The sequence below is a fragment of the Aotus nancymaae genome, unplaced genomic scaffold (assembly GCF_030222135.1).
Source record: "Aotus nancymaae isolate 86718 unplaced genomic scaffold, 86718_ANA_hifiasm-v0.15.2.pri h1tg000008l, whole genome shotgun sequence".
In the NCBI taxonomy this organism is placed as follows: Eukaryota; Metazoa; Chordata; class Mammalia; order Primates; family Aotidae; genus Aotus; species Aotus nancymaae.
The window spans coordinates 23,131,148-23,192,095 of record NW_026988419.1 but is presented as its reverse complement, the minus strand read 5'-3'; the positions used below and the strand labels follow the sequence as shown (position 1 = coordinate 23,192,095).

At 35.6% G+C, this 60,948-nt stretch overlaps 1 protein-coding gene across 2 annotated transcripts; it reads right to left on the bottom strand.

Moving 5' to 3' along the window:
* Positions 1–3,210: 3,210 nt before the first annotated feature.
* MYL1 (myosin light chain 1) lies at positions 3,211–27,613 on the bottom strand. Of its 2 annotated transcripts, none has more exons than XM_012446316.3 (6): positions 27,204–27,613; positions 14,616–14,643; positions 10,470–10,613; positions 6,453–6,626; positions 5,945–6,022; positions 3,211–3,253 (listed from the first exon to the last, which is right to left on the bottom strand). In XM_012446316.3, the coding sequence occupies exons 1-6, from the start codon at positions 27,321–27,323 to the stop codon at positions 3,225–3,227; spliced, it is 573 nt and encodes a 190-aa protein (XP_012301739.1). In that variant the 5' UTR covers positions 27,324–27,613; the 3' UTR covers positions 3,211–3,224. The 2 variants fall into 2 exon arrangements, with proteins under 2 accessions (XP_012301739.1, XP_012301740.1); XM_012446317.2 differs by lacking the exons at positions 14,616–14,643; positions 27,204–27,613 and adding exons at positions 14,895–14,919; positions 15,675–15,758.
* Between the last annotated feature and the right edge of the window lie 33,335 nt (positions 27,614–60,948).

The following is a 60,948-nucleotide window of genomic DNA, read 5'->3' as shown; positions in this document are numbered from 1 at the left end:
TGATCAAATAAAAAGCAAAATCTATCTTGGTGTGAGATTTCTGAAAAGATTCTCAGCAGGTCCTTGGAACCAACCTCATCACCCTTCCCTTTTGCACTGACTACTCTTAGCCTGGGGCTTACTCATGGAACTGTAGAATTAAGATCACTTCCGAGTTTATTTCTTCATTTTGTTCTTCATCGGCTTCAGTTATCTTGATAATTCAAGTGAGAATAATTCTTTGGACTCCAAATAATTGTTGTTTAATCTCTTCTTTTCTTTTGGAATATAGAGGTGGCATATGGAATACATCTATAGATTTGTGACTTCCTCTAGATTTAGAACTTAAATGAAGATTTTTTTTCTCTGTTCTATTAAATTTCAAGTTATATTTGCCACCACAGAAAAAGAAATGTAGATAGAATTCAAGAAAGACTTGTTATGAGTTCTTTCCTATATCATGTTTCTTGAGAATTTTTGCTGTGAAATTTAAAAATTAAATTTTATTTCACCAATTTAATAATAATTGTTTATTTTGTTCATAGAGAATAAATTAAGTTCCTGGGCACTAAATTTCAAGTGCAATTTTCAGCAAAAATTGATGTATAGTATTACATTTTGTCAGAAAGCTAACTTGAAGATAGTTAAAAAAATAAACTTGAAAATATTTGCTTATGCTGTGTAGGCTTCTCAAAAGTTATTTTTAAAGACTGAGGAATTAGGCACCTGTCATTTTCACCAGCTGCTGTAGGTGTTAAAAATTACTGTCACTCTTCCGCCTGCTACTATTTTGCACCTGCTGTTACTTGAGTTGTGGGCATTTCACACATGGTAATTTCATAAGGTTAGTTCCCATGACAGTATACTAGATATTATCCCATTCAGGGTTAAAGCAGTTTTATAAGGTCTTGAGGGAGAATCACTAAATATAAAACTTGAGATTAAATATTTAATACCTTGTAGACATCACATTTTTCTAATTAATTTTTTAAAGGAGTATAGAAGAAATGACATCTAGCCACATATCCCAAAACAAAAATGAGCCTTTTATGATTGAATTATTTGTACCAGTCAACTTCTCTACATAGTGTCATTTGTAATTAAACATTTTTAATTGCCTGGTATAACACCTGCAGATAAATATATATTGAGAACTGTGAGCAGTGGTTCAATAAGGTAGTCAAGAGCCACATGTTACTATTTAAATTCAAATTTAAATTAATTAAAAGGAAACAATTGAAAGTCCAATTCTTCAGTCACATGGACCACGTTTCAGTTGTTCAATCGCTGCATGTGGCTGGTGGTTACCATATAAGACAGAGCAGATAGAGATTTTCATTTTCACAGAAAGTTCTACTGGATGATACTGTATGATATTTCCAATTCCGAGTCTTAGGTAAACTTGGCCTTAAAGATCATGAGACTATAGTGCATTTTCCTTAAACGAGTGATTGCAATGTTGCAACATCATCTTGGCCACAAAAGCAGAGGCTGAAAGTTCTGCCACTGAAATCTGAGTGACCTTTGCCAGACAGAAGGAACGCATTGATCTGAAGCTCCCAATATCAGGAGAAAGTTGTTTCAGCTTCCAAAGGTCTATAGTCAGCCAGTTACTTTTCAAAGATTTTATAATCTTGTATATTACAATTATCTTTTTAGAGAGGTACAGAGAACTATTTATCACTCATCCATTCTAAAGAGTCAAGTTTTTACCTTCAGATTGTGTTCTAAAGAAAAAGTGATAGATGATAGCATTCTGAAATAAAGTTTACACTGTGAACTTTTCTGTTAATTTGTCTTACCACTTTTGACATCTATTAAAAGATTGAACTGATATTTTGGGACATGGATACACAAAAGGGAGGGAATCATAGTTGTAGAGAGAATATTAATAAACAGGATCTTGAGTTCTTAAGCAACAATCCCGTCCTAGATAATTTTTTTTTTAAAGTTACAGTGGAAAGGTCACTTCAGATCTTATCCTTGAAGACATTAAGTGAGAAGGATCAAGGGGTTGCTAGACTTTTCTAATAGGCCAGATTGTCACTAGAAGTGAAATAGATCAAGCCATGAACAAAATGATTTACACAAATCTGAAGAAACCTGTTTTTACTTTAAATTACCTGCATAGTTTTATAAAAATGTTTCTTATCCAATTTGAATTTCCAAGGAGTTCTATTTTACTTTTTCAATAACATATGATTATCTTTATTAATTTGTTATTGCTATGTAGCCTCCAGTGATTTCTTCTATTAAAAGTTTATAATTTGTCAATATTCTCTACATTTAACAAAATAATTGAGGTTTTAAAAATTCTTTTCATTAAGAAAATAAAAATGCAATGTGATTGGAACATTCCAGACTGGTCAAAATTTTTCATTGATTTGTCATTTTAAGAATGTTTGTTGATCCATGGTAGATAATAAAGAGTGATGCTTGGATTTGAGATTGTCAATATTTTATTCTTCTCATCTAGAGCAGCAAATACTTTGTGTGGTATGAATACAATTCAGAGAAAAACTGAAGATATATAAAAATTCAGTGAGTTGCTCAGTGTTGAACAGTCCAGACCGCTTTGTTTTTCTGAATGATGGCAAACAGATCTGGACAGTTAGTCGTGGGTGTAATTAAAATAAGCTTCCTGCCAGTCTTCCTAAACAATGTTTGTTCTGAAAGGAAAAGGGAAAATGAGTTAGATATTGATTGCATCTTTTGAGAAAGAAAACTCAGGAGGAAACAGTGTGAGGTATAAGAGAATAAAGAGCACAAAATGAACCAGAACTTACAAGATAAGCCATTTCCTACTTGTAAGAACCTGGTTGCAAGTGCTTGCATTTGGACTGTTGTAACCTGGTTTTCTAGAGCAGAAACTGTTAAAAACTACTTTAGTTATCCAAAAAAGTTTGCCTGTGCTTTTATTACTGTTCTGTTCCAATTAAATTAATTAACTAGTCTCTAGTTTGTTGAATCTCCACTGCATAATTGTAGTACAGTCACAGACATAGATAGGGGTTATGAATGGAAACAAAAACCTCATGAGTTTTTGCTTATACACTTGTACAAAAATCTATTTCTAAATAACCCGTCTCAAGAAGTTAATGTTTTTTGATTAATATAAATCTCTTAATTAAGAACAAGTATTAATCTACAGCATATAAAGTGAAGCTGCCAAGTTTTAAAAAACACAATATCAAGAAAACCTTAAATATTAAAGAGGGAACAGGTATATACCTTGCGAGCTCCATTCAGATAGACATGATGTGCTTAACAAAAGCTGTAGGGGTAAAATAGATAATTTAAAGTTAGAAAACAATCAGATTTAATACAAGAGAGGTTTAGTGAGTTAGCTCAATCCTATTTTTAGCTGTAACAATGGTTTATTTTCTTTTGTATTTAAGCTGTGTATAGCCCATAATTCTTAAGAGTGGATTTAGGACCTTTGCCCTGATTTTATAAATTAATTTTTTGAATAAGTGGTACATTCATACATTTACATTTTATTTTTGACATGGGGTCTTGTTGTGTTGTCTAGGCTGGACTCATACTCCTGGGTTCAAGCAATCCTCCTGCTTTAGCCTCCCAACTAGCTGGGACTACAGGCACATGTCACTGTGCCCAGCTATGGTTAAAATATTTTCTTTAACGTATAAAAGGGTATATAACAACAAAATTGTTTCCCATCACTGTCTGCCAGGCAACTGGTTCCCCTTTTTATAGCTAAATTGATAGAGCTGTTTGTGCATATACAAGAACACATAAATATATTTCTAAAAATCTTTTTACACAAATAAGTGGCATCCTACATACACTTTTGTATTCCTTTTTTCCAATTAGTAATTTATCTTACAGATATTATCATAACTGTACACAAGAGTGTCCCTATTCTTTTTTAGGGCTACAGAGATTTCACATATATACACTGATGGACATTAAATTGTTTTCACATTGATATGTTGATGGAATTATACATTGATGGACATTAAATTGTTAAAAAATTTGACTATTATGAACAGCACAGTAATGAATAACCATCTATATATGGTCATCTCACTTGAGTGAAAGCATATCTAGAGACAAAGTCTCTCCAGAAGTAGATTTGCTGCAATTGGTAGTGCTACACCATAACCTAGGGGTTTTAACGATATGCATTCCCATCAGTAATACATGAAATTGCCTGTTTCCATACCCTCTTCTCAGCCCAAAGTGTGCCCAAACATTTAATCTTTGACAATCAGCTTATTGAAAAATGATATCTCAGTGTAGTTTTATTTTATTATCGTCATTATTTGAGACAGAGTCTTGCTCTGTCGCACAGGCTGGAGTGCAGTGGTACAATCTCAGTTCACTGCAATCTCCACCTCCTGGGTTCAAGTGATTGTCATGCCTTAGTCTTCTGAGTATCTGGGACTACAGGTGCATGCCATCATGCCCAGGTAATTTTTGTATTTTTAGTAGAGACGGGGTTTCACCATGATGGTCAGGCTGGTCTGGAACTCCTGATTTCAAGTTATCCACCTGCCTGGGCCTCCCAAAGTGCTGGGATTAAAGGCGTGAACCACTGTGCCCGGCTGTCAGTGTAGTTTTAATTTGCGTTTTTAAAAATTATTAATGTAGTTTGTCATCTTATTTATTTTTATTTCCTTTCCTATGAATTACCTGTTCATGTAATTTTTCTGTTGGATATGATCTTTTATTAATTTGTAGTAGTTCTTTTTTATTAGGAAAATTAGTTCTTTCTGGTATTAATTGCAAATAATTTTTTTTTTTTTTTGGTTTGCTGTCTTTTGACTTTGCTTCTGATGGCTTTTTCCATATAGATATTTTAAATTATGTGATTAACTTTATCAACATTTTTAATGCCTTCTGGTTTTTGTGTCACTGTTAGAAAGAAAAAAACGTAACCACTCCATAGTTATAAGATTAATTCTTCCATGATTTTTGTGCTGTTTGTTTTTAGCTTTTATGTTTATCATGTAAATTATTTAGCTTTCTCATGTGAATTATTTAGCTTTTACATTTCTCATGTAAATTACTTGAAATTTGTCCTGGCATAAGATTCAGATTTGACTTTATTTTCTAGATGACTGTCCATTTGTTCAAACAATATTTATTATTTTCTGTGGGATGTATTTATGGTAATAGCCAAATGTGAAGAATTGTCCCCGGGGAAAAAAGTGAAGTTTAATGAAGATTGTCAGTGAAGATATGCTTGGCTAAGCACTTGCTTTCTGTCCTCTTCTCCCTCCTTTCCTTCCTTCTCCTTTCTTCCCTTCACCCTTTTTGTCTTCTCTTTTCTGCTTTTCTCTCTTTTTTTTTGTTGATATGTAGCTGGATTCATTCTCTTTGGGGATAGAAAAATTTTTAAATTTTCTTGGAAATTTTTAGATTTGTAAATTATATTATGCATCTTTGTTTTGTGCAGTGCATTTCTTTCACACCCTTTGGGTGTAGCTGCTACAAATTGGTAGTAGGAATTAAACAATTGGCAACTGTGGGATGACTTTGATTTAAGCAAGAACACTAGACGAGGAGAAGAACTAAATTTTGGTACCAGTCTGGCCATTAATAATTTGAACTTCACCAAGTAACTAAACCTCTTTGGCCTGAAGTTTCATTTTTCATGATTGCTTCATATTAGTAAATGACTTTGAGATTTCTTCAAGTTTAATATTCTATTAAATTTGATTCTGACACAAGCCCTGTCTATCTCATAGGGATGTTCTGAAGATCTAACAAGAAAATATATGTGAAAACACATTTTAAGCTTTAAAACAATGCACGGTATTGCTAAAACATACTGGAATAAATCTTATTTATATGTTCAGATCCTCACATATCTTTTTAGAGTTATGCAATTGATTGTCATATGTAAGTCAATAAGGGAGGAAGAGGAAAAGAAGTTCAAAAGGAGTCTATCATCAATCTGATAAGAGTTGCTGTAACCACCAGTGCACATGGATTCTACCTTCATAGTTAATGCAGCCATTGGAGTCTTCTTGACCTGCCATCAGAGCTTCCACTTCTTCCTCTTTCATCTTTTCACCTATGAAACAAAGTTCTCCTTTCAGAAAAAAGGCCACGTGATATTTTCAAAATTCCACCATAGGTCATTGGTTAAGGGCTTCTGGAGACTAAACTCTTGGAATATAGGAATTGTTACTTTCCCATTGGTTGACTTAATATATTGTCAACCAATTGTTTTTGAATGAGTTAATTAAATACACATAATCCCTGGTCATACAAACTGTATCCTATGAGAACTACCATGCTTTCCTTTACTTATTCATTATCAATATTTTAAGTTAGCATTTTCACCAAATAAACTCACTGCCACTGAGGCCAATTGAAATGGTCATTAACTTTTGACTTTTTTTCTTCATTTTCCCTTTGTAGTCTTTCCTCCTATTTTGGTTATGTCATGTTCTTTTCTATATATTCTGTCTCACTAAGTCCACTGAAATAAATTCCCTTACCCAGGGTGGCTAGAACATGGCGGAGTTCGGCACCCATGACTGTGCCATTGCCTTCCTTGTCAAAGACACGCAGACCCTCAACAAAGTCTTCGTAGGTGCCCTGGTCCTTGTTGTTGGAAATGGCTTGCATCATAGGCAGAAACTGTTCAAACTCAATTTTCTTGGCATTCATCTCTGTAAGAAATTGCAATTTTGAGGATTATTAGCTATCATAATACTAACTCTGAGTCACAATTTAAACTTGAAAAGTTATTCTAGATTATCTGAAAAATCTTCACACAGCTTAAATCTTAGCTGGTAAATTGCTAAAATATCAAGAACATGGTAATGGTTAATGGCATGGGCTCTGGAGTTCCAGTGCCTGAACTTTTATTCCCAGTCTATCATTTGCAACTCTGACCTTGCACAAGTTAACCTTTCTGTGCCTCAAGGTTTATCTGTAAAATAGAGACAACTATAGTGTTTTGTGAGAACTAAATGAGCTAATGAATGCAAAGTTTATTGTAATATCTAGGATAAACTATGTGCTTAATAAGTGTTAGCTTTTTTTTAGTAGTGTCCATTTAATATTTCCAATAAATACTTGCAAAACAATAGAAAAATGCACTGAGATACAACAAACTCATAAGTGCGTTAATCCAGTAAAATTTAACTTTAGTACATATTCCACCTTTGTCCCCAGCTTTTGGAGGGCCTTCCCTTTAAATTTTAAGTAATTTAAGAAGTTTACAAGGAGAGAGGTGTGTCAAATATTCTGTGGTCTCCTGACTTCTTTGTACCTTAGAGGCCTGGAGATGATAGGACTTTATTATCTTCTGATAAGGTAAATCTTATTCATGGAAAATCTGGACAGTCTATTTTATACTATTCAGATGTATGTCAATGGTAAAGTTATGTATTCCCCAAAATACTACTCTTCTACATTTCTGTTACATGTAATTTATATTTTTACATTGAAATTATATTGCGTAATATAAAAAATTAAATTTGAATGCTGAATAAATGAGTATTTTACCTAAAATTTCATGAAAGATAGATGTTTGGTAAGTTGGAAAGTCACATTTAAAAATAAACTTTCAGCCAGGCACAGTGGCTCACACCTATAATCTCACCACTTTGGGAAGCCAAGCCTGGTGGACTGCTTGAGCTTAGTAGTTTGAGACCTGCATGGGCAACAATGGCAAGACCCCATCTCTACCAAAAAAAAAAAAAACAGACTTGGAGATACATGCCTGTAGTCCCCAGCTACTTGGGAGGCTGAAGCAGGAGGATTGCATGAGCCTGGGAAGTGGAGGTTTCTGTGAGCCAAGATAATGCCACTGTACTCTAGCCTGGATGACAGAGTGAGACCCTATCATAAATAAATAAATAAATAGATAAATAAATAGAAAAAAATATATATATATTAAAATTAGGTTTGGCTGGGTGTGAAGGCTTATGCCTGAAAACTCAGCACTTTGGGAGGCTGAAGCAGGAGGATTACTTGAGCCCAGGAGGTTGAGGCTGTAATGAGCTATGATCATGCCACTGCATTCCCAGTTGGGTGACAGAGTAAGACCCTGCCTCAAAAAAATAAAATAAAAATAAGTTTTGCCTTATTGCTTGCTTACTTTATCTCATGCTCTTGGCTTTCTGAATGATATAATTGGAAATTTCCTTCCAAAGAAAATGAAGTAAGCAGGCTGATTTTGAGTTTAAGTTTTCTTGAAATCAAGTTTTCTTTTTCTAACAAAGGAAGGTCTCCCAAGAGTTTCAGTTGTCAAGGGGAAAAAGATATTATTTGTTCTCTTACACTCCTCTCTCTGTTTCCTAATGACAAAGATAAACAGCCTGAATATCTATTTGAAAAACTTCAGTTTTGTGTCTCTTTCAAAAATTATTTTTGATTGACATATACTAATTGTACATATTTATGGAGTAAAGTGTGATATTTGGACACGTGTACAATGTGTTATGATCAAATCAGGATAATTAGCATACTGATCACCTCAAACACTTATCATTTCTTTGCATTGGGAACATTCAAGATCAACTCCTTCAGCTATTTGAAATAAATTGTTGCTAATATAATCATCCTATAGTGCTTTAGAACCCTAGAACTATTCCTCCAATCTAGTTATAATTTTGTATTCATTAACTGACCTCTGGCTATCTCTTATCCCCTCCACCCTTCATTAAGGTGGGTTTGGTAAGTTGGGAAGTGGAATTTAAAAATAAGGTTTCAGCTCAGCGCAGTGGCTCACGTTTATAATCCCAGCACTTTGGGAGGCTGAGTTGGGCAGTTGCTTGAACACAGGAGTTTCAGACCAGCCTGGGCAACATGGCGAGACCCCAAAACAAAAATTAGCTGGGCATGGTGGTGCACGTCTGTAGTCTTAGCTACTTGGGGAAGGGACTAGAACACTAGAATTTATTTAGAACACTAGAATGTATTCCTCCAATCTAGCTATACTTTTGTATTTATTAACCAACCTTTGGCTATCCCTTATTCCTCTAGAAAGCACTACTTTCTACTTCTCTAAATTAAAATTTTTTAGATTCTACATATGAGTGAGAACATGTGGGTTGATCTTTCTGTCCCTGGCTCATTTTACTTAACATGATATCTTCCCAGCTCATCCATATTGCAGCAAATAAGAGAATTTCATTCTTTTTTATGGTTAAATAGTATTCTACTGTATATATATATACCATATTTTCTTTATCCATTCATCTGTTGATGGACATTTAAATTGATTCCATATCTTGGCCATCATGAATAGTGTTGCACTAAACATGGGAATACAGATTTTTTGACATATTGATTTCCTTTCCTTTAGAAACATACCCAGTAGTGGGATTGCTGGATCACATAATAGTTCTATTTTTGGTTTTTTGATAAAACATACTATGTTCCCTAATGGCTGTACTAACTTACATTCTCAGCAGCAGTATATAGCTACCATTTCTCTGCATCTTCCACAGCATTCATTTTTTTGTCTTTTTAATAATGACCATTCCAAGGGGGTAAGATGGTGTTTCATTGTTATTTTTACTTTGCATTTCCCTGGTAATTAGTGACATTAAGCATTTGAAAATATACCTGTTGACCATTTGTATATCTTCTTTTGAAGGATGTCTATTCGGTTCATTTGCCCGTTTTTTGACTGGATTATTTGTGGGGGTTTTTTTTGGCTGTTGAGTTCTTTATATATTTTTGATATTATTCCCATGCCAAACAATTTGCAAATGTGTCTTGCCTTTTTTTGTTTGAGTACCATTTTCCATTAGACTATTATACTTTTCAATAAAAGCATTGAGATTAAAAATAATTTCCTTATTTTACAATAATGACTGAATTTCTGGATTGAGTAAATGACTTCTGCAATTTTGCCACTTAATTTCTCACTGATTTTTTTTCCCTAGAATTATCCCTGCACTCAGTCCTTTGACTCCCTGCTTCTGTCCACTCATAGCAGCAGTGTGTCAAAGGACAGCATAGGGCAGTCAGCATGTATTTTTCAGTTGCTTGACAAAGTTGCAATTTGATTTCTACAGCTTTTATCAAAAAAGATCTTCTCTAAAACTGTGCCATTGGAATTTACTCAGAATAGTTTATAAAGTGTTTTAAGTCATATTTAACATCTTTGCCAAAATGTGTTTTGCCTTTGAAGATTTGAAATCTGAAAAAATGTTCAGATTTGGATATTACTTAATTTCCTTAGCCTTTAATTAAATTATGAACATTCAAGATGATATTAGCATTAGGTATTATTTCTAATATCTAATGCTTAACATTAGATATTAGCATGACATTTTATCATGCTTGCAAATTCTCAAAGGACGTTTAACTTATTTGATAAGGAAAAAAGCTGAGACTTTATATGGCCAAGAGGCACTCTTACCACAACCAGGAGTAAACTGAGCCCTATTATGTGAAACATTTTTTAATCAATCTCTCTCTCTTTCACACACACACACCCCCCTCTACACACTTCCTCTATACTTCCACACTTCTTGGAAAAACTGATAGGTTACCTTCATTGCTGGGGTTTCCCAGAACTTTCCTGACCTCTGCATTGGTGGGATTTGTGCCCAGAGCTCGAAGGACATCACCGACCTGGCTTAAGGTGATCTTGCATTCACCTGTTCTGTCAAACAGGAGAAATGCCTCCTTGAATTCTGCAAAAAGCAAGAAGCATTAGAGTGCTTTTTTTATTCCTCTAACCTGTTAGTTAACCCTAACTCCATCAAAAATTCAGTTCAAACCTTTCTGTTCTACAACTTTTGCCAACAGCACAGGCTGTTATCCTGGATTCTCTTTTTGTATCTCCAACTATCATTGGCAAAATCTTTTAGCGTTTCTTTTCGGGATTATTTTAAAGCAGCATTTCCAACTTTAAGTTGCCTGTTATTGTTAACCAGATATGGAAATTGGAGCTCCTAGTCATATTTATTCATATTTCCTTTACCTGCCTGGGAAACAGGACTGGATTAAAAAAAATTCTGAGGCCTTGAGAAATTTTAATAATCTCTTATGTAATTAACAAGATTAACAAAATTTTAAAAAGAACAAATTTTCAACCAGGGTCATGGTATGTGAGGTTAACCCAAACTTTTCAAACTATATAGAAAAACCTCCCCTTAAGGTAAAAATTTCCTAGTTATCCCTTTAATAAGTTTTCTCCAGGAATAAGTCTATTTTTCAGGAAAAATTTAGAAAGGTAAGACAAGTCTATACATTCTATAGTTTATTAACTAATGTGTGACTCTAGTAGGCTCCTACTATAATCAATTCAGAAGGAGAAATACTTGTTTGGGTATGTTGCTGTGATAATCTCTTTACACTTTACTCTTTTTTTAAATAATACATATGACATATGTTGCTATATCAGCTTTCGAATTTCGGTATGCCTTATAATTACCACTTTATGGAGAAAGTTGTGGGTTCACATGCAGTTGTAGGAAATGATACAGAAAGATCTCTTGTATGCTCTGCCCAGTTTCTTTAAGTGGTGACATTTTGCAAAATTACGTTATCACAACCAAGATATTCACATTGGTAGACTCCATCAATTTTAGTCACATTTTCCCAGTTTGCTTGATTCATTTTGTGTGTATGTGTGTATATTAAGTATACACAGCCATTCTCATTCTTTTATGAATACATATTTTAAAGTGTTAATCTAATTATAATCATTGTATTGACTACTTTCTCTGAATTTTGTCATTCTTTTTTAATAGAACTGGTTTGACTTTCAAAATTATAGTGACAAAGAATTTAGAAATGTATATCAAAAGACAGAAAGAATTTCTGAGCCAGTAAAACCATTTTAATTAGAACTTATAAACTAGATGACATTTTCTAGGAAACTCAAAAGTACTGATGGTGACTTGAAGTTAATATCAACAATACTCAAAAAATTATTTGTAAATGAATTACTAGAAGTGAAAACATTTTTTTTAGGCTATCAGTTGTTTCAGATCAAAAGATGCTGTCTAGATAGATTACTCAGCAAAATATTCCATCTTACCATTCTTCCATCCCCTAATCTAACATTGCAGAGACATAATATTCACATTTCACTACAGATCATGATATCATTATTTGTTAAAACTTCCCCCTTAAATTCTTTGCAATTTGACTATAACAAATCAATTCCCTAAGCTAAAAAATTTACTGCAGGCACTGAGAAGTCATTAGTCAAATATTATTTTTCATCTTTCTAAGGGACATGTGAAACTGAACTATTCTTATTACTGGCTCCAGGATTTCATGGAGAGACTGCTCAGCAGGCTCACTATTACCCTGGTCAGATGCCGAAGTAGAAATAGGATTTTATGGGCTGTAATAGAATCACTCTGACATTAGCACTTTTGGTGATTTAAAGGTGGAGGCCACAAAGGCACTATTTTTCCTACTCCAGATTTTTAATCTAAAGTTTAGTTATTCTCTTGAAGAATTAATACCAAGGCAGGCTATGCTACTTTCCAGGGGCTTTTTGCCTGTTTCTTTTTAATAAAATTTTATTTGGATACAGCCATTCCCATTCTTTTATGAATTGTCTATGATTGTCTTCACACCTCAGTGACACAGTGGAGTTGTTTTTACAGAGACTATACTGACAGCAAAGCCTAACGTTTTTGCTATTCGGCCTTTTAAGTAAAAGTTTGCTGACTTCTGGCCTATAACAGTATTGTTCTAGAACTTTTTGGTAATGATGGAATTGTCATTCTGGGCTGCCCAGAAAGGTGGGTATTAACAGTTGCTCTTGAATACTAAAATATGACTAGTGCAAGTGAGGAAAATGGATTTAAAAATTTTTAAGTCTTTAAATTTTATTTTAGATTTTAAATAAAATCTTATTTGTCCAGTAGACACTCTAGCCACATGTGGCTATTTAAATTTTATAATTAAAGTTCCACATAATTTAAATAAACTTCATAATTAAGTCTAAATAGACACATGTGGCTAATGTGTCTACTGGACAGCACAAGACTTAGACTTTTAGAATGCTGTAATTTTCCAGTTTTTGCCCCCTTCAATCACTTGATATATTCCAATAGAGCAGCCGTGAACAAAATTATTTAATCACTAAACAAGGAAACAAACTAAAAAATACTTTCATTTAAAAAACTATAGGTCTTCCACATAATTGAAAATGCTTACATTTGGTTTCCTGCCGCAAAGAAAACAATACACTATACCCATGTTTACTGAACTTCTGTATCTAAAATCTATTTCACAGATGGAATAAAAGGTTTAATGCTCAACATTAAGTCCTGTTGTCCCTGCAAGGGTTTTTAAGTCTTCTGTTTTTTGATCCTGCAATATTTTGGTCACAGTGACTCTGTAAATTAGCTGTTTGAGAGGACTGGAAGGCAGTAGGTGACAACGTAGCAGCATCACTAGTTAAAATGCATTAAAAATCAAACAGTTTATGGTAGAATCACCAACTGTTTTCAATGAGAAAAAAATAGTCCTTCACGGTATAATTTAAAATAATCCTGAGTTATGAGTCACCAAATCATCTAATCTGTCTACATAAGGCCATTAACCATGATGCAGATGCATGTGAGTCTGTACTACACGAATATCCCTTGTTTCTCAATTTATGTTCAGATATCAACTATTTCAGACACTGAAACAGACTTGAAGAATGTGAAATCCTTTAGGTAGAGAACTGAGTATGTGACTAGGTTCTTATTAATCACCTATAATTATAATTATTTATATCTTGCATATCATAATATATGTAATATAGACATATATATACACAATAATATATACAATATTTTGAAGCTTTTTCTCCTCCTTCCATCTATAGGTTTATTTATGTCTCAGTTCATTTAGATATGTGACATTTTCACTCCATAAAACACTCCTCCCTGCGCTTCCTAATGAAAACATCAAGCTCCTGTGGGGAATGGGATCTGTTGGATCCAAAGACCCAAAGGTGAAAAGGTTGACATGTTAGGGAAAATATTCAGATTCTCTTGAATCTTAAGAGTTTGGAGTCCCCTAAAAATTTTAATCAGCTTAAACTAGTGTCAGATTTTGATCCTATCACTAATTTTTTGAGTCATTGAGAAAGTCTTGTCACCTCTCTGGGAGTCTGTCTTGCATATCTAAGGGAAGGGTTAAACCAGGAGACATTTAATATTCCTTCTACAGTTCCATGATAAATTAATCCTCCTTTGTTTCTGAATTCATTTTTATTCTACAACTCACTATGTTATCTATTGAAATGATATAGGTTTGGTAATTTAGCAGTTTTACGATCAATTTTATTTTTCAAATTGACAATTCAGACTTGTCAAATCTCTTTAGGGATTATATTAGCAATTTAGCTATCTAAAATATACATCTTTTGTGATATATATATCATATATACATATATGTGATATTATCTATTGTATCAAATTGGTTTTAGTTAGATATCAGTGAATGTAAGGGCCTATTTTGTGGTGTTTATCTTTTGTTTGTTAAACCTTTAACTACTGAGTATCAGCAAGGGTTTCAGGTTGAGCTAATTTATATTTAGAGTGAGCGCAATTTATATTTAGAGTAGCAACACCAGTGGGGATAATTAAGAAGAGCTAATCTCATCCCAAGGGAGTTGGTTTTCACACATGCCATCTTTATGAATGTGCACGTTTAACAAACATAGCTTTTAAACTTACCATCCTGCTGTTCCTTAGAGAACTCGATCTGTTAGAAAGGAATTGACCACAAAGAATGTTTTAACCAAACAAAAATGTTCGATTTGTAGTTGTATCCAGCTCATTCCCTGAGAAATCTTCAAAGTAAGCTCCAAAAGTCAGCCTACTTTTCCGAGTTCAGGCATAGCTTGGACACTAACAGGTTGAGCCACAATGTAACATGCCTTGAAGTTAAGTAATATTGCAGAAACTAGGCAGTGCTGTGCATACATCTGTAGCAGAGAAACTCAGTTCACTTACCAGCAATCTGGTCAGCACTGAAGGACTGCAGTGGCGAGGAAGAGAAAGAAAGATAAAAACTAGTACTCTTTCAAATGCATTGACAGAAGAATGAGTCCTGCTTGCTCTGAGATTTTTAGGAAGCTATGTGGGTGTCTTGGCATAAGAAGGTTGCCTTAGGGTACTTTTGAATCTAGGAACATAAAAAGCTATTGCAAAAGATGATTAGGGAATATCTTTCTATATCTTAATGAATGATTTAACAAATTCTATATTAAATACTTCCTAGAAAAATATAATAATCTACAATATGTCTAATAAAATACACGATGTTAAGAGTACAGATATACACATTAAAAAGACTATCTTAAATCTGTCTTCTATTTAACAAGTACTTTAAAAAAAAAGTATGCAAAACACAATGTATCCAAAGCAGTTTACTTAATTTTAGCTATCAGCATCACTGGATTGTATTTGAAGGAATAATATTTTGCTGTAGCTACAGGTTTTTTTTTTCTCCTAAATTTAGATATAATGAAACTTATGTGATACAGCAAGAGTTGGTGAAGCATAAAGCAAGCTCTTGGAAGTAAGATGTATTTTTCCAGTTGGTAAACAGCTTTAATTATTATTTTTTTATTTCCAATGCATCTCAACAAAATCCAAAAGTAGATTCTAAAGACTCATATTGAATATATTCTCTCTTCAGTTCCATTCCTTGCCTATCTTTCTTCTCAATAAGATCATATCCTCTATCTATTTTCTCCTATAAATGACAAATGGTTGTCTTATAGGACCCACCATGATGGAGTGACTGGGCTGCAACACAGCAGGGAAGCCGAAGAGTGAGTTGAGGGCTGCTCCAGTCCCTGAGTGGGGTCCTCCCTGGCTGAGGCTCCCTTTTATTTCTGGGCAAGCTTTGACCTCACAACTAGCATCAGGTTTCAGAGAAAAGTTGCCACACCCCTTGGAGAGTTCTTTAGCTTTCTTAGGGCAAAGGGAGAGATGGAGAGAGCTATTTTTAGGTGACCAGAACCTGGGAGTGGACAGCCATAGTGAGACCAAAGCCTGTCAGTACTTTTATGGTCTTTATTTCCAAGATATTCTCTTGGAGCATCTTCCTTTAAGAAGCTTCCTATTTGTTTAGTGGCAGAAGAGCTTAGAATTCCTTTAAGGTCTTGGGCCAGACCCTTCTCTTGATGATTGTGAACTTTTTAAACTTCTAGTCAGCAAGTTTTGGTATTAATGCAACTTTTTGGATGGGACTGGTTTGGGGTTTCAAATGGCAACTGCTATAGAAGGAACATCTTCTGAAATGCTGTCCTTTATGGCAAAGTTCAGAGGACTTGAAAAGGCCATGCACGTTCTGCATGTTTCTTAGGGTGCACCCAAGTGACAATCTGGTCAGGTCTTGCAATCTCCAATTAAAGATCGCTCTTTTGCAAGCATGATATAAGCCGGGAATAGTTTGGATCTCCGTTTTTCAAAATTCTCCTTTAGTCTCCTGACACTAGGTCTAGTTATTTTCCTCCTTCCTTGTTATCTTTATTATGGCTGAATAGTCATATTTTTTGATTTTCAGAAGTTTTTCTAGGCAGGAAAGCTGATAGGCCATTTTTACATTCTTTTTCTCTCATCCTGTATATAAAAAAAAAAAAAAAAAAAAAAAAAACAAAAAACTATGCGTAAGTTCTTACTGGAACATGCTGTTTCTGTTTCTGCCTTGGCAAACACTCTATGGCTCAGTCCCTAGACCAAGAAACCAAAAGAATGCAAGGCAGAGCTTGTAGAATGCCAAATTGTACTTTATTTTATTTAATTTTGACTTTTGAGACAGAATCTTGCTCTGTCAATCTGACTGGAGTGTAATGGTACAGTCACAGCTCACTGTGGCCTCGAACTCCTCGGCTCAAGTGATCTTCCCATCCCAGACTCCTGAGTAGCTATGACTACAGGCATGTGTAGACCGACTAATTTTTATTTTCATTCTTTTGTAGAGACAGGGTCTCAATTGTGTTGCTCAGGCTAGTTTTGGCTCCTGGCCTAAAACCATCATCCTGCCCAAAGTGTTGGGATTGCAGGCATGAGTTATCTTGCCCAGCCAAAAGTGTATTTTAGAATTTTAAAGGTATCTAGGGGATTGGCCAGCAATGAGTTTTCATGGTAGCTTACCTGAAAATAGTGAGCAACTCCCTTCTAGAAATGGTACTGGGAAAAGTGATACAGGAAAAGATCCTTCTAGGATGTCCACTAAAATTCAGACAAAATATTTATCCATTTTCTACATGTTTAAAGCAGCTTACAGGCATAATGTATGTTGGAGATGAATTGTAACTTGAATACTGCTTCAGCAACTGTTTTTAAAGGGATGGTTCACAAAAAGCAGGAAATCTTTCCTACTAGAAAGACATATACTTTGTAGCTTCTCTTCAAACCATTTCAGAATAAATCAGCATTTAATATCATATCACTTTTGGCTCTAAGTTTATGAGTAGTGAAAAAATCTCATAGGATCTTAAGTCCCGAAATGAAGACTGAAAATAAAATTCTAAAATTATAAGTACCCAGGTAAACACTTTCATAAATAGCTTGACGTTTTGAAGGGTTATTGGGAAATGAAATTTAATAGAAAAATAAAAAATGCTTTGGATCATTAGGGGGAAATGGAAGGGAGAGACGAAAGTAGAAATGTGTAATCTTTGAATATTACAAGATTTGGAATCTTATACTTTTTGACATAAATGAAAGCATCAGAGCCTACCATGTTATGTTTGTGTTCTTTTTTAGTTTTGTAATTTATGTAATTATGTTATTAAATTTGAATTGTCTTATGATTTTTGAGAACTAGCATATATCATTAGTTGAGCTGATAATTATAAATAATACAAAATTAACCATGAAAATTGCCCTACAAAACATAATTATTTTCATATTTACTATTTTTTTTTCAGGTAAATAAAGTGTCCTTGCCTAGATATTAAAGATGGTTAATTTGTATAAAATCTATTGAGTAAACCGAAAAGTCAGTTTAAAAGTTATATTTATGCCAGGTACGGTGGCTCACGCATGTAATCCCAGCACTTTAGTCAGGAGTTTGAGACCAGCCTGGCCAACATGGTAAAACCTTGTCTCTACTAAAAATACAAGAATTAGCCAGGCATGGTGATGTGTGCCTGTAGTCCCAGCTTCTCAGGAGGCTGAGGCAGGAGAATCGCTTGAACTCAGGAGGCGGAGGTTGCAGGGAGCCAAGATGGCACCATGGCACCCCAGCCTGGGCTACAGAGTGAGACGTCATCTCAAAAAAAAAAAAAAAAGTTGTGTTTATGTTAAGAATAACCTATCCCTTTCCTAATGACTTGGATACTATAAAGTTTGTTATTATTAAAGTAGAAGCAGTTAAGTGATATGCAGTTGTTAACTATTTCACCCTTGTCTTTCTCCATGCCTTTATTACATAGAGAATGCATTGAGTTTTTTTGGTACTTACTGAGAATAAACATAAATATTTGAGCACTTTATTTGACAACAATAGGTAAGGCTACAGTATAGTCTAGTCTAGAGAAAAAACTGTAGTTTAAAAACTAGAAGACCTAGATTCTGTGCTCACAGAATAAATGCTATGTTTTGTCTGGAACACTTTTTTTTTTTTTTTTGAGACAGAGTTTTGCTCTTATTGCCCAGGATGGATTGCAATGGTGCAATATCAGCTCACTGCAACCTCCGCCTCCTGGGTTCAAGCCATTCTTCTGTCTGGCACACTTTTATAAATGACAAAACTTATCTCTCTTCCTTGGGGATATGATGATGGGATAATCAGCCCTTTGAACAAAGGCAACTTAATTGTGTAATATGAATACACAGTGTCGACTGGTTTTGGCTTCAGTTTTCTATGTCATCATTTAGCTGATTTTAAAAATCAGATTTACCTTTCCTCTTTCTGAAATCCTCTCCTCTCATTGCTTCTTTTTAGAAATAAAATATGTGACAAGCCCTGATAAAATGTGTTACCCTTGAAAGAAACGTTTCCTCTCTCTGTTTCCCCCAGTTATTCAACATCATCCACTGAAAGTTGTTTAACCTTCCTGATTGTAAGCTTCTGGGAAGCATAGTCCATTATTCCCAAAGTCATTTGTTCCTGATGTGGACCCAGAAGTGAGCCTACCCCAACCTGTCCCCAAATGAGCACTGCCCTTGCCTTATTCTTAGGGTTTATCCCTCCATTACTCTCTATACAATATCTTGCCTATATTTGAAGCTCAATAGATTTTCATTAAGTTAAAATCATTAGAACGTGTATATTCTAAGCTCCTCCTTCAAACTTCTCCTCTAGAATGTTGGGTACCCCGAGGGAAAAGACTTCACCTGCTCAAAGTTGGCATACTCATTTTGAATTATTGATATATGTACCTTTATATTTCTAGCACCTTCCTTCAGATTTGTTTTTGTTTTTGTTTTGAGATGGCGTTTTGCTTGTTGCCCAGGCTGGAGTGCAATGGCGTGATCTCAGCTCACTGCAACCTCCACCTCCCCGGTTCAATTGATTCTCCTACCACAGACTCCTGAGTAGCTGAGACTACAGATGCGGGCCACTACGCCTGGCTAATTTTTTGTATTTTTAGTAGAGACGAGGTTTCACTGTGTTAGCCAGGATGGTCTCGATCTGACCTTCTGATCAGCCCACCTCCACCTCCCAGAATGCTGGGATTACAAGTGTGAGCCACCGTGCCAGGCCCTTCCTTTAGATTTTATATAAATATTTTGGCCTGGACTTCTAATTTTCCAATCCCCAATTTGTCTTTTTAAGGCTCTTTTATATTTTAGCCTACATATTTATTTTAGACTGTTAGTAAATTAGTTACATTCCACATTTTTATGATTTGTGTTATCATTTGATGTTGGATTTAGATTGTAATAGTACTCTACAACATACTGCTACTAAAAATAATTTTAATTATAATGGTTACAAATTCCTTTTAACTTTGAGAAGCATCTTTCTAATAGTAATAATGAGATTCACTTAACTAATGAAAGATAAGACAAAGTATGTATTAGGTTGGTGGAAAAATAATTGCAGTTTTGCCATTACTTTTGCACCAATCTAATAGAAAGAATTGGATTACAGAAAAAATATTAAAATGCTGTTAATCAAACAGGCTCTGGAATTGATGTAGGTTAAGCCTTAGTAAAAGAAGAAGAGCTATAGTTAAAGATAATTGGGGAGATATGTAATGTTGAATACTGGGGGAAAATACCCTGAGAAGGAACATGGACTACATTCTTCAAAGAACTTGATGGTCCTTGCATGGTAAATGGAGACTAATGACTATAAAGGCTAACTAAAGGGGCTAATATAATCAGAGCCAGTTTTCAATCAAATAAAACACTGCTGCATGCTCTCTGATTTAATGCCTGGCAGAGAGACCAACAACCTGGATGTATAGAAATCCTTAAACTTTACCTAATTTTCACTCCACTCTCACACAGTTTCCAGGAACCACCATAAAAGTCCAGGAAAATCACTATTTTGAAACTCTTGGGAGTTTTGTGCTTCAGAATAACTCACTTAAGTTGAGGGAAATATTTTTTCTTTGCATTTTTGACCTCAACATAGGATATACTTAGGCTAGTATATACATAGGCTGGTTACTATAATATGGTATAAGCAGGGGAAATTAAGAGTATTAAGAATATGGTACCAGCTCAGTTTCTCTAACATAAGAGAGATTAGATGGTTAGATTGCATAAATTGATCTGAACTGAGACAAAATGCTTAATTTTGGCGCTATGAAGTCCTAGGCCAGTCAACTGAATTCAGTCACATAAGAGCAACAATTATTAAAATAAAACAATTCAGACCTGCAGGAACTAAGCGAGTTCTAAGTGACTTTTAATAAAAATCTAGAAACACAACTTGTCATACTTTTTCAATTTTCTCATTAGCTTTCTCATAATTAGTAATTGATACAGAAATTTAAGTTTTCTTGAGAGCTGGCTATACTTCGTCTCCTTTGTGCATTTGTTTGCATATTATTTCTTAAAAATTTACCTTGTGTTTTTGTTCATTCTTTTAGTTGAAAAAATTCTTTGTGTGTGTGCTTTAAGATATAAGTATCTGCTTCTTCCTGTTTGTCTGGAATAAAAGTTCCTTTTGTGACAGCAGGGATGTGAATATTGGCATTGCCATTCTGGAGACTTCAAGAACTTGTAGAAAGAGAACTGGATTGGGAATTTCGTTTTGGCTTTCTTATCACAAATCCTGTGATAAGATTCTTTTGATTAAATAACTTTTCTCATCTAGGCCTATAGTTTCCTCAGTATAATATTTTACTGCACAATTTCTAGAATTCCTTATGTTTCTGCAATGTGAGTTTTCTAACCTTTTGTCAGTAGAATCTACTTCAACTCACTTACTTTAATGGAAAAGGAAGGGTGCCTAAAAATTCAATAGGTAATATTAGTCTGAAGTAATTTAGATAAACAGGAATTAAACAAAATATAACTTTATAATACCATGTTCAAGTAAGTTAGATTTTTTTTAGTAAACAGAAGACAGTATGCCATTGAGCATTTACTGGGTACTTTACTACAGTGCAAGGAAGAGTATAAAGTTGATAAGATGTGGTTATATCTTTAGGGAAATTTTCTTCTCTGGCTTCACTTCACTGTTACTAATTTGTGAACAGAATAGCCAGGATTTATCACCCATATACTATACCTTTTAACTAGTATAATTGAAGCCATTTCTACTTTTATATTGTAATTTTTGCCCTTCAAATTCTGATTTGAGGTAAAAAAACAAACTGTAGAAGCTGATATAGAAAAAACCACAGAAGATCTTATTTTTATATGAAAAGTATTTCAGTCTGAAGAGCAGAAGAAGAAAGTGTAGTATCAGCAAACTAAATATAATCCTTTCCACCATGAGTCAGATGGTGCTTAATACTAGGTAATTATGGAATGAGTTCTAAAAACAGCTTTCCAGGGGGTTCATTTGCAGCACTAAAATGTCGAGAGCTAAATTTGGCACGGTCACTTTATGGTCTCCTTGTCTTGCAAATATTTAGTTTTACTTAAAAGCGTTATACACTATTAATTGGTGAACATATCTCTTCCTTTCCAAGCTGCATTTTCCTTTCAAAGACATTATCCTTCAAAATATAATTCGAGAGAAAGTTACGAAATGCCCTTTAATATTTTCCCACTTCTCTCCACCTGTTCTCTTCTGCTACAGCAGAGATATCTGAAAGAGGAAATGTGATCCTGATACCTAGTGATAGTGTCAAATAATTTCTGATTTGCTCCTGAGGTTATATTCACATTGCAAATGGATTAAAATTACAATCGGCTAACATTACAAGTTATATTAAAATTAATTTGAACTATTGAAAGGCCAGAGTAAAATAAAACAAACTTTTAAGATTATGTAAAGAAAAGTTAGAAACAACCTATACATATTTTTACCTACATTTTTCTAAGTAGAAATTTACTACATGTGTTCTTTTCCTCTGAATATAGGGTTAAGATTTTATCATATTATACATGTGGCATTGTATTTCTGTATACCATTCCAAAGAATATATGTTGAGATTTCCAGTTTAAATCATGCTGTTTATTTGTAAACAAAATAGAGACCTCATACCCTGCTTAGAGTATTATCCTGATGGCAAAAATTGAAGGTCATGTTTGATGTGTATGTGTTTAATTAAACAAAACCAAAATTACAAAAACTCAATCAGTTTCATTATATCTAACGGCATTTAAAAATATCCATTAACAACATCTTACAGGAAGCTAGAACAAAGTGACTAGGAATCTTTGTAGGTTTCTGAAATTTCACCCTCCTTCTGTAAAATAGAACACCCAACTTGCCAGGTGCTAAGATAGGGAAAAGCTATAAAGAACAGCATATTAGTGAACAGTCAAGGTCAAAACTCTTAGTGAACTTGTTCTGATGCGTCCATCACCCCTCTTCTGGTTACACAGGACTGTACAGGGCAATATAAAAACTACTCTACCTCATTCCCATTAAGAGTAAAAAGGGCTCCTTTACACGTTCTTAGAAATAGCAACTTAGTTTTTATAAATGAGGGTGGTAGTTTCGGATATGGTTAACACAGTTGACTCTGGATTTTGCTTGCTAAGTTAAACCCTAGGTCCATCACTTAACTAGTTATTTGATCATATGCATAGCACTTACCCTCTTTTAAGCTCAGTTTCTTTACTTGCAGATTGTGGATACAACAACTTCAGTGTTATATTGTGAGGATTAAATAAGATAATATGGCAAAGAGTAAATTCACAATGAATATTGGTTATTATTACAAAAAGCTTTATACACTTCAGAGCCTTTTGTAGAGCATGACTTCATTTGATTTTTCTATTCTAAATAAAGCTGAATTTATATTAGCTTTGTTAGAAATGAGAAAAAAGAACTTACAGATGAACAAAAGTAATCCTATACCTGGGCCAAAACAAATTGGGTGCCACAATGCATACACATCTATCTGCCTCTACTGAGTATCCATCAGTAAATACATGTGTTTGGGAACATTAGATTTCTACATTTTACATTAAATTGAAAATTTAAATCTTCCCAAGCATGTGGTCAATTGTTGATGCAAGATTTGTTATTTAATAGAGTTTCTGTCAATGCATTCTGTACCTTTATCACGTTTTATAATATCGCCCATAATATCTAGTCAGGACTGACCTGATTAAGTGGTGAATACAATGAGAATTAAAATTCAAACAGCACAGTGAGAGACATGATTCACAATCCCACCACCTCACAGCAATTCTAGCATATAACGCATGCATCATGCAGAAAATTCACTTACACGTTGAAGATCTAGAATCGAGGCACATGGTTATGTTATTACTTTCATTATTGTACTTGGTTGCAGTTTTGAGCAATGTGTGTTAATTTTTGTGTTTGAACCTACAACTGTACTTATGATGGGTTTTAATTTCTATACCTGTGATTCCGTTAGGCTGTGTTCTTTCGGTCTAGGCATTGTTACTGGAAGTATTAGCTCTCTGAAGGCAAAGAGTGCTTAGAATTGCCAAGGACAATAACTTTAGTGTTCAAATATCAGTGATACTTTGTTGTTGAAAAGGGCACTCATAGAAAATCCATTAGGATTGGACATCATGTAAGCATTCCTTCAGAGAGTATCATAAAGTTTGTGTCAGAACAATTGAAAAATGTTGTAAACTAATAACCAACAAACCAGGAAATCAGATTGGAAAGCACATTTAAGAAGTTGATAAAACTAATTAATTATATTCAAGTTAATTAAAGATTTATGGGGAGTCAAATATATGACTATTAAATGTAGTATATTATAATATGAAACATAGATATTAGCTGGGAATACTATGGAGAAATTAAGTTTTACCGTGGCTATGACTGTAGTATTACACAAAGACAGTTATGTTTAAACTATAGCATTACTCAAAATCTAAAGGACAGCTAAGTTTCTAATCTTATATGATTTATGAAGGAAAGTTTATAATCCAATTAAGTTTTGTTCTTTATTGAATTTTCAGAAAGTTAATGAATGCATATAACAGCTCTATTAATTTCTTTAGAGTTCATTTTCTCTGCTTGAAAAAATTATATAGCTTTTATGAGGTAATGTATCTTGAAACATTATTAAATGATTAAAAGCATCATAATATGAAATGTTTTAATGTATGTTTTAATTAGGCCTTTTACCTCCTGGGATAAAATAAAAGTTTATAAAATTCTCAAGTTGTATCACTTTTTTTGGCTATGCTAGAATACATCTAAATATGCACTGATTTATTTCATATTAATGAATGCAAAGCATTGAAGACATTTACATTTCTTTACAAAAGTATCTTAGTTTCAATTCGTATCTTTTTCTTCTGTTACAAATGGGCCTTCTGAAAGGAAGATAAAGGTTATTTTTTTTCCTGTTTCTTCGATTCAGTTAACTTCCTTTTGATTTGTGTCCCTTATTAGAGTCCATCTCATCTCTTGTTCTGCAGTGAAATAATGAAGATGGAGCATACCTCATTCTCACAGAGACTCTCCAGGGGTATTTCCTTCTTTTGCTTAGTTGTACAAGCTCAAACTAGCATTAATTTAACATGTTGACAGAAGAATAAACAAATTCTCAAGATTCTGCAAAGTGTCACTTCTCTGCTAACTTATGAACAAGTAATTGGCTTAATTTCTGGATTAGAAAAGAGATGTTTCGTCTTTTCTTGGAGATCTCTCACCTGCCAAACTAAATTTTTATTTATGTATTCATTCTTATACAGTTCCTCAGGGAAGAAAATTAATGCCTGTTTTCATTAGTTGGATATTTCTTTTTCTTCTTAGGTAAAGAAGGTACATTTATTTTTTCAGAAGTTTGTAATACCAGATACAAACAGATAACATTGTCTTATAAATCACAATAAATATAAAAAGGAATAGCTTTGACACTGAGTCATATCTCTAATGTTACTATGGAGTGAAGAGTTAAAGATTTTATATTATTTTATTTTGAGACGGAGTTTCGCTCTTGTCGCCCAGGCTGGAGTGCAATGGCGCTATCTTGGCTCACTGCAACCTCCGCCTCCAGGGTTCAAGCGATTCTCCTGCCTTAGCCTCCCAAGTAGCTGGGAATACAGGTGCCTGCCACTAAGCTGGGCTAATTTTTGTATTTTTAGTAGAGATGGGGTTTTACCACGTTGACCATGTTGGTCTTGAACTCCTGACCTCAGGTGATCTCCCTGCCTTAGCCTCCCAAAGGGGATTATAGGCATGAGCCACTGCACTGGCAAGAGTTAAGTTGAGGGATAATTAGAATTACTATCATGGCTAAGATCTCACTTATTGTGTAATGTAGTCAGTGTGCATCTATAAAGATACATTAACTAGGATTGCTGGAGATGAAAAATTTGGTTTCCTCTTAAAGAACTGTATGCATGCAGTCCTCAAAGTAGAAAAGCATTTATCAGAAGACCCGACATGCATTTTTTTTTTCCTCCTAAATAGATATCTGTTAAGAACAGTTCTTAACAAATACTAGATTTTATGACCAACTTTTTTCAAATGCTTCAGATACCTACAAACTAAAGATTAAATATTTGTGATAATTTCTATTTTAAACAAAATTTCATGTTTAACTGGAATGTTGTACAAATTATGAATATATTTAATTTCGTTATGTAATGTCTAAGGGTGATCTAACTAAATATTTTGGGGACTCAAAAAAATTCTATAGTTATATTAAATAGTAAATGAAATGTTTGTTTATGGGTGAGCATTATAGTTGCAAGTAAACGATGGTAAACTGGCAGAATTGAGATTTATTACATATACAGCTTTTGGCTTAAGTGAAAAGATCACCTTATAGGCACTTTTGCTCATTGGTTTTCCATATAAGGCAGGTTTCCTTAGATAAAAATTTGCAAATTGTAAGATGAGCCACTCAGAGCTCAGTGAATGAAGAGAAGGTGCACATTTAATGTGTAACATCACTGGAAATTAATAGACATATCTATTTTTCCAAAAGCAGATAATCTTTTGACAATTGAGAACTTTGATTACAGCAAGGTGTTGACTCAATAATCACATTTTTCTTAGTTCAAGATTAGTATGCAAATACTCAAAGACAAGCTAAAGCCATATAAACAACAAGTTTTACATTTTTTGTTAGTTTCATTTAGAAGAAACTCACAAATTCTGAATTAAATACTGTGTATAAATAAGATGACAGTTATAATCACTGAAACACTTGAGTGCCTAATTTTCTGCACTGAGATCTCATTTAGTGTTGTATCAAATTTTATTAGGCAAAGCTGAAGGGAGAATTAACTTGAACTGCAGAAGTCTTCTTTTTCAGAAGAAATAAAGCAACTGTCAAATACGTACAGGACAACTGGGCCATCAACTGTTTTTAAACTTCTGGAAAAAAGCAGGGGCAAAAGCTTTCCTTTTGATGTAATTGTAAGGTAAAGGATCTGGTTTCCACAGAGATTTTATTTAAAACCCAAACACTGGCTTAAATATTTTAAAATGCAATACCATTAAACATATACACTTTTTTCCTAAATAGTCAAAGTGCAGTTTAGGGGAAAATGGAAATTTGAGAATAAAAAATAGAGCAAGCACAGGCTTCACATATGAAACTATAATTTCTGAAATTATATGCTGGCGTTCATTTTTTAAAGCAGGATTCTCTTGTTCAAAATCTACCAGTTCACTAAATAATGCCATTCCTCTCAATGAAAAATACACCCCTTTGCCAGTTCCTAGAGTTTCTTACTATTGAAAGATGTTTCAGTGACCAAACAATTCATCCGTTTAGTTACCTTGATGGCAGAGAGGTCAATTTTTTCTTCTTTGGGTTTGGCTGGAGCAGGTGCAGGTGCCGGTGCTGGGGCAGGGGCAGCTGCAGCTGCAGGTTTCTTCACGTCTTTCTTTGGTGCCATTTTGTTTAAAAGGGTGGGTTAAAAAAAGAAGGAGTTCCTCCAAAAGAACCTGTCAAAATGATTCTTGGAAGAGGAGTGGTGGTTCGGTTGATCCACAGCCCAGTGTCTTGAAGGTGGACCCAGAGTGTTAAACAGTATAAGGGCATGCATATATATTTCACTTAGTACCTAATAGAATCTTGACACATGCGGCTGGATTGGACAGTTCTCTAGTCAAGGGGGATGGCATTCCAGCTCAGACTATAAATGGAATCTAAAGGGTAAGGGCTTCATCAATTTTTTTAAACTCTCCTTCCTTTTTTTCCTCTCACCTCCATATATAAAGGAGAAAGAAATATGACAAAGCCAGCTTCAGATCCTTTGGTGACAGTCAGGTAGATGGACTGTACTTTTTCTTGGTAGAATTACAGTTCTGCTGAAGTTGTAAATCTTTTTTTTCCCCCTTGCCTAAGAGACTTTACTGAAGGATTCCATTTCAACTTGGAATTTTGGCAGGGAGTATCACCAACTTTCACCCAGCTCCTCTGCTCATGCTCCTCCCTCCTTGCCATAATTTGCAAGAAAATGTTGGTCAGCAAAGAAGTGGTGGTGGTTAAAAATAAAAACCAGACGTATAAGGAAAGCCCATCATGTCTTAAAGTGGCTTCCCTTCTAGGGAGCACAGACTCTGGCACTCTGTTTCTCTCCTTTAATTGTAATGAATTCTATGCTAAAAAACTGCAACATGACTTCCTATAATTTTATTTTCTTTGTATAATTTAATGAAGCTGATCAAATGGATGGAAATGACAGCACGTTTACCTTCTTGCAAAACAACTTTTCTAATAGTAGCTTTCAATAAAAGTAGATACTTATTTACTTTATTTTCTAAATGAGTACAAAGTCTAATTATTTATCACAGAAATATTTTGTCCATACTAGGGAGACAAAATACATTTTTAGAGACATAAAGAGAGAAAAGAACTTTAATTATCAACACTGTGCAAGTTGTGATAACTTAAAAGTTTTCCCTTTTCTGTCCTTGGTTTCCTCAGTTTGCAAGGCTAGACTCATATTAAGAAATATGTGATAACCAATGGGCACTTTATAGCTTTGTATGTGGTTAATTCTGCCCAGAGAAGGGGTTACAGTATCAGTTACTGCTCAGTACCACTCTCATTTCTGTTGTTTTAACTTGTGAGATATTTAATAAGTAGTTATTAACTACTTTAAAAAAAATAGTTTGGGATTTTAAAAGAGCACATTTATACATTATATATAAAGGATATATATACATTTAATGTATGTGTGTGTGTATATAAATATACATATATATATGCACATCCATACATGTATACAAATATATGTGTAAATATACATATTATATATTCTAATTGTTAAATATAGTTGTGATTAAAGATACAGATTCATTAGACACCCTCTTGGGTCTGATATAAAAGCTTTCACCAACTTGGAGAAGGTCACTATTAATGTCCATATATTACAATTAAGCAAGATTAAGACTCTCAGATCAGAAATAATTCACCTAAGTTACAATCAACCCACAGTTAATCAGTCTCTTATTTCACATGATGGCATGATCTGAATTACTTTATGTAATTCAGAAAAATTACAGAAAAAACATTTTGGTTAGCTCCCTCCCTTGTTGCCCCAATCCAAGGACTCAATCATTGCCTAAATTTAGCTGCTGATATCATTTTTTACATACAAGACAGTCAGGAGAATCTGAACATAGTTTACCTAGAATATTGTCTCATTTAAATAATTAGACTAGATTTTTAAAAATAATGCTATGCTTATAACAGAAATACTTTCATAAATAGCAGAAATTTGTCCACCAGTTTTCCTTTGGATCATTAAAAGATAGATTGGCATTTTCTGCAATTGCTGAGAGATAGATATCTTGCTTTAACTTGTAGTTTGTATCAATACTTTGTTTCATATGCACAAATGCCTTAAAATTTATGACAAGGTTAACAGATAAAGGAGCTTTATGTGTTCTGGGCAAAAATATTTTGGTCTTCCTTGAATTCACAAAAGAAATTAAAACAATATAAAATACATGAATTCATATGTTTAACCCACACACTCAACATATGTTTTACATTAGTACTGTCACCAAAAATCAATAATCTTGGTCTGAAAAAACTCAAATACCCCAGATTTGAAATAGGAACACTGTATTTCGTAATAAGAAGGGAAATTGTCTGATTCTATTATATACCTAAATCCTTTTGTGTTATTAACTATATATATTATTGATTTATGAATGTACAGAGGAAAATATGTTGGTATAAAATCTTTTTCTTGGAAAGTAAAAATCACAAAGACAAGGTACCATTCTTATCACATCAAGGGTACCTGCTCTTAGCATAGCATGACATTACTTTTGATGTTAACCTTGACCATGTGGTTGAGGTAGTCTTTGACTACCAAAAACCCATACCCCAGTCTAATCATGAGGAAAAGCACCCATTAAAACCAAACTGTGGGAATATTCGACAAAATTTTTGACAAGAACATCTTAAAATTGTCATGTTATCAAAATAAGAACTATTTGAGAAACTTTTACTGCCTTGAAAAGCCTAAGAAAACATCATGAGTAAATGTACTGTAGTGTCCTATATGGAATCCTGAAAAGAGGGGACATTAGGTAGAAACTAAGGAAATCTGAATAAAACATGGACTTTTGCTAATAATAATGTTTCAATATTGGCTCATTAGCTATGACAATATACCATATACTGTAAGATGTTAACAACAGAGGAAACTTGGTGTGGAATACTTAGGAACTCTCTTTTCAACTTTTTTCTTAAATCTAAAAGTATTCTAAAATAAAAAGTTTATTTTAGAAAAACCAACCAAGAACTAAAATTTTGAAAAAGTGTAAAATCTGCAACCTCATAGAAAGAGGTGTAAGATCTCATTCCTACTTAGTCAGCATTCTTTGTGTTTTGGGTCAAGTGTATTATAGAAGAAAAGTCTGAAAATATTTACAATTTATAGCAATGAGGTCTTTTAAAAATGACTGATCCTATTAGGCACAATGCATATGTATCACTTAGGCACTATTAGTTACACAGAAATTACACGTGGAGAACAAATTTAGAGGTGTTTTGAAGTTGATCCTGAGTAATTTAATTTGATAATCAGAACAAAATGAAATTTCTCTTGACATACCCCCTCCTTTTTATAGTTCTGTGTGACAGGACTTACTTGTAAGGAGAAAAAAGGACAACAGGTGAGGATTCATGTTCTTGGTGACAGCTGACATGCTCTGTGTCTGGATCTTCCAAGTATTCCTCATACTTAACTGTACCATTTGCTGTGTAAGTTTTTTTAGATACCAAAGTTCAGGGAATGGCAAAAGGAAAAAAATTCATTACTAAAAGTGGTCTACTATAGTCTATCTCTAATCTGTTATGTTTCTTTTGCCACATAGTCAGGCTTTAATATTTATTAATCTGTTTCTTGTATGATGGTATAGGTTTTTAGGTTCTTTTGGCTAATGTATAAAATAATTATTTTCTATTTGGAAATGTTGGGCCTGGGAAATGAGAGAAACCAGTATTTCTCCTTCATTTCACTGACCAGGCAACCACAGACATTTACTCATTCCACACATATTTCTCACCTATTATATGCTAGGCATTAGATTGAACAAGATGAATTTGGTTCTTGTTTTCTTAGAAAACAGATATTTGAAAGAGGATATAAACTGGGAATATGCAAACATGGGAGCTGGAAAAATTGACTTGTAGGCATCAGCAAAGGCCTCCTTAAGGAAAGGATAATTGGGTTGGGAACCACAGGAAGAGAAGAGTTTATAGATGAAGGGAGAAGGGAAGAGAATTCAAAGCAAAAGCAGCAGCAGTGTACAAGGTACCTTATAGTATTAAGGAGATATTAAACCAAGTTAGAAAAAAAATGTGAAAGACTATAAAATTACAAAGTAGATCAAAAATGGCTGCATAAATTGTCCTTCTTGACACCTCACAAAAAGATTGATCTCTCTCTTTATATATGAAATTTAAAAATTCATCTTTTGTGTCTGCAAACTATAGTAGAAATACCATCTATCCAGAGGACTGGAATAGCAAGTAGGTGACAGCTATTGAGAGAATAAAGTACATAATGACATTTTTCTGCTTTTATACTACTTTTATGAAGAAGGAGGAGTTAGGAAATGTTGTCACTTTGTAATGAAAACACTGAAGAGGAACATTGATCAGAAAGTCAATGTGCATTTCTTGCTTCCTATCAATCACTTTGCCAAAGTTGAAATTTTTGTGTGCTCTGTACAAGAATAATTCCTTAAAAACATAGACACTTTATATTTTCTCAAATATTGGAACAATTAAAAGTGTTTAATAACGTCTTGTTGAATTAGAATTGAATTTATTGTCATAAGGCCTTTATACATTCCTGAAGAAAAGGGATTGTTGGGTAATTAAATACTTGGCACAATAATTGTGAACATTTGAAGTTTGTAGTATGAAATGTAATTTTCATTTTTATGAATATTTTTTGATATAATGAGGTACTATATTAAGTTTAAAAGCTTATATTAATCCCCTTTGGCATAGAGAGGAAGAAGAATTAATTTAGGTGTGTGGATTAACGTGTGTGTGCATGCTTGTGTTAAAAGTTATTTCCAAGTGGTAGGATTATGAGTTAATTTTATTTGCTAATCTATATTTTTATTTTTCTTCTCTGACTACACTTTGCTTATACAATAAATAAATAATAAAATAAAAAGTTAAAATCCCAACAGTAAAGATTAGATATAAGCACAACCATATGTAAAAGCCAACTTGTTAAACTCTCAATTAAGACTCAGGATTTATTCCCCTTACATTTACATAAATCACTTCATGTGTGTATGATAACTACTTGAAAACTTTCCAGTAGTAAGCACTTGAGGTAAGTGGCTTTCACATTATTTAATGGCACCACAGTTCCTCCTCTAGATTTTGGCCCTAAGTTGACACATCCACTATGCCCAATACTTTCCTTACCAAAGTTCTTCTGTCAACTAAGGTTTATTTCCTCCCCTGAGCTGGCTACAAATCACAATCCACATTTTGTGGATGAGATCTGTATAGAAACCACATTTTCTTACTGACTTTTTCCCTTTTAACAAATTGAGTAAAAAGTAGAGTTCATGGTTCTGAATCTCCCAAGCCCTAATAAGTAGCATTTATTAAACCACACATTTTTCCAATTTCAACTTGCCTCATCAAGAATCAGACTGCATTTGTGATTGATTCAGGGAATAATTATGGAATTCATAAAGCCCAACCTCAAAGCTAAAGCAAATAGTAGGTGGTTGAATTATTCTTCTATTAGAATATTGATTTAGTGAGATCTGGTTTACTTCTATCTAGCTGCATGAGTACTGACAATTATGTTTGCTTCAGAGAAGCTTTGGATAGGGTAAGGTCCAGCATCTCATTTTTAATGCAAAGTTCTATGATTTTTGCTTTTTGAAAAGTATATTATTAGTGGCCATCTGTTGAGGGTTAACATACTCCATCTCCTTTAATCCCCACAACAATTCTGAAGTAGGTATTATCATTTCCACTTTATGGATAAAAAGACTCAGAGGTAAAGCTACATGCTAGTTACCCACAGTAAAAGTGTTAAAAACAAGCCAGCCATGGTGTGTACACCTGTAGTCCCAGCCACTTGAAGGGAGGCTGAGGCAAGAGGATTGCTTGAGCCCAGGAGTTGGAGGCTGCACTGAGCCATGATTATGCCACTGCATTCTAGCCTGGGCAACAGAGTGAGACCCTGTCTCAAAAAAACAAACAAAAACACCCATAAAACAATTAACAAAAAAAGTGTCAAAAACAGAAGGAGAACACAATTTTAATGAAATCCAAACCCTATTGCTTCCTAATGACTATGGGAAGGATAATGACATGTGAAAAACAACAAGGATCGCACCTCAGCTATTCAGTTGTAGTAGAATTAAATTTTTCCTTGTTAAAAAAAGATCCAATTGAAGGTTATGTCTCCGAAGTGGAGGGCCTCAAAGAAGCAAAAGAATTACTGAATGTTAGCAATGCCAATGGCAGGGAGATCTTGAGTGTACTGGAAATCACAAATTGGAAGACTGCACAATAACTAAGTGATCATTAGCCTAGCGCTTATCTGAGAAATTTTTATATACACATGTCATTTTTCATTAATGGAATCATCACATTTGGAATTGAAAAGATGAACTCCTGACAATGGCCAACAAGGCCAGATTTGATCTAGTCCCCCACCTGTCTCCCTAAACTCTCAGAGTTTTCTCCACTTTGTTGGTCATATTCTGGCCATTCTGACCTTCTCTCCTCAGGGCATGATGTTGCTATACCATTTTCTCAGAAGACTTTTTCTGTATACTCTTTCATGGCTACTACCTAAGATCATTTCTATTTTAATCCAAAGGTTACCTTCTCTAAAAGACCTAACCAAATCATTCTATATTAATTAACCCCTACTCCAGTTATTACTTAGCCCAACATCTGTTTTTATTATTCTCATGGACTTTATAATTTTTAATTGATTTTTTTCTAATATATTTAGGAAGTGAGCTTTATTAGATCAGAGACTCATCTCTCTGGTTCTCCGTGAATCCCCAGATCCCAACTCATAGTCAGCTCAAAATAATTTTTTAATGGAATGGATGAATAAATGAAGAAAAGGATGTTATGGATTTTGGTGTTGCCAGATATAACTAAATGATTCAAGACAGTTTGAAGCCCCAAAATCTGAGCAAGAGAAAGAATTTGAATATTTGAATAGCTAGAAGAGAAGAATGAGGATGATCAAAATTGACTATTAGAACCCATTCTGAAAAGTTAACGGCTTTGGGAGTATTTAGTTGAAGAAAGAAAAAAGATGGCTTAAAATCAATTTTAATTATGTAAAATGTCACTATTAAGAGTCATCAGCTGTTCTTTATATGAGACCAACAGGGATGAGTAAGTGAATTTTCAGTTAAAAATAAATAGCTTTCTAACTGGGGATTATAAGGTACTCCAAAAGTGTTCTGAAATGTTAACTGTTTCCTTTTAAGAATAGATGGGTGTTTAAGTGCAAGATTATAAAGGACTGGGACTGGATAATAAAGATGATTTTTTAAATGTTTACACTCCTCTCATCACTAAGTTTTTAACTTGTATTGTTTCTTTAACACTTAATAAATCCAATCCGTGTGTAAGTGAAGACTGGTATTTTTTCTTCTTTTGGTCTCAGAGTTACCTTGTTAGAGGTCATGACACATCCAGGGCCAAGCTGGAACCAGTGCTCAGGAATCTTGTTGTATGAAGGAGATAGTAAGTCATGTAAAAATTGAGTCAGCGTGATTCTTTACATGGTTAACATGCTGCTTCCCTTGGAGGTGGGGGTGTAGGGTTTCTCAAGGAAGGACATTTATAGTGATTAAAATTGCTAAGAGATTGCTTCATTGGGTAATTCTGATGCTGTAGTATGTGATTCTGGCAAGAATGGGGGAGTATGAAAGGGACAGAAAATCCCAGATAATGTCAAGGAAGGGCACATGATGCAGAGACTACCTCAAGAAAAGGGGCTGTGGCAATAAGAAAACAGTAACCAAATGGTCAGACTATTGATCAGAAATCCTTCTTGATTTCCTCCTAAGAAGGAGTTGAGAGTATAAATGTCTGAGGGCAATGACTGCCCATTAACTCACCATTATTCTATAGTACTTCACATAGTTCCAAGAACAAATTGGCAAAAGAGATTTTGACAGCTGATATTTTTCTGGGAGATAAAATGAAAAGCACTGTCCTTTTGTCCAGGACAAAAAGGCCAAGAATAAATACTCAATATGTGCATATCTTAAAAGCCAACAATTTCGCTCATAGGCATATGCCCCACACAAATGTGTGTGTATATGCATAAAGATGTACATGGGCTGGGTGTGGTGGCTCATGACTGTAATCCCAACACTTTGAGGGGACAAGGAGGGTGAATCACCTGAGGTCAGGAGTTCAAGACCAACCTGGTCACCATGGTGAAACCCTGTCTCTACTAAAAATATAAAAATTTAGCCAGGTGTAGTGGTTGGCATCTGTAATCCCAGCTACTTGGGAGACTGAGGCAGGAGACTTGCATGAACCCAGAAGGCGGAGGTTACAGTGAGCTGAGATCACACCATTGCACTCCAGCCTGGGCGACAAGACCAAGACTCTCCAAAAAAAGAAAAAAAAAGAAAGTACATAAACATCCTTAGCAATAATATTCATAAGTGCACAAAACTGGAAACCCAAATGCCCATTAACAGTAATATGGATAAAATACCATATATTTGCATAATGGAACACTAAACAACAATAAGAATGAACTAACTACAGGTACATGTAATAAGATGGATTAGTCTCACATAGTGTTGAGTTATGGTTCTATTTATTTAAAGTTCAAGACCAAGACAAAGTAACTGATGGTATTTGAAGACAGGATGATAGTGGAGAGGAGGGTGGGGTAGTGAAGGAACTGGTGGTTACATGAATTTGTTCACTTTGTGATAATTTATCAAGTTGTACACTTAAGATTTCTTCATTTTTCCAAATGTATGTTATGCTTTAATAAAAAGTTTGATTGGGAGAAGAAATAATACTGCCCTCCAAAGTAAATGCCCTCCAAAATAAAATGAATGACTTGGGTGGGATAAAAAAGACAGAGGGATCCTGTGTCAAGCCTGTCTTAGGGGCTTCAGACAGCATGAGTCTGGCTGTCTCCATTTTGAAGATGGGCAACAACTGCAGGGACAAGAATAGCCCATGGCTGATAGTGCATTTGCTTCTACTTGTCCTGGTCAAGGTTTTCTAATTCGGGTCCAAGAGAGTATTCATGTCTCCAGGAGGCCACCCTATGGCACGTTAGGCATTCTTGAGGGACTGGCCACCTCAGTCCTTGTGTTTGGAGCAGTTCTGGTAGAGGAGAAAACAGCACAAAGGTGCCTTTGTGCTGCTGTAAAGCAGTGCTAGGATTTTTTAAAATGTGAGACACCTGTTTCCCTGTAATTATTAATTTCAACTTGAGGTCTCTAGCTTTTTAATTTGCTGGTTACATTTTTTTATATCAAATGTGATAGGCATTTCTGATGTGGAGGAAATTGGGACTAGTAAAGCTGGGAAGAAAGCAAAATGGGGTAGCAGGGGCCCTTTTCTCAGTTTCTAATGAAATATTTGTAGTCAAGACCAAGCACGCATATTGATTCTCATCAAGTGTGAAAACGTTGTCGGCCCTGGAAGTGGGACCCATGGGACCATTTGTGCCTCACTCTTTCAAACGAACAGATTAAATCTCTCATAAGATGCTGCTTTTGACACACTCGTACTGCATATATTAAAATCCTCCCTGGTGCCAGTTTGGCAGTTAGGATTCAGGTAGTTTCAGTGCACCACAGCCTGTGTACCAACGGGAAAGTTGTTTTTTTTTTTTCTTCCCTGGAATGTGTAAAGGAAGAATTATATTGCTGTTTGTTGAAAGAGACTATATATCTCACAAGTCCCATTTCAATAATCTCCTAGAAGCAAGAATGAATTTGGGGTTGGAAAGGGCAAATAGCAAGGGGTCCCTCAACACCTGGCTAGCCTGCAACATTACAATATGACTTCTAGGTCTTACATTTCAGTCTCTTTCTTCAGCAAACAGAGTCTGAAAGGTCTTACACAAAGACAGAATTTTAAGTCTGAACGCTCAAGAAACATGGTCTTTAAACTCTAAAGCTGTCACATAATTCCTTAAGAAGTGCCAGAAACTTTCTGACTAAACCTTTTTATGTCTCCAATAATGGTTAAATCCAATATACCTTAGGCTTTCCCTCAGATTTAGTCTTTTTAGATGTATACATATTCTTTGTATTCTTGTGCATTTCTCTAGCTTCATGACTGGGCTCTGTCATCATAGGTATATAAGACCATGTACAGGGCTGTGTATTAATATTGCAAGTCTGGAAATTTCAGATATCTTGGCAAAGGGAGAAATACCTTCTTGTTGGAGCATGGAGGATGAGAAACCCACAGGTTGTGAGTCCTCGTGTCTGATGCTTGATCTGATTCCATTTTTTTTTTTCCTCTCAAATTGTAAGTATTTCTCTAGGTGCAAAGGAGAAGGTGTATCTAAAGCAGACTGGTGTGAGTAGAGTTGTTTTTATAGTGTGTCCTCTCCCAGTAATTTATGTTTCCTAGAATATTGATGAAAAAAATGGATTAGCTCCCACAACATCTCATGGCACTCTCCCCCTCACATACTGGACTACAGTCATTCTGGCCTTCTTCAGTTCATTCTTTGGTATGATAGTCTGTTCTTTCTTCCTAAATTGTTCTTTTAATCTTTCTTTCAATGAATGTCTTTCAAGTCTTACCTTAGAAGTAGGTCCTCTCTTCAGAGGGTTCTTACCTGTCACACTAGCTGAAGTAGGTTCTACTCCTCTCATTCCATATTGTAATTCTTCATCTGGTGGACTCATAGATTATAATAATTTGAATCATTTAATGATTATTGTCCATCTCACTTAGAATATAAATTCCATAGGACAGTGCTCATGGTTATATTATTTACTGTACTGATCCCAACCTAAGTGCCTATTAACAGACAAATGGATGCTTAGATAGTGCTATTGTGCTATTGCTATTGTGACTAGTGCTGAGATAAACATGCAAGTGAAAATACTCATGTACTGATTTATTTTTCCTTTGGATAAATACTCAGAAGTAAGATTCCTGGATTGTATGGTAGTTCTATTTTTAATTTTTAAGGAAATCATCATACTCTTTGTCATAGTGGTTGTACTAATTTACATTCCCATCAACAGTGTATAAGCATTTCCTTTTCTCTGCATTCTCACCAGCAATCTGATATTTTTGTCTTATTTTTATTTTTATTTTTGAGATGGAGTTTTGCTCTTGTTGCCCAGGCTGAAGTGCAATGGCGTGACCTCAGCTCACTGCAACCTCTGCCTCCTGGGTTCAAGCGATTCTCCTGCCTCAGCCTCCTGAGTACCTGGAATTACAGGCATGCACCATCACACCTGGCTAATTTTGTATTTTTAGTAGAGACGGGGTTTCTCCACGTTGGTCAGGCTGGTCTCAAACTCCTGACCTCAGGTGATCCACCCCCATCAGCCTCCCAAAGTGCTGGGAATGACAGCTATTCTAACTGGAGTAAGATGATATCTCATTGTGGTTTCCATTTGCATTTCCCTGATGCATAGTGATGTTGAGTATTTTTCCATATACTATTTGTATATGGACATTTATATGCCTTATTTTCAGAAATACCTGTTCTTGTCCTTTGCTCACTTTTTAATATAGTTATTTGTGGGGTTTTTTTGGTTGTTGAGTTGAGTTTCTTGTAAATTCTGGATATTAATGCTTTGTTGGATGAATAGCTTACAAATATTTTCTCCCATTTAACAGACTGTCTCTTCACTCTCTTGGTTGTTTCTTTTTATGTGCAGAAGCTTTTTAGTTTAATGTGGTACCATTTGTCTATTTTCATTTTTGTTGCCTGTGGTTTTGAGGTCTTAACTGTAAAATCTTTGCCCAGACCAATGTACTGAAGAGTTTTCCCTATGTTTTCTTCTAGTAGTTTTATAGTTTTAAGTATTATGTTTAAGTCTAATCTACCTTGAGTCAATATTTGTATGTAGTGCAGATAGGGGTCCAGACTATAGAAGATATCTATATTCTTCTGCATGTAGATATCCAAATTTCCCATCACCATTAATTGAAGATACTGGCAATTCCCTAATGTATGTTCTTGGAAACTTTGTCAAAAATTAGTTGGCTATAAATACATGGATTTATTTCTGGATTCTCTATTCTTTTTTTTTTTTTTTTTCTGGGACAGAGTCTTGCTCTGTTACCCAGGCTGGAGTGCAGAGGCAGATCTCGGTTCACTGCAACCTTCATCTTCCAGGTTTAAGTGATTCTCCTTCCTCATCCTCGTGAGTAGCCGGGATTACAGGTGCGTGCCACCATGCCTGGCTAATGTTTTGTATTTTTAGTAGAGAAGATTTTTTGCCATGTTGGCCAGACTGGGCTCAAACCCCTGACCTTGAGTGATCTGCCCTCCTCAACCCCACAAAATTCTGGGATTACAGATGTGAGCCACTGTGCCTGGCCTGGATTCTCCATTCTATTCCATTAATATATGTAACTGTTTTTATACTAATACTATAGTGTTTTAGTTATAGCCTTGATATATATATATTGAAATCAGGTAATGTGATGCCTTTAGCTTTGTTCTTTTTGCTTGTGTTGCTTTAGCTTTTTGGGCTCTTATTTGATTCCATGAAAATTTTAGGATTGTTTTTTCTAATTCTGTGAAAAATGACATTGGTATTTTGATAGGGATTCCATTGAAACTGTAGATTGCTTTGGGCAGACTGGCCATTTAAATAATATTAATTCTTCTAATCTATGAGCATGAGATGTATTTCCACTTTTTTGTGTCCTCTTCAATTTCTTTCACCAGTACTTTATAGTTTTTCTTCTACAGTTCTTTTACCTTGTTAGTTAAATTTATTCCTGGTATTTCATTATCTTCTTGTAGCTAATATAAGTGGTATTGCCTTCTTAATTTCTTTCTCAGCTACTTCATTATTGGTGCATACAATAATGCTACTTTTTTTTTTTTTTTTTTAGATGGAGGTTAGCTCTTATTGCTCAGGCTGGAGTGCAGTGGTGCAATCTCTGCTCACCGCAACCTCTGCCTCCCGGGTTTAAGCGACTCTCCTACCTCAGCCTCCCGAGTAGCTGGAATTACAGGCATACACCACCACATCTGGCTAATTTTGTATTTTTAGTAGTGATGAGGTTTCTCCATGTTAGTTAAGCTGGTCTTGAACTCCCAACCTCAGGTGATCCTCCCGCCTTGGCCTCTCGAAGTGCTGGGATTACAGGTGTGAGCCACCACACCACACCAGCTACTGATTTTTGGATATTGATTTTGTGTCAGATGATACAAAATCAGATCAGTATTAGGTTATTAGTCTATGGTTTTTTTGGTGGTGGTTTTTGCATTCTTATCTGATTGGTTAGTATAGCAAGTAGTTAATTTATCAGGTCTAAAACGTTTTTGGTGAAGTCTTTAGGTTTTGCTGGACATAAAATTATATTATTGGCAAAGAGAGACAATTTGGCTCCCTCTTTCCAATCTGGATAGTCTTTATTTCTTTCTCTTGCCTGATCTAGGATTTCTAGTACTATGTTGAACAGGAGTGGTGAAAGTGGGCATCCTTGTCTTACTCTAGTTGTTAGAGGGAAGGGTTTCAGCTTTTCTTCATTCAATATGATCTTTGCTGTGAGTTTGTCATATATGCCTTCCATTATGTTGAGGTACATTCCTACTATGCCTGCTTTGTTGAGGTTTTTACCATGAAGGGATGTTAAAATTTATCAAATAGTTTCTCTGCATTCTGCATTCATTGAAATGATTGTATAGTTTTTATTCTTTATTCTGTTCATGTGAGGTGTCATATTCATTGATTTGAATATGTTGAACCATTCATGAATCACTGGGATAAATACCACTTGATCATGGTGTATTATTTTTTGATGTGCTGCTGGATTTCCCTTGCTAGCATTTTGTTGAGGATTTTTGCATTTTAAATCTATGTTCATCAGGATTATTAGTCCACAGTTTGTTGTTGATGTTGTTATTGTTGTTTTTGCATTCTTATCTGATTTTGGTCTGAGGGTAATTCTGGTCTTGTAGAATGAGTTAGAAAGAATTCTTTCCTCTCCAATATTTGGAATAGTTTGAGAAGAATTGGTGTTAGTTTTTCTTTGAAAGTTTCGTAGAATTTAGCAGTGAAGCCAGAGCTGGACCTGGACTTTTATTTGTTGGAGGACTTTTAATTACTGCTTTGATGTCATTCTTTGTTATTGGTCTGTTCAGGCTATTTTTTTTAAATTCAATCTTGGTAGGTGGTACGTGTCTAGCAATTTATCTGTCTCTTGTAGGTTTTCCAGTTTATGTGTAGTTGTTCAAATAGTCTCTTATCTATTGTATTTGTGTGGTACTAGGTGTAATACCTTTTTCATTTCTGTTTTGTGTGTTTTTGCTTTTTTCTTCATTAGTATAGCAAGTAATTAATTTTTTATTTGTTCAAAATAATAAACTTTTGTTCCATTAATCCTTTGTTTTTTGCTGTATCTTATTTATTTTGGCTCTGGTCTTTATTATTATTTTTTTCTTCTACTAATTTTGGTTTGGTTTGTTCTTGTTTTTCTAGTTACCTGAGGTGCATTATTGTATTCTTTATTTTAACTCTATTTTTTTATGTGGGTATTTATCATTGTAAGCTTTTCTCATAGTACTGCTTTTGCTGTATCTCATAGATTTTGGTATGTTGTATTTTTATTTCATTAGCTTTATTTTTCCTTTTTAATTTCTTTTTTGACCCAATAATGGTTATTCAGGAGCATAATGTGATTTGATTTCCATGTATTTGCATAGTTTCTAAAGTTTCTCTTATCATTAAAAAAAATTTTAGATTCATGTGGTGAATGTGCAGGTTTATTACATGGCATAATGATGAGGTTTGGGCTTCTATTGATCTTGTCACCCAAATAGCAAACATAGTACCCAACAGAGAGTTTTTCAACCTTCCCTTTGGAGTCCTCACTGTATATGATTTCTATCTTTATATCTGTGCATATTCAATGTTTAGTTCCCATTTATAAGTGATAACATGATTTGGTTTTTTGTTGCTGCATTAATTCACTAAAGATAATGGCCTCCAGCTGCCTTCATGTTGCTGCAAAGGAAATTTCATTTTTTTATGACTATGTAGTATTCCATGGTGTATTTGTACCACATTTGCTTTGTCCAATGCACCATTGATGGGTCCCTATGTTGATTTCATGTCTTTGCTATTGTGAGTACTGCTGTGACAAATATGAGTGCAAGTGTCTTTTTAGCAGAATGATTTATTTTTCTTTGGACATATAGCCAGTAATGAGACTGCTGAGTCAAATGTAATTGTATTTTTAGTTCTTTGAAAATCTCCAAACTACTTTCCACAGGGGCTGTTGGTGGTAGAAGTACTACTGATTTATATACATTGATTTTTGTGTGCTGTAACTTCACTGAAGTTGTTTATCAGGTCTAGTAGTCTTTTGGCAGGATATTTTGGGTTTTTTAGATATAAGCTTATATCATCAGTGAAGAGAGATAATCTGACTTCTTCTTTTTCTATTTGGGTGCCATTTATTTCTTCTCTTGCCTGATTACTCTGGTTAGGCCTTCCAGTACTATGTTGAAAAGGAGAGGTGAGAGTAGATATATTTGTCTTGTTTCAGTTCTTGAGGGGAATGCCTCCAACTTTGTCCATTCAGTACAATATTGGCTGTGGGTCTGTCATAGATGGCTCCTATTATTTTGAGGCATATTCCTTTAATGCCTAGTTTGTTGAGAATTTTTATCATGAGGGATATTAGATCTTATCAAAGGCTGTTTCTGCATTTATTGAGCTGGTTTTTTTTTGTTGTTGTTTTGTTTTTTTTTTTATTGCATTTTAGGTTTTGGGGTACATGTGAAAAACATGCAAGATTGTTGCATAGGTGCATATGTGGCAGTGTGATTTGCTGTCTTCCTCCCCTTCACCTATATGTGGCATTTCTCCCCATGCTATCTCTCCCCAACTCCCCACCCCCCACTGCCCCCCCACTTCCCCCCAACAGACCCCAGTGTATAGTGCTACCCTCCCTGTGTCCATGTGTTCCCATTGTTCAACACCCATCTATGAGTGAGAACATGCGATGTTTGATTTTGTGTTCTTGTGTCAGTTTGCTGAGAATGATGGTTTCCAGGTTCATCCATGTCCCTATGAAGGATGCGAACTCATCGTTTTTGATGGCTGCATAATATTCTGTGGTGTATATGTGCCACATTTTTCCTGTCCAGTCTATCATCAATGGGCATTTGGGTTGGTTCCAGGTCTTTGCTATTGTAAACTGTGCTGCAATGAACATTCGTGTGCATGTGTCCTTATAGTAGAACGATTTATAATTCTTTGGATATATACCCAGTAATGGGATTGCTGGGTCAAATGGAATTTCTATTCCTAGGTCCTTGAGGAATCGCCACACTGTCTTCCACAATGGTTGAACTAATTTACACTCCCACCACCAGTGTAAAGTGTTCCTATTTCTCCACATCCTCTCCAGCATCTGTTGTCTCCAGATTTTTTAATGATCGCCATTCTAACTGGCGTGAGATGGTATCTCAATGTAGTTTTGATTTGTATTTCTCTGATGACCAGTGATGATGAGCATTTTTTCATATGTTTGTTGGCCTCATGTATGTCTTCTTTTGTAAAGTATCTGTTCATATCCTTTGCCCATCTTTGAATGGGCTTGTTTGTTTTTTTCTTGTAAATCTGTTTTAGTTTGTTGTAAATTCTGGATATCAGTCCTTTATCAGATGGGTAAGCTGCAAAAATTTTTTCCCATTCTGTTGGTTGCCAATACACTCTATTGACTGTTTCTTTTGCCGTGCAGAAGCTGTGGAGTTTGATTAGGTCCCATTTGTCTATTTTGGCTTTTGTTGCCAATGCTTTTGGTGTTTTGGTCATGAAGTCCTTGCCTATGCCTATGTCCTGAATGGTTTTGCCTAGGTTTTCTTCTAGGGTTTTTATGGTGTTAGGTCTTATGTTCAAGTCTTTAATCCATCTGGAGTTAATTTTAGTGTAAAGTGTCAGGAAGGGGTCCAGTTTCTGCTTTCTGCATATGGCTAGCCAGTTTTCCCAACACCACTTATTGAACAAGGAATCCTTTCCCCATTGCTTGTTTTTATCAGGTTTGTCAAAGATCGGATGGTTGTAGATGTGTTGTGTTGCCTCCGAGGCCTCTGTTCTGTTCCACTGGGCTATATCTCTGTTTTGGTACCAGTACCATGCTGTTTTGATTATGTAGCCTTATAGTATAGTTTGATGTCTGGTAGTGTGATGCCTCCTGCTTTGTTCTTTTTGCTTAGAATTGAGTTGGCTATGCGGGCTCTCTTTTGGTTCCATATGAAGTTTAATGTGTTTTTTTCTAGTTCTGTGAAGAAGGTCATTGGTAGCTTGATGGGGATGGTGTTGAATCTGTAAATTACTTTGGGCAGTATGGCCATTTTCATGATATTGATTCTTCCTAACCATGAACATGGAATGTTTCTCCATCTGTTTGTGTCCTCTCTTATTTCATTGAGCAGTGGTTTGTAGTTCTCCTTGAAGAGGTCTTTTACGTTCCTTGTTAGTTGTATTCCTAGGTATTTTATTCTCTTTGTAGCAATTGTGAATGGCAGTTCATTCTTGATTTATCTCTCTTTAAGTCTGTTATTGGTGTATAGGATTGCTTGTGATTTTTGCACATTGATTTTGTATCCTGAGACTTTGCTGAAGTTGCTTATCAGTTTCAGGAGATTTTGGGCTGAGATGATGGGGTCTTCTAGATATACAATCATGTCATCTGCAAATAGAGACAATATGACTTCCTCCTTTCCTATTTGAATACCCTTTATTTCTTTTTCTTGCCTGATTGGTCTGGCTAGAACTTCCAGTACTATATTGAATAGGAGTGATGAGAGAGGGCATCCTTGTCTAGTGCCAGATTTCAAAGGGCATGCTTCCAGTTTTTGCCCATTCATTATGATATTGGCTGTTGGTTTGTCATAAATAGCTTTTATTATTTTGAGATACGTTCCGTTGATACCTAGTTTATTGAGTGTTTTTAGCATAAAGGGCTGTTGAATTTTGTCGAAGGCATTCTCTGCATCAATTGAGATAATCATGTGGTTTTTGTCTTTGGTTCTGTTTATGTGGTGAATTACATTTATAGACTTGCGTATATTGAACCAGACTTGCATCCCTGGGATGAATCCTACTTGATCATGGTGGTTAAGCTTTTTGATGTGCTGTTGTAATCGGCTTGCCAGTATTTTATTGAAGATTTTTGCATCTATGTTCATCGTGGATATTGGCCTGTAGTTTTCTTTTCTTGTTGAGTCTCTGCCGGGTTTTGGTATCAGGATAATGTTGGTCTCATAAAATGATTTGGGAAGGATTCCCTCTTTTTGGATTATTCGGAATAGTTTCAGAAGGAATGGTACCAGTTCCTCTTTATATGTCTGGTAGAATTCGGCTGTGAACCCATCTGGACCTGGGCTTTTTTTGGGTGGTAGACTCTTAATTGCTGCCTCGACTTCAGACCTTGTTATTGGTCTATTCAGGGTTTCGAGTTCTTCCTGGTTTAGGCTTGGGAGGAGGCAACTGTCCAGGAATTTATCCATTTCTTCCAGGTTTTCTAGTTTATGTGCATAGAGTTGTTTGTAATAATCTCTGATGATGGTTTGAATTTCTGTGGAATCTGTGGTGATATCCCCTTTATCATTTTTTATTGCATCTATTTGGTTATTCTCTCTTTTCTTTTTTATTAATCTGGCTAGTGGTCTGTCTATTTTGTTGATCTTTTCAAAAAACCAGCCCCTGGATTTATTGATTTTTTGAAGGGTTTTTCGTGTCTCTATCTCCTTCAATTCTGCTTTGATCTTAGTTATTTCTTGTCTTCTGCTAGGCTTTGAGTTTTTTTGATCTTGCTCCTCTAGCTCTTTCAATTTTGACGATAGGGTGTCAATTTTAGATCTCTCCTTTCTTCTCATGTGGGCACTTATTGCTATATATTTTCCTCTAGAGACTGCATTAAATGTGTCCCAGAGATTCTGGTATGTGGTGTCTTCATTCTCGTTGATTTTGAAGAACATCTTTATTTCTGCCTTCATTTCATTGTTTATCCAGTCAACATTCAAGAGAAAGTTGTTCAGTTTCCATGAAGCTGTGCGGTTCTGGTTTGGTTTCTGAATTCTGAGTTCTAACTTGATTGCACTGTGGTCTGAGAGACTGTTTGTTATGGTTTCCGTTCTTTTGCATTTGCTGAGGAGTGATTTACTTCCAATTATGTGGTCAATTTTAGAGTAGGTGTGATGTGGTGCTGAGAAGAATGTATATTCTGTGGATTTGGGGTGGAGGGTTCTGTAAATGTCTATTAGGTTTGCTTGTTCCAGGTCTGAGTTCAAGTCCTGGATATCCTTGCTAATTTTCTGTCTTGTTGATCTGTCTAATATTGACAATGGTGTGTGGAAGTCTCCCACTATTATTGTGTGGGAGTCTAAGTCTCTTTGTAAGTCATTAAGAACTTGCCTTATGTATCTGGGTGCTCCTGTATTAGGTGCGTATATATTTAGGATCGTTAGCTCTTCTTGTTGCATTGATCCTTTTACCATTATGTAATGTCCTTCTTTGTCCCTTTTGATCTTTGTTGCTTTAAAGTCTATTTTATCAGAGATGAGAATTGCAACTCCTGCTTTTTTTTTTGCTTTCCGTTTGCTTGGTAAATCTTCCTCCATCCCTTTATTTTGAGCCTTTGTGTATCCTTGCATGTGAGATGGGTTTCCTGGATACAGCACACTGATGGATTTTGGCTTTTTATCCAGTTTGCCAGTCTGCGTCTTTTGATTGGGGCATTTAGGCTGGTTTTGTTTTTAATTATGTTTATGTTGTGAATCACATTAAAATTTTTTTATAATTTCAACTTTTATTTTAGTTTCGGGGGTACATGTACAGGGTGTTACGTGAATATATTGCATTATGATGAGGTTTGGGTTACAAATGATTCCCTCAGTCAGATAGTGAGCACAGTACCCAACAGTTAGTTTTTCAACCCTTGCCCTCTCCCTCCCTCCCCTCAGTAGTCCCCAGTGTCTATTGTTTTCATCCTTATGTCCATAAGTACCCAGTGTTTGGCTCCCACTTGTAAATGAGAATATGCAGTATTGGTTTTCTTTTCCTGGGTTGATTTGCTTAGGATAATGGCTTTCAGCTATCTATCTACATGTTGCTGCAAAGAACATGATTTTGTTCTTTTTTATGACTGCCTAGTATTTTATGGTGTATATGTACCACACCTTCATTATACAATTGACCATTGATGAGAAACTAGGTTGATTCCATGTCTTTGCTATGGTGAGTAGGAAACACATTTATTGATTTGCATATGCTGAACCATTTTTGCACCCCCAAAATCAAGCCCACTTGATCATGGTAAATTAACTTTTTAATGTACTGCTGAATTCAGTTTACTAGTATTTTGTTCAGAATATTTGAATCTATGTTCATCAGGAGTATTGGCCTATGGTTTTCTTTTGTGTTGTGTCTTCACCAGATTTTTTACCAGGATGATCTGGTTTCAGAGAATGAGTTTGAGAAGAATCCTGTCTGAAGTTTGGGAATAGTTTCAGTAGGATTGGTACCATTTCCTCTTTGCATATCCTGTAGAATTTGGCTGTGAATCTATCTGATCAGGAGCTTTTCTTGATTGGTAGGTTTTTGAAATCACTAATTCAACTTTGGAACTTATTGGTCTGTTCGCATTTTCCATTTATTACTAATTAAATCTTGGGAGATTATGTGTTTCCCAGAATTGATCTATTTCCTCTAGATTTTCTAATTTTGTGTATATAGGGGTTCATAATAGTCTCTGAAGATGTTTTGTATTTCTGTGGGATTGGTTGTAATATGATCTTTGCCATTTCTGAGTTGCTTATTTAGATCTTCTCTTTTTTTGTTTGTTAATCTAGCTAATGATCCATTAATTTGTTTATCTTTTCATCAATTTTTCATCTCATTGATGCTTTGTATAGGTTTTTTGGTCTCAATTTCATTAAGTTCTGCTATGATTGTAATTATTTATTTTCTTCTGCCAGCTTTGGGGTTTTGATTATCTTTGTTTTTCTACTTCCTCTGGGTGTGATGTTAGATTTTTAATTTGAGATCTTTCTGTCTTCTTGATGTAGGTATTTAGTGCTATAACTATTCCTCTTAACACTACTTTTGCTGCATCCAGAGGTTTTGGTAGGTTGTATCTTTATTTTCATTTGTTGCAATGAATTTTTAAATTTATACCTTAATTTCATAATTTACTAAAAAGTTATTTAGAAGCAAGTTTTTTAGTTTCCATATATTCGTGTGGTTTTGAGAGTTCCAGTTCATACTGATTTTGGGTTTGTTCCACTGTGGTCCAGGAAGATGCTTGTTATTATTTCAATTTTCTTGAATTTATTGAGATTTGCTTTATGACTCAGGATGTGGTCAATCTTAGTTTATGTTCCATGTGCAGATTCAAAGAATGTATATTCTGTGGTTGTTGGATGGAGTATTTTGTAGATATCTATTAACTCTCATTGGTCAAGGGTTGAATTTAAGTTCAGAATTTCATTGTTTGTTTTCTGCATCTGTCTAATGCTATCAGTGAAGTATTAAAGTCTCCCACTATTATCATGTGGCTATCTAAGTATTTTCTCAGGTCTACAAGTAATTGTTTTATAGATCTGGTGCTCCAATTGGGTACATATATATTTAGGATAGTTAAATCTTCTTGTTGAGTTGAGTACTTTATCATTACACAGTGTCCTTCTTTGTCCTTTTTTTTTTTAACTGTTGTTGGTTTAAAGTCTGTTTTATCTGATATAAGAATAGTCACTTCTGTCATTGGTTCTGTTTATATGATGGATTATGTTTATTGATTTGCGTATGTTGAACCAGACTTGCATCATAGGGATGAAGCTGACTTGATCATGATGGATAAGCTTTTTGACGTGTTGCTGGATTCAGTTTAACAGGATTTTATTGAGGATTTGCACATCGATGTTTATCAGGGATATTGGCCTGAAATTTCCTTGTTTTGTTGTGTCTCTGCCAGGTTTTGATATCAGGATGATGCTGGCCTCATAAAATGAGTTTTTAGTTGGTGGGCTATTTATTACTGCCTCATTTTCAGAACTTGTTATTGATCTATTCAGGGATTTGACTTCCTCCTGGTTTAGTCTTGGGATGGTATGTTTGTCCAGGAATTTATCCATTTCTTCTAGATTTTCTAGTTTATTTGCATAGAGTCATTTATAATATTCTCTGATGGTAGTTTGTGTTTCTGTGGGATCAGTGGTGATTATCTCAATAGATGCAGAAAAGGCCTTCTATAAAATTCAACACCCCTTCATGCTAAAATCTCTCAATAAACTAGGTATTGATGGTATATATCTCAAAATAAGAGCTATTTATGACAAACACATAGCCAATATGGTACTGAATGGGCAGAAGCTGGAAGCATTCCCTTTGAAAACCAGCACAAAACAAGGATGCCCTCTCTCACCACTCCTATTCAACATTGTATGGGAAATTATGGCCAGGGCAATCAGGCAAGAGAAAGAAATAACGCATATTCAAATAAGAAGAGAGGAAGTTAAATTGTCTCTGTTTGCAGATGACATGATTGTATATTTAGAAAACCCCATTGTCTCAGCCCAAAATCTCCTTTAGCTGATAAGTAACTTCAGCAAAGTCTCAGGATACAAAATCGATGTGCAAAAGTCAAAAACATTCCTATGTACCATTACTAGACAGTCAAATCATGAGTGAACTCCCATTCACAATTGCTACAAATAGAATAAAATACCTAGGAATACAAGTTATAAGGGATGTGAAGGACGTCTTCACATCAAACCACTGCTCAAAGAAATAAGACATGACACAAACAGATGGAAAAACATTCCATGCTCATAGATAGGAAGAATCAATATCATGAAAATGGCCATACTGCCCAAAGTAATTTATAGGTTCAATGCTATTCTCATCAAGCTACCATTGACTTTCTTCACACAATTAGAAAAAACTACTTTAAGTTTCATATGGAACCATAAAAGAGCCTGTATAGCCAAGACAATCCTAAGCAAAAAGAAGAAAGCTGGAGCCATCATGCTACCTGACTTCAAACTGCTACAAGGCTATAGTAACCAAAACAGCATTGTACTGGTACCAAAACAGATACATAGACCAATGGAACAGAACAGAGGCTTCAGAAATAATACCACACACCTACAACCATCTGATCTTTGACACACCTGACAGAAATAAGCAATGGGGAAAGGATTCCCTATTTAATAAATGGTGTTAGGAAAATTGTCTAGCCATATACAGAAAACTGAAACTAGGCCCCTTTATTACACTTTATATAAAAATTAACTCAAGATAGATTAAAGACTTAAATGTAAGACTTAAAACCATAAAAACACTAGAAGAAAACCCAGGCAATACCATTCCAGACATAGGCATGGGCAAAGGCTTCATGACTAAAACACCAAAAGCAAGGCAACAAAAGCCAAAATTGGCAAATGGGATCTAATTAAACTAAAGAGCTAATGCACAGCAAAAGAAACTATCAGACTGAATAAGCAACCTACAGAATGGGAGAAAAATTTTGCAATATATTCATCTGACAAAGGATTAATATCCCCAGAATCTACATACAAAGAACTTAAACAAATTTACAAGAAAAATACAAACAACCCCATCAAAAAGTGGGCAAAAGGTACAAACAGACACTTCTGAAAAGAAGACATTTATGTGGCCAAGAAACATATGTAAAAATGCTCATCACTGGTCATTAGAAAAATGCAGATGAAAACCACAATAAGATACCTTCTTATGCCAGTTAGAATGGCAATCATTAAGAAATCAGGAAACAACAGATGCTGGAGAGGATATGGAGAAATGGGAATGCTTTTACACTGTTGATGGGAGTGTAATTTAGTTCAATCATGTGGCGGTTCCTCAAGGATCTAGAACCAGAAATACCATTTGACCCAGGAATCCCATTAATGAGTATATACCCAAAGGATTATAAATCATTCTACTATAAGGACACATGTACACATATGTTTATTGTGGCACTGTTCACAATAGTAAAGACTTGGAACCAACTCAAATGCCCATCTATGATAGATTGGATAAAGAAAATGTAGCACATATGAACCACGAAATGCTATGCAGCCATAAAAAAGGTTGAGTTCATGTCCTTTGCAGGGACATGGATGAAGGTAGAAACCATAATTCTCAGCAAACTAACACAGGAACAGAAAACCAAACACCGCATGTTCTCAAGTGGGATTTGAACAATGAGAACACATGGACACAGGGAAGGGAACATCACACATCAGGGCCTGTTGAGGAGTGGGGGGGCTATGGGAGGGGTAGCATTAGGAGAAATAACTAATGTAGATGATGGATTGATGGGTGTGGCAAACCACCATGGCACATGTATACCTAGGTAACAAACCTGCACATTCTGCATGTGTATCCCAGAACAAAAGTATAATAAAAAACAGAATAGTGACTTCTATTTTTTTTGTTTTCTGTTTACATGATAGAACTTTCTTCATCCCTTTACTTTGAGCCTATCAGTGTCACTGCATGTGAGGTAGGTATCTTGAAGACAGTAGAAGGATGGGTGAATTTTATTTTTTATTTTATTTATTTATTTATTTATTTTAGGATGGGTGATTTTTAAATCCAATTTGCCACTCTGTCTTTTAAGTGAAGTGTTTAGGCCATATCATAGTGGTTAGCTAGTTGCTTTATAGTCTTTTTTTATAGTTGCTGTATAGCATCTGTGGGCTATCTGTTCCCATGTGCTTTTCTGGTAGTGAATATCATTCTTTCATTTCCATGTTTAGAACTTCCTTAAGCATTGATTATAGGACTCATCTGGTGGTAAAAAAATTTTGGTAGCAATTGAGTGTGTAGAAAGACTCTAGTTCTCCTTCATTTATGAAGCTTAAATTGGCAGGATATAAAATAGTGGCTAGTATTTCTTTTCATTAAGAATGTTAAAAATGAGCCCCCATCATATTCTGAGTTGTAAGGTTTCTGCTGAAAAACTCATCTCTTAATCTGATGGATTTCCTTTTATAGGTAATATGGTTCTTTTCTCTTGCTGCTTTTAAGATTTTATTCTCTTGTGTTGACCTTAGATAGTCTGATGACTAAGTACCTTCATAATGGTCATCATCTATAGTATTTCAATGGAGTTCCTTGGTGATATGGTTTGGCTATAACCCCACCCAGATCTCAACTTGAATTGTTGAGATACTCTGTGTGTGTGTGTGTGTGTGTGTGTGTGTGTGTGTGTGTGTGTGGTGATGTAATTCAGGCTGCAGAACAGTAGATGATGGCACTTAAGAAAGAGTAAAAGCCAGCAGGTTGGCTCTTACTCTGTATGTGCTTGCTATTAGCCTGGGCAATGATGACAGAGAAGTGAGGATGAACACCCTCCCTCTTGTATGCTTCCCTTCATCAGAGGTGTAGCTGCTGTAGAAGCTGGAGAAGTGGCCTCTTTCATTTCATTACATCTAGGACCCAATAGGAGGAGCCCTGCCACATACATAGCAGTGCACAGGGAGAGGAGCAAGGATTAAGTGATGGATGACCCCCTTTCCAGATTCATTCACAGGCATTAATGGTGCCCTATGCAGTGAGTGGCATCATGCTTGTGCTTCCTTTGACCCAAGGCATGCCTTGTTGGGCAGTGCTCCTGTCTTAGATAGGAGTTGTCTGCACTGAGGTTTAGATATCTGGGGGAATGGGGACTGCCTCCCTCTTACTCTTCAGAGCTGGTGAGGCACTCTTCCCTAACTGATCAATGAAGCAGGCTGGGGCACACAGCAATGACACAGGCAGACAGGTTCCAGGTTGCAAAAGCTGTTCGTGGCTGCAAGTCTCAACATCAAGGAGAAACCTCAATTTCAGCAACCCTCCTTCTGCTACGGTCCTGTAATGGGAGAAAGTCTAATTCCAGCACCTACTGATGGGGTGTATGTGACATATGCTACTCAATCCTGGCTCCCACGCCAAAGCAAGCATTCCAAATTTTGAGCTGACACCACAACGCCTGCAATGGCTGCTGCTGCCAGGTAGCCAAACAATGAATATCTTTGTATAAGCCTGGATTATAAATGGAGTCTTCCTCTCAGTCTCAGATCTAGGAAAATGCCTGCAGCTTTTGCTGGTGTCTCTATCTCTGTCTCTCAGACTCTACCCAAGTTAGCTCCAGGGTTGAGAGAAACACTGTGCTCTCTCATGGCCTTGATTACACAGATCTCCAGTGGAAGGTGAGTGACAGAGGGAGACTGACTGCCTCTCTCCTATACTGGGGCTTCACTCACTTTTATGCTATCATGGGGGCTGCTTGCCCACCTTCTCCCCTGGGCTTGGAGTGTCCTCCAGTATTCTGGTGAATTTCCATTTTCATTCTTGAATTAAATCTCAAAAAACTGATTTTTATGCACTATTTTGCTACTTTCAGGTGACTGAGGCATGCTAAGAGCCTCTAATCTGCCATCTCGAGAACAACAACAACAAAACCCCTCTTGTTACTGATGTCTACATTTATTTCATTGTGGTCTGAGAATGTACTTGATACAATTTTGATTATTGAAAACTTTGTTGAGGGTTGTTTTCTGTCCTGGAGAATGATGTATCCTGGAGAGTGTTCCATCAGCTGATGAGCAGAATGTGTGCTCTGTAACTGTTGGATGAAATGCTCTGCAAATGTTTATTAGGTCCATTTGGTCTAATGCAGAATTCAAAGTTTCTTTGTTAATTTGTTAATTTTCTGTCCAGATGATCTGTATAATGCTGAGAGTGCAATATTGAAATCCTCAATGTATTGGAAACTATCTCTCCCTCTAAATTTAATATTTGATTTATATATCTGGATGCTTTGGTGTCAAGTGCACACACATTTAGAAGTGTTGTATGCCCTTGCTGAATTGATCCCTTTGTCATTATATAATGAATTTCTCTGTCTCATTTTACAGCTTTTGACTTAAAATATGTTTTTTTTCCTGATATAAGTACAGCTATTCCTACTTGCTTTTGGTTTTCATTTTCATGGAATATCTCTTTCCATCCCTTTACTTTCAATTTATATCTATCTTTAAAGGTGAGATGAGTTGTGCTAGCATATAGTTAGGCCACATTTTTAAAATCCATTCAGCCACTGTATAGCTTTTATGTGAAAAGTTTAATCCGTTTACATTGAGGATTATTGATATGTGAGGCTTTATTCAAGTCATTTTATTCAATGATTTCTGGTTGTTTCATATATCTTTTGTTTATTTCTTTCTCTTTTACTGTTTATCATTATGGCTTGTGGTTTTCTGTAGTGGTAGTATTTGAGTCTTTTCTCTTTTTTGTTTGTGTGTTTGCTCTACCAGTGGTTTTAATATTTTCATGTGTTTTCATGGATGGTAGATAATTTTCTTTTACTTTCAGGTATAGGACTCCCTTAAGCATTTCTGCCTTCTGGTGTTTTTTGTATCTGACTTTTATTTCCGATTCAGGGGTTATATGTAAAGGTCTATTACCTGGGTATGTTGTGTGATGCTGAAGTTTGGGGTGCAAATGTTCCTGTTATTGAAGTACTAAGCATAATACCCAATAGGTAGTTTTTCAACCCTTGCCCCCTCTCCTCCCTCCCCTGTCTAGTAGTCATGAGTGTCTATTGTTTGTATCTTTCTATCAATGAGTACTCAATTGTTAGCTCTTCCTGATAAGTGAGAACTTGCAGTATTTGATTTTCTGTTTCCGTGTTAATTAACTGAGGGTAATGGCATCCAGCTGCAAAAGACAACTTTATTCTTTGGTATGGCTGCATAGTATTCCATGGTGTATTAGTCTGTTCTCATGTTGCTAATAAAGACATACCCAAGATGAGGTAATTTATAAAGAAAAGAGGTTTAATGTACTTACAGTTCAGCATGGCTGGGGAGGCCTCAGGAAACTTACAATCATAGTGGAAGGGAAAGCAAACATGGCAGCAGAAAGGAGAATGAGTGCCCAGTGAAGGGGGAAGTCCCTTATAAAACATCAGACCTTGGGAGAACTAATTCACTATTATGAGACCAGGATGGGGGGAAACCACCCACATGATTCAATTATCTCCCACCAGGTCCCTCCCATGACCCGTGGGGAATATGGGAACAATTCAAGATGAGATTTGGGTGGGGACACAGCCAAATTATATTACATGGTGTATATATACCACAGTTTCTTTACCCAGCTCAATACTGATGGGAGCCTAGCTTAATTCCATGTCTTTGCTATTTTGCATTGTCCTTCAATGAACATGTGAGTGCGTATGTCTTTTTAGTAGAAAAATTTGTTTTCTTTTCAATATATATCAAGTATTGGAGTTGCTGTATCAATTGGTAGTTCTTTTTTAAGTTCTTTGAGAAATCTCCAAACTGCTTTCTACAGTGGTTGAATTAATTTGCATTCCCAACAACAGTGTTAAAGCATTCTCTTTTCTCCATAACCTCACCAACATGTGTGTTTAAAAAAATTTTTAGTAATAGCAAGTCTGACAGATGTAAGATGGTATCTCAATGTGATTTTGATTTGCATTTTGCTGATTATTAGTAATTTAGAGTATTTTTTTCCCAGTGTTTGTTGGCTGCTTGCATGCTTCCTTTTGAGAAATGTCTGTTCATGTCTTTTGACCATTTTATGGGGTAGGTGGGTATTTGATTTTTGCTTGTGGAATTCTTTAAGTTCCTTACAGATTCTGGATATTGATTCTTCCAGTCCCTGAGCATGAATTGTTTTTCTACTTGTTTGTGTCATCTATGATTATTTTTTCACAGCGTTTTATGATTCTTATTGTAGAGTGTCCCATCACCATCTCCTCCTCCTCTTCTTCCTTTTTCTTTCTTCTTTCTTCTCTCTCTTTCTCTCTTTCTTCTTCTCCTTCTTCTCCTTCTTCTCCTCCTCCTCCTCCTCCTTCTTCTTCTTCTTTCTTCTTCTTCTTTTCTTTTCTTCCTTCTTCTTTCTTCTTTTTTTCTTCTTTTTTTTAAGATGGACTTTTGCTCTTGTGGCCCAGGATAGAGTACAATGGCACGATCTCAACTCCACAACCCCCACTTCCTGGGTTGAAGTGATTCTCCTGCCTCACCCTCCTGAGTAGCTGGGATTACAGGCATTTGCCACCATGCCCAACTAATTTTGTATTTTCAGTAGAGATGGGATTTCTCCATGTTGGTCAGGCTGGTCTTAAACTCCCGACCTCAGGTGATCCACCAGCCTCGGCCTCCCAAAGGGCTGGGATTACAGGCATGAGCCACTACACCTGGCTTACATTCTTGTTTTGAATCTCAAGTTGAATGTTATTGGTGTGTAGAAATGCAACCGAATCTTCTACACTGATTTTGTATTGTGAAACTTTACTGAAGTTTATCAGTTCCGGGAAACTTTTGGTAGAGTCTTTAGGGTTTTCCTAGATATAAAATCGTATTGTCCATGAGGATATATATATTGTGAGTTCTTTACTTGTTTGGATGCCTTTTTCTCTTTCTTGATTGCTGTAGCTAAGACTTCCAGTATACTATGTGTAATAGGAATGGTGAGAGTAGGCATCCTTGTCTTTTTGCAGTTCTCCAAGGGAAGGTTTCCAGTTTTTGCTGGTTCAGTAGGATGTTGGCTCTGGGTTTGTCATAGAGTACTCTTACTATTTTGAGGTACGTTTTTTCAATGCCTAATTTCTGAAGGGTTTTATCATGAAGGGATGCTTAATTTTATCAAAAGCTTTTTCTATATTGAAAAGATTACATGGTTTTTGTGTTTAATTTTGTTTATGTGATAAACCACATTTATTAATTGGCATATGTTGAACCAACCTTCCATCCCAGGAATGAAACTTACTTGATCATTGTGAATTAACTTTTTGATATGCTGTTGAATTTTGTTTACTCATATTTTGTTAAAGATTTTTGTGTCTATGTTTATCAGAGATATTGGCCTGTAATTTTCTTTTTTGTATGTGTCTTTGCCAAGTTTTGGTATCAGAGTAATGCTGGCTTCATAGATAGAATTAGAGAAGAGTTCCTGCTCCTTGATATTTTGGAATAGTTTCAGTAGAATTGGTACCAGCTCTTTTTCATATGTTTGGTAGAATTCTGCTGTGAATCCATCCATCTGGTCAGGGGCTTGTTAAAGTTTTTGTTACTGACTCAATTTAGGAACTCATTATTGGTCTTTTTAGAGTTTTAATTTCTTTCTGATTCAATTTTTTAAATTTTATTTTTCTATAGGTTATTGGGGTACAGGTGGTGTTTGGTTACATGAGTAAATTCTTTAGTGGTGACATGTGAGATTTTGGTGCACCTATCACCTGAGCAGTATACACTGCACCCTATTTTTAGTCTTTGATTTCTCACCCTCCTCCCACCCTTCCCCCACAAGTTTCAAAAGTCCATTGTATAATTCTTATGTTTTTGCATCCTCACAAATTAGCTCTTACATATCAGTGAGAACATACAATGTTTGGTTTTCCATTCCTCAGGTACTTCACTTAGAATAATAGTTTCCAATCTCATCCAGGTGGATGTGAATGCCCTTAAATAATTCTTTTTTATGGCTGAGTAGTATTCCACTCTCTATATATGCCACAGTTTCTTTATCCACTCATTGATTGATAGGCATTTGGGTTGGTTCCACGATTTTGTAATTGCAAATTGTGCTGCTATAAACATGCACGTGTAAGTATCTTTTTCATATAATGACTTCTTTTCCTTTGGGTAGATACCCAATAGTAGGATTGCTGGATCAAATGGTAGTTTTATTTTTACTTCTTTAAGGAATCTCCACACTGTTTTCCACAGTGGTTGTACTAGTTTATATTCTCACCAGCAGTGTAGAAGTGTTCCCTGATCCCCCTCATCCATGCCAATATCTACTGTTTTTGAGTTTTTAATTATGGCCATTCTTTCCAGAGTAATGTGGTATCACATTGTGGTTGTGATGTGCATTTTCTTGATCATTAGTGATGTTGAGCATTTTTTATATGTTTGTTGGCCATTTGTATATCTTGTTTTGAGAATTGTCTATTCATGTCCTTAGCCCACATTTTGATAGGATTGTTTGTTTTTTTCTTGATGATTTGTTTGAGCTCATTGTAGATTCTGGATGTTAGTGCTTTGTCAGATGTATAGATTGTGAAGATTTTCTCCCACTCTGTGGGTTGTCTATTTACTCTGCTGGCTTTATTTTACCATACAAAAACTTTTTAGTTTAATTAAGTCTCGCTATTTATCTTTGTCCTTATTGCATTTACTTTTGGGTTCTTGATCATAAAATACTTGCCTAAGCCAATGTCTAAAATAGTTTTTCCAATGTTATCTTCTAGAATTTTTATAGTTTCAGGTTTTAGATTTAAGTCCTTAATCCATCCTTATTGATTTTTGTATAAAGTGAGAGATGAGGATTCAGTTTCATTCTCCTACATGTGGCTAATCAATTATTCCATCACCATTTGTTGAAAAGAATGTCCTTTCCCCACCTTATACTTTTGTTTGCTTTGTCAAAGATCAGTTGGCTATGAGTATTTTGGTTTATTTCTGGGTTCTCTATTCTGTTCCATTGGTCTATGTGCCTATTTTTATACCAGTACCATGATGTTTTGGTGACTTTGGCCTTATAGTATAGTTTAAAATCAAAATCAGGTAGTGCGATGCTTGTTCTTTATGCTTAGTTTGCTAAGAATTCCTTCTGGGAATTCAAAATTCAAATATTTGCCTACTTTATTGTGTCCCATATGTTAGTTATATAGGCGTTGCTTACTCTTTTTTCTCTATTTTTGTCTGACTGGGTTATCTCAAAAGTCCTGTCTTTAAGTTCTGAGATTGTTTCTTCTGCTTGATCCAGTCTATTGTTGATGTTTTTACATGTATTTTGTATTTCATTCAATGAATTCTTTATTTCCAGAATTTGTTTGGTTCTTTTTCATAATATCTATCTCTGGCAAATTTCTCTCTCATATTTTGAATTTTGAATTGTTTTTCTGATTTCTTTGTATTGTCTTTTAGTATTCTATTGTATATCATTGAGATTCTTGAAAATTACTGTTTTAAATTATTTTTCTGAGATTTCATACATTTGTTTTTGATTGGGATCTATTGTCAGAGAGTTACAGTGCTCCTTTGGAGGTGTCATATTTCCTTGCTTTTTTATTTTTCCTATGTCTTTAAGGTGATATTTACACATCTGGTATAATACTTGCTTTCTAGTTTTCTGAATTTGCTTTCATAGGAGAGGACTTTTCCCTGAAGATATTTCTATGCTGTTGGTTGGGTAGAGCACTTTGGCTTTGATTCTGGGTGTTTGCAGTAGCGTAGTTTCTGTATGATTTCTGCATACAGGAATGATGCTGCAAATGGCGTTAGTGGCATCTGATTTTCTTGGTGGCTTAAGGTGCAGTCATTTATGGAGGCTGTTGTAAAATTTTTTGGGGGACTGGGATGCCAGTTGGCCTATCATGGGCCCCAGTGGTAACAGCAGTGGGCTAATTGTACCCTTCATTGGTCCCCAGGGTGGCATACACTGGCACCATTGTCAGTGGGTCCAGGTAGGCCAATTTTTGGGCCTCCAGATGACTTACTTGGATGACAAGAGTAGTTGCAGTAGTCTGGGCAGTGGGTGTGTTCTCCATCTCCTGGTTAGCTGGCATGGCATGCATGATGGCAGTAGCTGGCATGGCATGCATGATGATACCACTCTGGATCCCAAGTGGTATGAGCTGTCGTTAATGGTGGCTGAAATAAGCTGGACAGGCCAGTCTCCATGCCCATAGATGGCATGGTCAGGTAGGTGCCAGCTATGGTGGTAGTGACAAGATGGGTAGATTCAACATCAGGGCTATGGGAGAGGTGCTCAGGTGCCATTGTTTTTGGACTAGGTTAATCTCTAGGCCTCTGGACTGCATGCTTTAGCATGTTGGGGGTTCAAGCTTAGCTGGTTGGGCTTGACTTAGGGCCCCACAATGGTATGTGTAGGTATTTGCCATGGTAGGTAGGGGTGGGGAGATTCCCAGGCCTCCAGGAGAATGCTCAAGTAGGGGACGGAAGAAGCTCTGCTACATTCCTGGCACTCAGGAGGACAGGGCCACTTTCAGTGGTAGCAGCCTAGCCTGGTGGGTGGGAAAACACATGCCCGGCTCTTGCCTCAGCCCCAGTGGCAGTAACCCTTGCCTTCACTGCATTTTAGTCCCAGCAGCAGCAGCAGCCTACACTTTGCTCATGATGTAGCTCTAGCACTGCTGGTCCCAGAATAGTTTACAGAGTGTTATGGGCTCTGCTCTTAAAATGGCACCTTGCTGTAGATGCTTAGGGGTTGGGGGAAGTGGGAAACCCAGTACAAACTCATTCCCTGGAGCAGTTCCTTTGTGTGATCTCCAGGAAGCGCCATGTATTTGTTTCAGGGCTGGGACTGCAGAAGTCCACAGTTGGAATGTGGTCCACTGAGGGTCTATACTTACTCTTTCTCCACAGTGGAGAGTTATTCCCATCTCCCCACTGATCTTGGCTGAGCAAACTGCTTCACTTCCCTCTCTTTTCTTGCATTAGGCATTTTCTGTCACTTTTCTGTTGAATTCCAATGTCTTCTTTTTAATGATCTATTCAAAGTGCAAATATCTACTCATTATTTTGGTGGTTCTTAGTTCTCAATGCATATTTCTAAATGAGGTAAAGAATCAGTGATTCATTTGCTTTCTACTATATGTTATAGTTTGAGTGTTTCCTCTACAACTCATGTTGAAACTTAATCCCCAATGTGGCTGTGTTGAGAGTTGGAGTATTTAAGAGGCAACTGAATCATGACTGCTCTGCCTGCATGAATGGACTAATCCATTCATGGATTAATGGATAAGTCATTTAATGGATTAATGGGTTATCA

Excerpts from the sequence above, each read along its gene's own strand:
- MYL1 (XM_012446316.3), bottom strand. The coding sequence starts at position 27,323 with ATGGCACCAAAGAAAGACGTGAAGAAACCTGCAGCTGCAGCTGCCCCT. Across the intron at positions 14,644-27,203 it reads TTGACCTCTCTGCCATCAAG|ATCGAGTTCTCTAAGGAACA; the intron begins GTAACTAAACGG and ends CCTTTCTAACAG. Across the intron at positions 6,023-6,452 it reads CCATGTTCTAGCCACCCTGG|GTGAAAAGATGAAAGAGGAA; the intron begins GTAAGGGAATTT and ends TTTGTTTCATAG.